At 35.0% G+C, this 57,765-nt stretch overlaps 8 protein-coding genes across 8 annotated transcripts; 2 read left to right on the forward strand and 6 right to left on the reverse strand.

Annotated features, from left to right (window-relative positions):
- Positions 1-2,420: 2,420 nt before the first annotated feature.
- On the reverse strand, positions 2,421-3,596 carry LOC143625015 (transcription factor bHLH153-like). The gene is made up of 5 exons (XM_077095486.1): positions 3,525-3,596; positions 3,352-3,417; positions 3,170-3,235; positions 2,645-2,692; positions 2,421-2,550 (listed from the first exon to the last, which is right to left on the reverse strand). The coding sequence occupies exons 1-5, from the start codon at positions 3,594-3,596 to the stop codon at positions 2,431-2,433; spliced, it is 372 nt and encodes a 123-aa protein (XP_076951601.1). The 3' UTR covers positions 2,421-2,430.
- Positions 3,597-13,207: 9,611 nt separating this feature from the next.
- On the forward strand, positions 13,208-16,294 carry LOC143625016 (CRIB domain-containing protein RIC6-like). Its single transcript, XM_077095487.1, has 4 exons — positions 13,208-13,253; positions 13,344-13,450; positions 13,549-13,600; positions 16,038-16,294. The coding sequence occupies exons 1-4, from the start codon at positions 13,208-13,210 to the stop codon at positions 16,292-16,294; spliced, it is 462 nt and encodes a 153-aa protein (XP_076951602.1).
- A 4,286-nt stretch (positions 16,295-20,580) lies between these two features.
- LOC143625165 (KIN14B-interacting protein At4g14310-like) lies at positions 20,581-25,001 on the forward strand. Its single transcript, XM_077095597.1, has 3 exons — positions 20,581-22,248; positions 23,065-23,675; positions 24,399-25,001. Exons 1-3 carry the CDS (start codon positions 20,581-20,583, stop codon positions 24,922-24,924), a joined length of 2,805 nt encoding a protein of 934 aa, XP_076951712.1. The 3' UTR covers positions 24,925-25,001.
- A 1,418-nt stretch (positions 25,002-26,419) lies between these two features.
- Positions 26,420-27,791, reverse strand: LOC143625017 (uncharacterized). The gene is made up of 2 exons (XM_077095488.1): positions 27,565-27,791; positions 26,420-27,482 (listed from the first exon to the last, which is right to left on the reverse strand). The coding sequence occupies exons 1-2, from the start codon at positions 27,789-27,791 to the stop codon at positions 26,420-26,422; spliced, it is 1,290 nt and encodes a 429-aa protein (XP_076951603.1).
- Positions 27,792-27,811: 20 nt separating this feature from the next.
- LOC143625018 (uncharacterized) lies at positions 27,812-29,508 on the reverse strand. The gene is made up of 3 exons (XM_077095489.1): positions 29,166-29,508; positions 29,046-29,061; positions 27,812-28,367 (listed from the first exon to the last, which is right to left on the reverse strand). The coding sequence occupies exons 1-3, from the start codon at positions 29,506-29,508 to the stop codon at positions 27,812-27,814; spliced, it is 915 nt and encodes a 304-aa protein (XP_076951604.1).
- Positions 29,509-31,125: 1,617 nt separating this feature from the next.
- On the reverse strand, positions 31,126-37,646 carry LOC143625166 (uncharacterized). Its single transcript, XM_077095598.1, has 9 exons — positions 36,192-37,646; positions 35,952-36,095; positions 33,740-33,811; positions 33,035-33,076; positions 32,861-32,950; positions 32,676-32,783; positions 32,301-32,393; positions 32,123-32,202; positions 31,126-31,751 (listed from the first exon to the last, which is right to left on the reverse strand). Exons 1-9 carry the CDS (start codon positions 37,428-37,430, stop codon positions 31,232-31,234), a joined length of 2,388 nt encoding a protein of 795 aa, XP_076951713.1. The 5' UTR covers positions 37,431-37,646; the 3' UTR covers positions 31,126-31,231.
- A 3,064-nt stretch (positions 37,647-40,710) lies between these two features.
- LOC143625019 (uncharacterized) lies at positions 40,711-41,178 on the reverse strand (the record flags this gene model as incomplete). Its single annotated transcript, XM_077095490.1, has 1 exon — positions 40,711-41,178. A coding segment is annotated over one exon (459 nt), but the record flags the coding sequence as incomplete, so codon positions are not given.
- Positions 41,179-49,186: 8,008 nt separating this feature from the next.
- Positions 49,187-49,708, reverse strand: LOC143625020 (uncharacterized). Its single transcript, XM_077095491.1, has one exon. It carries the CDS (start codon positions 49,706-49,708, stop codon positions 49,187-49,189), a length of 522 nt encoding a protein of 173 aa, XP_076951606.1.
- Between the last annotated feature and the right edge of the window lie 8,057 nt (positions 49,709-57,765).

Raw genomic sequence — 57,765 nt, forward strand, 5'->3', positions numbered from 1 at the left:
TTCACCAAACCCAGATAACTTTTAAACGGGTTATAACATCTCATTTATTTGTGAAATATTTTCATTATCAAACCCTAAGTATATTATTAGCTTTCTTACGTTAAATAAAATTAAAATTCAAAAAAATATATAAATATTAGAAAGAAAAAGTATAAAACAACCCTTTAATATGGGGCAAAAGCTAGTTAGGACTATAAAATTAAGTTGTCTTTTAATCACAAACAACAAAGTTTGTGTTGTATCTTCTATATTTGTCATGAGGATTGAGGTCAGTTGAATCAATGCAAGTCGTTGACCAAGAGCTCTTGAAAGATGCCATGGGATCTCCACTTCTCTTTTCTCAACCTACTTAAGTTCTAACTTCTTTATACTTTTCTTTTATAATTATGGAAATTAGAAATAATTAGTAGATTATTCTGTTAAGAAAGATAAAAGAAAATAAAGAAATAAAAAAAATATTTTTGATGGTATGGTTTGGTCGTTGCGGTAATTAATTGCTTGTAAGTATCGGGTATACCCGTTCTTGTTAAAATTACCCATTGAGAATCCAAAATACATTTCTTACTACTTTAATTTCTATATAATGTTATAACCCAAGGAAATTATAAATATCAAAACTAAAATATTATTAAATTAGCAGATTCATCTATTATCACGGACAAAAGAAAATGTTTACGGGTTTAGTTTGGGTAGACGGATATGAATTTTCCGGATAATTGGTTCGATATCACTTATTACATACCCATCTTAAAATGTGAAAAAAACTTTTGAAATTAAATACATACATGGTTATATACCTGAATCTGAATATTTGTTCTAAATGTTACGACCTTCAGTTGTGTTCGGTTTCATTTACCATCTCTATATATGGAATCACTTAGAAGCCGCTTATGTGGAAACACGACGTACTCAAAGTGTTACCTTAAAGAAAATACAAGATATGATGGACAAATCAATGCACATAGTATTTAACGATCTTGTAAATCAATGGTAATTGGCTGCTACAAGAACAATGCTTAAATTTATCCTATATATGTGTTGAAAATTGTGAAGTGTTATTTCTATTATTCTTTCAACTTATATCCAAAAATATGATTGTGTTTTTTATTTTAGTTGTGTATGGTTGCGTATGGGCTTATTATTTGCGCTATTATGATGTTTAATGCACTTGGAGGATGCAAGTAAAAGGGATATGGACTTGTAGCCACCATCGCTACCAATAACCGCCATGGCACCGATGTGTTTGATTTATGTTTGCGCTAATAACCACCTGTCGCAATTGCCGTTTAACACTGCTTCCGCCACCTCTCAGCCCAGCTCAAAGTTGGTCAGCTGTTGTGGGTCAACAAAAGTCCGTAGCGGTTTGACCAGCGTGCAGTTTGGATGAGAGTCAGGTTTGACGAAAAACAAATCCAACAGATAATAGAAAGAGTATTGGAACAACCACCCTAACAACTTCAGCAACAAACAATTGCGAAAAATCTAGTCGCCGCGGATTTGCCATTTAAAAAAGAAAATTTAAAATAACCGCATAATATGTTTCTCGTATCATATATGTTGATCTCCATTTTAGATTATGTCAGCCTTCCAAGAATGAATTCTTCCTCTATATATCAAATAGTTTATTATAGATATCCTACATGTGTTCTTATTGTTAGGTATTACGTGTACGCGGCTGACCCGAAAGGAGTCGGATAGGGTGACAGAAATCAATACAATACAACGGTATTTATAATTGATTTCTAAAACGAATAACGTGAACCAAGTAAACGCAGCGGATAAACGAGAAGTAAACAGAAATTAATAACCCAAAACAAAACCGAAATCAAAACCTGAAACAAGCTGCCGGCAGCAATAATCACTAGCAGCGGTCTGCTTCTGTTTCGAACCGTAATAGCAATTTTGAATGGCTGAGTGGACTTCTAATCACGATACACTAATAATAATATTATTAGTGGTGACGTCGGCGATGGCTAAAAACAACACAGAATTCTAATTGCAAAACATAAGCCTGATTGCAAATATAATAATAGTTGGTGCACAATTACAATTCCAAAGCAACACACAAAACAATAATAATTATAATAATCGTAAAGCAGAGAGAAGATACGAACAGGGGTTTACGTGGTTCGGTCACGGTGTGTAACCTACGTCCACGGGCAACGAACAGGGTCTCTTCTTTTATTGAGGTGCTAAAGAAATTACAAGATACAACATTGTTTATATAGGGAGGCTAACTAGGGTTTATTTCTTTCTCCATAAGTTACAAGAAATAATATAAAACGGGCCACTAAAGTTGAGTGGGTGGCCAGCCCATTCAACCCTTCTAGTCTTCAACTGCCCAACCCAAGACGGGCCGGGGCAACACCCGTATTAAACCCAACACTTATATGCATTAAAAATATATCCACCATGGCCATCATCAACTCTTTATGACTTTGGGGAATTGGTCTTAATTGGGGTCCATATATCTGCGCCATTGCTGCTAGCAACTCCAACTGTATATGAAACGGGTACCAGACGCAGCCCTTTGCTTTTCAAGTCATATTCCTACAAGCCACAATATATAGTTTCATAGGTATATAAACAGTGTGTAAAGTTGTTCTAATTTTCAAATTATTGATAACTAGTATAGTAACATCACCTGAGATTGTGCTGTTGGATTGCTATGAAGGTAAGGAGCACTCAGCACCTAAAACAAAATTTAAAAATATAGCAAATTAAATCTGTTGTCACATGAATGTAAATGAGCCAAGCCGAGCCCAAACCCGAGTTTTAAATTAACAGAGCTTGAGCTCGGCTTGTTTAGAGCTCTGCGTTTAAAGCTCAGGCTCGGCTTGTTTATTATTTATTTATAATTATTTGTTTATATTTTGATAATTATAACCTTTAGGCATAGCGTAATACATATTATTTAATTATTTTTATCATTATTTAATGTATGATAGCTCGACAAGTGAAGCACGAGCTCGTTTCTTTAAAGAGCTCTGGAATAAGGCGACTTTTAGCAAGCCTATCTCTAATAGCGCTAGAGCGGCTTGGCTTGTTTACACCATACGATATGCGTGTCTTTGTCCATTAGTATTTTCTAGAATAATATTAGCATTGCTTGTCTAGTCGACGGTTTCTGTATATTCAAATATAAATTTTATAGTCAATCATTGCATACCTTGACTTGGTCATGAAGAAAGTTTATATAATCAAATGCCTCATTTAGTACTGAAGCCGTATCCGTCTACAGTTTAATTTAAAAAAAAAAAACTAGAATTAAACCAGAATAAGACCCTCAATAGCATGTCATGTATCAAGATGATATAATTTTCTTGTTTGGAATTTTTTGTTTAGGTTTACCTTGCCATATGGTGAGACAAGTTGCTGAAGGGCTGCTATTCTGTCACCAATCTTCTCTTTTCTTTCCTATTAACAAAATCAAAACAGAGTAAACGTTGCATTCAATTTATTTTAATAACTACTTATTCTTGATATAGTTATAGTCTTAAACCTTGGAGCTAACAGAAACCAGCCTTGTGCTTCTTTGGTGTCAAAGAAGTAAGAATACCCTGCTCAATAGATACGGGACTTCGCTTATGATCCATCATCTTAAACAACTTGCAATATACCTTTCGTTTTGATAGATTGCAGGTATTAACTTAACTGTCATACACACACAAATACAGAACCAATTTAAGTAGAGAACTGGGAACCACATAAGGACGGGTAGATGGTGCATATCATACACAGTGGGAGAGAGAAACAAGAGGAACGAAAATAAATAAAGTCATAAACTGTTCACGAGCGTAAGAAACTGAGCGTGTTCATGTTCGTAAATGTTTGCTCTTTGACAGTATAAACGAACAGTTCACAGTAAACGAACGAACATAGATGTACTAACATAACTGAGTTAAACAATTAGAAGTAAATTTGAACAACTAAACGAAAATGTGAACAACAATGTGCTCAGCTGAAAATTTATTAAAAGTAGATTAAAATGTGATGAGACTGTAAACTTCAAATATATAATAAATAGTATTATTAAGAACTATGTATACATCATTAACAATTAATATAATAATAATAATAATAATAAGCAAGTAGAACCCAAGATTTTACAATTAATTACGAGCCAAATTCGAGCTTTACACATAAGGCTTAACTCAGCCACTCAAGTTTATGAGTTCAAGCTTGGACTATCAAGGGTATCATTATTGGAAAATGCATAATGTATTGCATACTTGTAGATGGTCAAAATATATGGATATATTTGCATTTTCTCATGCGATTGACTGATTGTATTGTACTGAATACATAATAATGTAATATGCATCTAGTATTTAAAGTGTCTATTTGTAAGTTATAGGTTTCAGCAACTGTTTAAAATTCAGTATGATAAAAAAAAATAATGCAAGTTCCAGGAAGGCAAACAACAATAAATCACTAAATTGACAATTCAACAAGAAAACAAACAATCCTGACCATTAAAAAAACATCATGCATATGGCCACATTTGTTTAATGTCATCCCACATCAAATTAGAGAATGCGACAACTAATTCATGATCAAACATCAATTATATATTTCTAATAACAACTTACAATAATGAATGCTAGATGTAACATATCAACAAAAGGGCAATACAATGAAGTGTATACTTCCAGTCAAGAAGCCACCTGATGCATGCATTGACATTATTATAAATGACCATGGCCCCCTAGATTCTATAACTAGAATTAAATAATAAATAATTTATAGATGATATCATATCTAAATGCACAAGCCTCTGAAAGCATTAGGTTACTGTAGGCCCCATTGTTCTTATTCAACAAAAGTAGGTAATGTCTGTCCAACTTTAAAAACTAATATCAAACCTAAATCATCTTCCAGAGCGTTCGTTTCACAGAATTCGTGGGAATTTAAAGAAATTGGAATTGGAATTAAAATCTCATGACATAGCGTGTTCGTTTCGTTGGAATTGGAATCTTAATTCCATTTTGGTGTGTTCGGTTGTCAAAGAATTGGAATTATAATTCAATTCCTGCAAATTCCTTTTAAATAAAGGGATTCCAAATCCTTCCAAAATGTGGAGGATTTTATTGAAATCTTTTCTCAAGTTTTTTTTTTTAAATATAAATAAAAAACAAAAAATATTAAAAAACCTAAAATGTTTCCGCCGTTTTCCTTATTAAAAAAAACAATTTCAATTCATTCGTGGTGATAGATTACAATTCATTTGTCAAACGAACACATCAAGAAAATGGAATTGAATTTCAATTCCAATTCCTATTGGAATTTTCAGACTCCAAATCAAATTCCAATTCCATTCCATTATGTGAAACAAACGAACGCGAATTGATCTAAATTACTTTCAATTTTCCATTACCTTATGACGTAATCATCCGATCAGCACAAATAACCACCATTCGTATATCACACACACGATACGTTTACGAATCGCAATTCAAATACTCTACAAACAGTTACGGATTAACAAAATTGTAACAGAAAGCATAATATTACTCGAATATAACCGACCGGAAGTTACCTATTCAAATTCCGGTGAGTATTCACCGCTTATTCAATGCTAATTTCGTAACCGATCCTCAGTTCGTATCGTAATCCTTCATATATGCGTCGAATTAAGCTGAAAGAAATAAAAACCGTTTTAAGTTGATTTTATGCTATTTGTGATCGGACGGTGAAAGTGTGTGTAAAGCAGAGTGGGAAAGGGGTTTTTGAAAGGCGTTAAGGAATAAGGAGTCGCTATATATAAAAAGATTATTAATTTATTAATTGAATGAATTAGAATAATGGATAAATCATAAATCAACTAATGACGTCAATGGCTTTTTTTGACAGCTAATATCCAACCATACCTGAAAATGGAGTAGTTTACTAAATACTAACCATTCTATCTTTTAACTAGAGTTACAATAATCCACTTTTGTATTTGTGGTTTGAGTTAAACCAGTGGCGTTCGCGTATTTTTTAAGGACTCTGTAAAAATATTTTGTGGTAGCGTTTGATTCGTGGAATACAATGAATTTGAATTGGAATCGGAAGATATTCTGTCCAAAATTATGTTTGGTTGGTAATGAAAGAATCTGATACGGAAAATATATATTTATTTAATCTGTGAAATCTTTAACGAGATTTTTTATTTTGTTATGATTTTCCATAAACTAGAAGCAAAACTAAGAAAAAGATAACGGTTATGAATTTATGAGTTTAAAAAATTTAAATCAAAAGAATAAACACACAAACCAAGAAATGTCATTAAAAATAAAACAATGTCTGCTTGTACAAGCCGTTCCATGGTGGCGATGGTGAAGATATGGTAACTCCTATGCTTCTCGTCCTGGCAACCTGGACCGATCCAAAAACTCTGATGTTGGTTGTGAAAAATCTAAGCACTAGAAGAAGGTGAACCTGATGAAAAAAAATATGTGTGTGTGTCCACCACTCAATTCAATTTATTTAGGTTATATTTAGATTTTATAAAAATACATCAAGAAGGTGAAGTAAACTGCATTTAGGGGGTGTTTGAGATTGCTTATTTTCACCAACTTATAACTTATTAATTTTTTGAAAAGTAACAATGTGTTTGGGATTGCTTATATTGTGAGAGAAAAAGTTCCATAAGTTACACTTTTGTAACTTATTAACTTAATGAAAAATTATAAGAAGGTAAAATAAGGAATTCCAAACACCCCCTTAGTCTTTTAAGGTTTATTTGAGTTTAGAACTAAACTAAGTGTAAGAGTGGACCCTTGTATAAAGCAGACTTGATTAGTGTATATTTGAGCCATGACTCTCGGAAGCATAAGTCTTGGTGGACCTAGTTGGAGGAAAATTTTGCATAATATTTTGGACTATGAGTTGAATTGATATTTATACTACTATAATTAATTGGTTAACGTTCTATGTCTTTAAATGATGGTTATTCAGTTAATTTCTGGTTCATAACTTGCTTGTATTTAATTAACTCACAAAAAAATTGATAGTATAAGTCAACTTGAGATGATTTAGCTCGTGTTAGGCAACTTGTTTAAACTTCGAAGCAAAGTTTGAGCTCAAAATAACCCAGTCTAACAAAATATTGCTATTGATTTTCTTTTATATTGATTGGTTATGTATTATAAAAGATCTGTGTAACTTGATATTTATTGTTAAATTGCTATCTAAGTCTTATATGAAGAAAATAACCAAGCTTATGTAGTTCAATTAACTTACCAAGTCACAAATTGGCTCAGGTAGAGTACATGCTTAGCTTTTAGTTCGTGTGAAAAATTAAGAGTCAAGCGGATTGGTTTCATATTTTAATAAGTTTATTTAAAAATCTTACACTATATGTTTGTTTTTAAATAAATAAACTTACAAATCATTTTTGAATTAAGCTTAATTTATTTAACGTGATACATGATTTAAGTTTTTTTAGTTTTACTGAATTGTTGTATATTTATGTTTTAAGAAATGTAAACAAAAATAGTTGGAAAGAACAAGATTTAACATTTGCTACTTTTGTTTTAAATAAAACTACTTCTTCTGGTTGTGCCGGGGCAACTGACAAAACTCTAGCATTGAAACTCGAGCGTTGGTAAAACCCGAGTATTACGATGATGAGTCGACACGAATTCGGTTATAAAAATATTAGCATATAAAAAAACAAAATATTTAAAACGATGTTTATTTGGTCGGCAAACCCGAGAGGTGGAAAATACAAGCGTTGTCAGCCTCGGTCATTGTGGAAGTAATTCGACATGATTTCAGTCGGTTTTAATTACGCTCATTATGGTACTAGAGCTAAAAAATGAAAAATATATATATATAAACATGAAGGTGAGCTGATGATCAGAGGGCGTCCGATCGTAAACTTTTGTGTTGGTAAAACCCGAGCGTTGTCAGTCACAAACGTTGAAGAGGCGATTCTTCTCGAATTTGATCGGTTTCCGGTACCAGAATTAAAACAAAAAAGTTTGACATTTAGTCGGTTTTCCTTACGTTCGCTATGATAACTAAACTAAATAAAACAAAATAAAAATTACGAACTAATACGGTGCCGGCAAGTGGCCCGATAGGACACTTGCGGCACCAAAGTTCTATTTTATTAGTAAAATTAGTAATGCCAAATGTTTGTTTTTTTAGCGCCAAAGTCCACATCAGGATCATAAAGTCTTTCTTTCTTTCAACTGGGCCCCATTTGTAAATAAATGCTTAGCTCTATGATATAATTCTCACAGCCTACTCAATACCGTCGATTATGTGTGACACGTGTCATCATCGAATCGGATTGTACATGAAAGTCAACACGTTCAAAAATTTAGTAACTGAGAGGTCCCACATGCTCTAGCTCTTTGTCCATACGTCAACTGATGCCTGCTGATGTGGACTGTGGAATTAAATACTTTAGCAGATCAGTCCTTCTACTCATAGTTTGTGTTATTATACGAACAAGATTTCAAAAAATTCAATTACACAAAAGTCCTTTAACTATACTTAGTTGCGCAATTTTGTTTTTAGAAATTATTGATTTTCTTCACTAAATCAATTTCGATAAAAAAAAAATGATTAAGCGTAAACTAAGCAAGAATTATGTCTGAGGCTCTAAGCGGTTTGGTCCTTCTGTGTTCACGCTAGCCTTATAGTTTATAACGTTAGCGGTTAACCATTTGTTGATCATCGAATATATAGTTATGTTGTTTGTTTTTGTAGAGATAAAATGTCTGCAGTCTGTGGACCACATCTGTAGAAAAAGAGGTGAACCAAACTTCTACAGTCTGCAAGTAAAAGATTGTTTGTTTTTTTAACGTTTGTAGATTGCTAAAATAAACTGGTAGTGGTGTACAAATTGTGGTGATGGGTGGTGTTGGATGGTGATAGTGGTATTGGTGGTGGTAGAATGCGGTAGGGGTGGGTGGTAGACATTGGTGGTGGTGGCGGACGGTGGTTGATATACGGTGGTGGTGGGCGGTGGTGGCAAACGGTGGGTGGTTGTGGTGGTGGTGGTGGCAGCGGTGGACAGTGGTGGCGAACAGTGGGTGGTGGTGGTGGTGGTGGTGGTGGTGGAAAGTGGGTGTTGGTAAGGTGTGGTGTTTTAACGCTCTGCAGACCTTAGAAGATCTCATAAGCTGATGGGCCAAGTCTGTACTAGGAACAGCTTGTTCAAACATTTTTTAATGAAACATCTTCAAGAAAACAAACAGTCTGCAGATGACAATGTTTGCGCGTGGTCTACACGGCGCAAATAAAAGAGCCTGCGAAGACCTTTTTTCAGAAAAACAAACATGACCTAAATGTTAGTCCACATTGATCCTATAGTCATAAGGTAAGTGTTGTCGGCTTAATTCTTGTTTGCCAAAAGAAAAATGTTCAACCCGTGAGTCAGGGTGGAAAGCCTAAATATCTACAAGTTTGTAGAGGGCTTAAGGGGCGTTTAAGAAGTTTTTAATAGGTTTGTTAATGACCAACTTAGGGTTATCAGATTTTTTGTTAGCATAGTTTGTGTTAGCGTTCCATAAGAGAGTTGTAATAGAGTTTTTCAAGTTATATTTCATCTGAGCAACAATATTGAGAGTTACCCGTATATTGTATGTGCGTTTATCGTTTGAGTTACATATGTTAGTATCATCCTACGTGCAAGCCTTATTAGATATACAAGCTTTGTGTTTGCACGCTAATGATTTGTAACATTTGTTGGTCAGGGCAATGCCTTCTACAATTATGGCATCTCTATCATAGTACTTTGGATTAAATCAAAGAGATATTAGATATTAAGTGAGATAATATGGATTCTAAAGTGGATCCATAATAGAATGAGAGTGTGTGTGTGTGAAATTTGGCAAATGTTTCACTTCAAATATTTAAACCAACCAAATAAGAATGTTAATAAATTATTAAACAAGATTGAACTCTCACTATTTAGAACGGCACCATCTTAAATTCTTAACAAACAACTCGATGTCATTGGGATGGGCTACAAGCTACTTGATAAAAGAAAAAAAAATCTTTGTCTTATTGTAATTTTAGAAACTTTAGTTCAAAACACTAAAATAATTAAATGTAGTGTTGTGTAACGGGTTTGACCAGCAACAAACCTTACAAAGTGAAAAACAATATAGATACTTGAAAAATAAACCTAATCAAACTATTTTTTTAATTATTTTAAGATAATTATGATAAAATTTAACTATTATATTTGATTGATAATTTTCCCTAGTTAATCATATGGAAAATGTCACAAAACGGTAACCTGTTCTCAAAAGTATTCTAATTAGGTCACTCATACAAGTTTTGTTCAAATTGTATAACTAAATTTTCAAAATAATCCTTATCGAATTTTTTGCGCATCAAGAAAAAAACAATGGAGGGGAAGATATGGAGGTTAGAATTTGCAATATATGTAGTTATATTTAAAAAAAAGTTTAAAAACGTTAATTATATCAAAATAAAAATAAAATCCATGTCATTACTCCATCAACATAAAAAAAAAAGATAAAAGACTTCCTCATTAAAAGCATTCACAACAGCTCCTATATAATTATGTGAGAGAAATCTCTAAATTATTTTAAAGAGTTGTAAATGGTTGTGAGTGAAGAATAAAAAAAATAAAGAGATGAGTAAATTTGAAGAAACATTCACCCTCTATTTATTTTTTAATATATTTGATAGTGATTGTGAATGGATAAGAGAAAAAAAATAATGACAAAAATGTAAAAAAAAGTATCATTTAATTATATATGAGAAAGAAAATATAGTGTAATTATAAAGATAGAGAAGCTATTGAAAATATTGTCAGAAGATAAACAAAAACGAAACAAAAAGAAAGCATATTTTGCTAAGGGAATGGTTGGTGGATATATATATTGTTTGACTTATAAAAATAGATAACTTATGCACAAACCAACACAAATCAAGGCATGAAATAAGGTTCCTGAATTATGTCCAACACTTGGCGTGTGTAATGTGCATAAATCATGGACATGAAAACAACATTTAACTTGTAGCATACTTTCTGAATATTGGACCAAAATAGATTTTCTCTTTCCCGACACGTACATATTCAACTAATTCAACACAATAATTGTTACGAGGTTTTAACTAATACATGGACAAAATCTACTTGTTTAAGAAAATAGTTGGTGATAAAATTTCATATACGGCACAAATCTAATGCTATTATAAAATTATAATGGTTTTACACGTTCACATGTAAGAATTCATAGAGAAACCGGGAAACCATGCGTTTTACATTTAAAACAATCATTGTTACCTGTAAATATTACTTCTTACATAATATTTTTTTGTAACTTTTGTATATAAACACATATAAAAGCCGTTTTAGTTTAAAAATAACATAAAAGAAGTTAAAGTTTGGTTTGAGAAAAAACTGAAAAAGTATATAAAGGAAACATTATGAAAAAGTAACTTTTATTTGAGGGGCATTTTAATTGTAATTATTTCTAACATTTTCTGAAAAAATATATAAAAAGTATTTATTTACTTTATCTTATTAGCTTATTATATATTGGGACATGTTAAATACAAATGAGCAAATATTGAAATGGTTTGAGAAAGGTTGAAAGAAAAACTGACGTATAGAAGTGAAGATTATAAAAAGTTTTATTACTAGTATATACGGATTAAAAAACATAGTTTCATCACTAATCATTTAATTATATATATTCTGCTGATGCTTCGTATATTATTGCATCATATCTTAATGTATCGTATCATATCATATGCTCTATTTATATTATATTTGTATAAAGTAAAAGCAATACTTGCGAGTCTGACCAAGTCTAATAGAAGCTCAACGATTAAGAGCTTGTTCCATAAATATTACAATTTAGACTTAAACTCGGACTTAAACACATTTAGGTGGTGTTTGTTTGTTATCTGAAGATATTTCTGGCTTTTTATGTCTGCGTCGCGCGTACCATGCGCAGATCTTTAGGCTTGCAGACTGTTTGTTTTTCTGAAGACATTTCATTAAAAAACGTCTTCGCGCCCTCTTATCCTAGAAGACATGGACCTTACTCTTTTCAAGTCTTCTGCATCTTCTATCTCATTCAAAACCCTAGCCCCCCTTTCATTCTACCATCTCCTCCCCTTCATCTCCTCCACAGCCGTGCCTCACCACCGCGACCTCCACTGCTGGCGCCGCACCACCGGCGACCTCCGCAATAGTCGTCGTCGCCGCTGCTCCTCCTTAGCCGACCGCCACCGCTGCTCCTCCACCTAACCCAGCCGACCGCCACTACTCCACCTACCCCAGCCGACCGCCGCTGCCTTCCTTTCTCCCCACATCACCGCCGCTGCACGCTGCTCCGCCAACTCCAGCCCTAGCTGCCACCTCCACCACCATCTACCTTGGCATGCTTACTTCTTCAAGATTTGATAGTCTATTCAGCATTATTGTAATTGTTCTATTATTACTAGTTTGTTGTTGAATAAAGTTTGTAGAAGGTTTAGATTTATGAATGTGTTGTTTGATTTTTCGTTAAAATTGTACAATTATTACTAGTTTGTTGTTAATTAAAGTTTGTAGAATGTTTATGAATGTTTGTTGTTTGATTATTGTTAAAATTGTACAATTATTACTAGTTTGTTGTTGAATAAAGTTTAAAAAGATTGGTTTATTTAATTTTTCGTTTATTATAGCAGTCTGCAAACGTTAAAAAACAAGCAGTCTTCTTATTGCAGATTGCAGAAATTTGGTCCACCTCTTCTTTGCCGCAGATGCCTGCAGATATAGTCTGCAGACTGTAGAAATTTTACATCTTTAAAAATAAACAGCACCTTAAGCTAGACTGGATTCGGCAAATGCTTGAAATGGTTGAAGAAAAACTCTTATGGGGTACCAAAATATGGGTTTAAATGTTTAATGCCCATAAAATTTTAATGGTTCCTTTAAAAATGGGGTCATTCATGGTTGACATCCATAGACAACAAAACATTTCCTAGTTTCCGGATTTACTAAACTTTTGTCTATAGTTTTATTCAAAATTTTATTTCTATTTTCTTGTTGTCTTGTTGATCAGAACGATCATCTTGGCACATTGTGTCCCATAAGTTTGTAATTTCATGTTCTAATTACATGCAATTTTATAATTTGTTTAATGAATAGCGAATTAACGATCGAGGGATACTAATTATATTTGAAGATGATAACATTTCTATGATTACAAATTGAACATTGTTCATCAGCACGGCCATGAAAGGTTTATTAAAAGGCCTGCGTTACATCTCTGAAATATTTGGTATATTTTTATGTGTTTTGACCGTGATATGATATGTGTTGCATTTGTATATGTTTTGTGTTATGGCTCATGAGCTCTTTGGAATTACAGAGGCAGATAACGATAAGGAACCCGAGATACAAATTGGGGCGCCCACTGATGTAAAGCATGTTGCACATATTGGTTGTGATGGACCTTCTTCCAGTGCTCCAACCTGGGTAATCCCCTATGTCTATCATATAAGTTGTGATAGTTCATTTCAATGGTGTTTTTTTTTCTTCTTTTTGGTACAATGTTGCTTTTGTGTTATTGACAGATGAATGAGTTTCAAGGTTCTTCTAATACCGGATCATCAGACGGAACTTCAGGTATATTTAGTTATTTACATGATCAATTGTTTTTAATAAAACTAATGATTTTATAACATGGTTATTCGCCTTACATGTTCAATGGTTAAACCGGCCTCAAAAACTATATAATGTTACAAATCTACCTGTTATAATAAAAAATAATTATGCCACATGTTATGGCCAGCTTTCATCTAACAATTTTTGTCCCCTATATCTCTTAAATTAATTAATTAATATATATTTGTTGTATGAAAGTTAATCGTAACAGATTATACCTAAATTTTATATTTAAAAGAGTTAAGTGTCATTTTAGTACCTGTGGTATGTCAAATTACGCAACTTTAGTACCGTCTTTGAATTTATTGCAAATGACTACCTCACTTTTCTAAAACTTGCAATTTTAGTACTTTTTTCTAACTCTGTCTATTTTTTTCCGTTAAGTCAAGGGTAAATTTGTAATTTTGATTTTATTTATTTATTTTGTATTTTGAACTAAATGTCATTTTCATACCTGTGGTTTGTTCAATTATGCAACTTAGTACCTTTTTTGAATTTATTGCAACTTGATTTTTTGATTAATTTTGGATAGATAGACAAACCAAAAGAGACATTACGTAAAAGATAGTTAAATGCATGATTGAAAATGAAAAACAACCATGAAATGTATAATATATTTTTTAGCTTTTTGTTCTTGATTGCCAATTTACTTATAGTAGCTCAAGATCCGAGTTCATCTTAACCATTTTTCTTGCATTTTCTTTATGTGCATTGATTTATTTTTTCAAAAGTTCGGGTACAATAATAGTAGATCTTTAACACATCAGAGGATCAAGCCAAATAACAATCACACAACTTCGCACCTCTTAGTATAACATCAATTGGACTTGTAGATGAATAACGGTTGGCGAATCACATGGAAAAAAACAATATATCGTAATTCATTGAACTTGAAGATGAACAATAGTTAGGGTTTGAAGGATCAATGAGTGCGGGGTGGGTGGTTAATATGTTCATTTAGGGTTAGAGATGATCTTTTAATTGTAATGCATCTCTTGGTTTGTCTGTCTATCCAAAATTAATCTAAGTATCTAGTTGCAATAAATTCAAAAAAAGGTACTAAAGTTGCGAATTAAACAAACCAGAGGTATGAAAATGGCATTTAGCTAAAAGAGAAAATAAATAAAATAATCAAAATTACTAATTTGCCCCCAACTTAACGGAAAAAATAGACGAGGTTAGAAAAAAGTACTAAAATTGCAAGTTTTAGAAAAGCGAGGTAGCCATTTGCAATAAATTCAAAGACAGTACTAAAGTTGCGTAATTGGACAAACCATATGTACTAAAGTTGCGTAACTGTCTTTGAATTTATATTAAGTGTTTAAAATTTTATTAAATAGATATTATTATAAAAATAATTAAGCAATAAAAAGGTGTTTAGCAGATTTTATTAACTGACAATAAAAAACTAAAATTAATGTTTTCTGTTAATAAAGGTCATTTTCTCAATTTTTATATTATAAAATATTTAACATATTAATTTGATATTGTAAGTTAAAAACATTTTCTTAAAGTCATGAAATTTTCTATTTTCTATTTTCTATTTTAATTCTTAAAAGTTGCTAACTATGTTTATAAAAACATATTACAATTTGTTGTATGACATTTTTTAAAGTATGATACTAATGGTGTATATAAAGTAACTTTATATATTACTGACTATATAATTATATATCTACTATTTAGTGTTTATACAGTTTTATAACTGTTTAATAGAATTCGCAAATTCTTAAAAAGAAGTTGGTATCATCCAATAATTTGATATGCCCGACAAAATGACAAGTTTTCTTACTATTCGATTCATTTTATTATTGGGGATTTTTCGTATTTTGCTGAATTAATGCGCATTTGATTATAATGTTGGATGTGTTTTATCTTATTTGAATGGTATTATTGTTGTCTTTATGATGTGAGGTTAGGTTATGTTTCATTTTCAGTGGGTATAATAAGTTAATTAAGCTACATCTTTCATTAAAAGGAAACAAGTCAAAAATCATTCAAAGTATGTTTTTAAGTGTATAGATGCCTTTTATTGTTCTTTATGAAATATATATATATATATATATATAAAACTTTGTAGTATTATAGGTTGTGGTCTTATTATCACATTTTTAGAGGCGTTATGGTATTTTAAGATTTATTTAACATGTTCCACTATTTTTGATTTCGAGGCATAATCAGTATTCGAGAAATAGTCTTGCATTTCAATATAAATATAGATGTAGTGCATTTTTTCACATACATTATGTACTTATTATTTAACTTTATTTGTATTTTTATTATTTTGATAATCCCGTGTGTTACACGGGTTCTAATGCTAGCATATAATAATTAAAAATACATATCGAGCATATAGGTAAATATTCAACATGATAATTATTTTCACTTGTAAATATAGACTCGATGAGAACTCCAGATCGTCATGGCAAGTCAAAGCAATCCAGGAAACAAGGCTCTAACATTTCAGTAAATTCTTCAGACTCAGACGCAAAGCCAAGAAAGAAAACCTTGAATGATGAAACTAGCCATGGTAGGAGGGCGAAAAACTCGACCACAGAGTCTGAGTTAGGGTCACAAGAATCAGGGGCGAAAAAGAACCGAAGGAAAAAGAGAACATCAAGCCGAGATCCGTCTATCGCCAATGAAACCAATTGAAAAGTAGTGAGATGTATTTTAAATGACAAACACCAGAAAAAAACATCATGTTTACATTATCATAATATGATTTGTAACAAACTTATATTGTGTTATAGGACTGGAAATTGTTTTATGTATAAACCATTAGAAGTTGATCGTCATAGCTTTGTATTTTCTTATTTTTTTTACACATATGCAACAATGAGAATTGTAGCGTTTTAGTGGTTAATCTCAATGTGTAATTCCCCGTTCACTATTGCAATGATTAAAATCATTAACAACTGGTCATAAAAAGATACATGCTAGCATGAACATTATATCAATAATTTACTATTTTTATCAGCAAATTGTCAAAATATATCTATGACTCAGTGGTATAGTGATAATGAATGGTGTTTGTCCCTCTAAAATGGAGGTGATGAGTTAAAGTATTTGCAAATGCAAAATTTTAAGGATTTTAGAGTTAAAAGAAATGTATTATATTTTATTTCGTAGAGTTTGTGTGAATATTCTAAACATGTGTAACATTTTAAAAATAATTAATTAATTTCATACAGTCACCTTTTATATTTTATTATTTGTTCTATTGAATGTATTAGTCTGTAATCAATTTACTTACGTAAGATATATTTCGTATCCGTGTAAAAATGTTTTTTTCTTATGAACCAGAAGTTGTCCTTGTCAAGCTTTACATGATATTATTGTTTAGCTGAACTAGTTTGTCGTCGATATAGTTATATAGCTTTGAATATGGTTTTGTTTTAACTTTTGTCCAATAAAAAAAAGTATATTATCAATCAAAATCCATTTTGCAAATATATCATTCATACACTGAAAACTACTCAAAGTTCTAATTATAAATGAAATGTTTATTAGGCTATCCTGGGAAATGTGAATCATGTGGTAAATATGAAATAGACTTGATCATTATATGACACCACCCCTGATATTCTGTCCGCACTTTCGTCGTATTCGGCATCAATTGGGGATGATGTTTATTTCCCTATGTTATTCATCGAGTGAGAATAAACCAATTCCTACTCGGTTTCAAACTCATAATCTATTTTGTTGAGATCGATTTGAGCACGAGCGTCTGAGCTACCTTAGACGAGCTATATTCCCTGTATGTTGATGTTTCGGTACGAGCATCTGAGCTATCCGTCAAAATGATAATCACCCACTTTGTTGATTTCAATACAACCTCCCACGACTAATATTGATCACAAGTTCGTTGATAAACAATGGGATCACCTGTTCCCCCTTGTAGGTTGTTACAATTTTGTGTGTGTGCATGTATATAGATTTATCAAATAAGTAACAAGTTTACCTCGTCGGTTAATAAACAACATAAGCTAACTCAGCTTTTTATTTAAAAAAATAATTGTACTGTTAGTTAGACCATTAAAAGTTTTTTTATGGAAAAGTTAGTAAACGGCTTAAAAAAGAAAAGTTAAATCCCTTGAAATCTACTCCAACGGTTCATGCTTTGCTTTCATTTAGCTGTTGCAATATTTTATTTGCTTTCATTTAGCTGTTGCAATATTTTATTTTGGGAGATGATGAGTACCAGATCCCTTGAAATCTTTATTTTTATTTTATTTTCTAACACTCCCCCTCAAGTTAAGTAGTGGGGCTTTCGATGCTCAACATGCTAAGAAAATTGTTAAATTCTATTTTGTTGACGGTTTTTGTTAATATATCTTCCAGTTGGTCTGCAGATCGAACAAACGGTAATTCTATGACTCTAGTTTCAAGTTTTTCTTTGATGATGTTCCGGTCAATTTCTATGTGCTTTGTACGATCATGTTGGACGGGATTCTCAGAAATTGTATAGAAGCTTTGGTATCACACATGATCTTGATAGCTTTAGTTGGAGGGAATCCTATCTCAGTTAGGAGTTTATGGATCCAAAGAACTTCTGCTAGTCCTCATGCAATTCCCTGAAATTTGTCTTCGGCACTGGATGAAGCTACAACCTTTTGTTTCATACTTTCTCCATGTTTCCAAGTTTCCGCCAGCAAGAGTAAAATATCTTGACTTGGATCTTCGATCATCTTCATCTCCGCCCAATCTGCATTAGTGTATAGCTGGACCTTCAGATGCTTATTTTGTTGAAAGAGAAATATACGGTCTAGTGTTCCCTTGAGCTATCTAATAATCCTCATTAATGCTTAAAGCCCAAGGTCTCTATGACCCTTGGCCACAATCATATAAGCATAGTTTACCAAAAGCATCTATCTTGAATATATGCCTTTGTTTGATTGAACCAAAACTCGGCTATGTAGGTCAATCCAGGATTTAAGATGTTACGGGACTTTAGTCGAACTAGGATGTGAAGCCCAACTGCCCGAGCAATGTTTGAACATGTGGTATTGCATCAGAAATATTAAATAACTAGCGAGACGTTGGCATTGAATAGTGGATAGCAAAATGTGACAAAAGAAAGGATATCATCAATATTTTGGATTTAACATATTTTTTCCATATTAATATACTGAAGCAATACTTGCTTAAAACCACTGGTTCAATCCCATTAGAAACTAATATTTTGGATTAGACATATTTTTCGATATTAATATTAATATATTGACAACCCACTACACATGTTAAGGCTTCATGACGCGTCACAATTCAACGAATCAATTCCAGGCTTCATAACGAATCAACGCGTTATAATTGTTCAATGCGTCATAATTCCAGTATTCCACGCGTAGTAACCTTTTGTTCTCGATATTGTTATAACCATCTAACCCAATGGCTTTGTATGTCGTAGACAAATAAAACAAATAAATCCAATAATATTTTTATTATATCAAAACATTTAAAATTTTAAAACTCACAATAACCAACGGATCAGGACTCTTCCCATAGCACAAGAGAATTCATTCGTACACTAAAAACAGTTTAGCATCTAACATGACAAAATGTGATATGCTCATGATCATGATGGTCCTGCATAGTATAAATCATCTTCTACCTTTCACGCCCACCCTTATACTATCAGTTACATCTTCAATGAACCCTCTTACCATGATACCAAAAGATTAAGTTATTGACCTCTCATCAAATGCAACAAGTGACATGTATCTACTGTGACGACTATCGTGATTCATGAGATTCTAGTTATCTATACTATATATAAACTATGAGTTAAGGATCTTTTAATTTTTAAGAGCCATCAAACTTGTTTTAGGCAAAAATCGGAGGAAAGAACAAAAGTCAAGAGTGCGATGCATACATTAAATCAATTGATTCGTCATGGTAAAGAAGATACGACAAGTAATGTATAAAATTATTAGATTGCAGACAATTTCGACCCGCCATCATCTACGGTTAATATTCATTCATTCAAAAATATTTACAAGTTTGTTTCTTTAACTTCAATCACACTTTGCTAATATATAAAATAGCTACATATTACCCTTTAGTTTAAATCAACCACCCCCATTGCGTTTAAACGATCATAACGTTTTCACATGTAAATATTTTTTCTTTTTAAAAATTATACCATAAAACAAGCACTTTGTTCTCGTTAATTTGAGTATATTATTATTATTATTTTCATTTTTAAAAACTTAATGTGTTACTGATTACTAGTAAGAGCTGGCAAACGGGTCGGTGGGTTCGGGTAATGGGTCTAAAAGGGTTAATGTTGGAACTAGGGATGAGTTGGGTACCGTACCGGTACCGGTAACGAAAATCCAGATCCCGAAAATCGTAAATTCTTGATAACGGTGTTGAAGGTAAAAATTTGGGAAATACCGGTACCGTCCCGTATCGGTACCGTACCGATCCCGAAACTCAAAACTTTGGTACCAATTCGGTACCAGTATCGGTACCAACGCCGAATTTGCTCATCCCTAATTGGAACGGCTCGATACAAAAAAAAGTTAATTTTGGCTGGACAGGTTCAGGTAAAAAGTGGTAAAGTCAAAATGGATTTCCGGTTAGAAAAGTGTTAGCTCAGAACGGAATACGCGCGTACTAGCATGGTAATACCAATTACTCATTAGATGTGTTTGCGTGCATACTCAACCGCATCACGCGAGACGCAACTATTAGAATGATATGAGTTAATAAATAATAATTAAAAATGAAAAGAAAAGACCGTCACGTGCAACCATATAACACGTCATGTCCAAAACTATCAAACCGGGTACACAAAAAGTTCAAAATCCAAATCCAAAATACATTTCCCGCTTAAATTAATCCCCTTCAAACCCTAAACAAATAACCACAAGATCAGTATCCACACAAACCCTTCGCAAACTTAGCGATAAATTATTATTATTCAATAAAACACAATGTCATCGTCCGTCTTACGCCGGCCAAAAGAAACCGGCACCGGCGCCGCCAAGTCCACCGCCGGTCCGTCAACAAAAACATTCAGAAGCACAACTCCGGTATCGGAACGAGTCATATGCCGTGGTGCAGGATCTGTAAACATGTCCGCTGGCAAAGAAAACGTCAACAGTTGCAGAGCCACTTCACGGATTCGTGCAGCCGCGAAGCCGATCGTTCCTCCGATGGCTCGAGCTGATAAGGATGGCGCCGAGCCGCGTGCCAGGTGGTCGACTAGTGGCCGGACTACAGGTAGAAGCTCTAGTCCTTCTGAGTTTAATAAGATTGCTTCTGATATTCGTAAAACTAGGGTTTCTAGGGTTTCGGTTGACCGAAATGAGAGAAGTGAGAGGAGTGTTAGTGCGGCTAGGGTTACTGATAGGACAAGTCAGCAGAATAAGGTGTCTTCTAAGTTTCCGAATTTGAAATATGGGATAGAGAGTAAAGTTACAAATTCGAAAGGTTCGGTTGTGAGTTTGGATAAAAAGAATGAGGTTTTGAAGGAATCGAAGCCGAAACTGGTAAAAATTCAAAATGTTAGTGAAAAGGAGATAATATCACATCCGGAGACTCAGTCGAATTCAGATTCTGTTATGAAAGTTTCAGAGAGTGTTAAGTTGTTTGAGAAGTTTAAGTCGAAATCGTCTGGTTTATGGTCTAGCATTGCAAGTGAAACCGAAGAGAATGGTGTGCGATTGAGTTTTAGTAGCTCTTGTGGGAAGTTTGGTAAAGGGAGTTGTTCTGATGGTGTGAAAGAGAAGGGGACGGGTGAGGATGTTATGAGTTCGCAATCGAGTGTTAAGTATCCGAGTAAACTGCATGGGAAGCTTGCTTTTTTGGAAGAGAAAGTTAAGAGGATAGCTTCGGATATTAAGAGGACAAAGGAAATGCTGGATTTGAACAATCCTGATGCATCAAAAGTGATGCTTTCTGATATTCAAGAAACGGTTGCAGGGATCGAGAAGGCTATGGGTGATGTTGTGAGTGGTGAAAGTGGTGAGAAGGAGAAGAAGGGTTTAAGCAAGGTAAATGAAAGTGAAGGTTTGCAGATTACTGTGGAAAAAAAAGATAGTTTAATCAAGGAGTCCAGTGATACAAAAAGTTTGGCTAAGGGGTTGAATACTGATGAACTAGAAGCAAGGTTCTTTCCTCACCATAAGTTACTCAGAGACCGATCAACACTAAAAGCACCTTCTGGAAGCCATGAAACCCTCAAAACTGAAGTTGTTTCAGCTGTTACTGAAACAAAACTGGAGGGTAAACTGTTAGGTGCCGCTGTCGATAAATGTATCGCACCTAAAGTTACAATCAGGGGTGATTTGGAGATATGTGAAGTTCAAGAAACGGGTGATACTGTAAATCCGAAAGGGCTTGATTCTTTTAACGCTTTTAGTGGAAAAGGTAATATTGAGACAATGCTCACAGCTAATGAAACACTTGAAGATTGTGATGAAGAAGAAAATAAGGCAGTTATGATATATGTAGAGGAGATAGATGATAGTTTCAATAATCAGTTGAACGAGATCGGTCACAAGGCTTCTACAGGTGGATGGTTTGTATCAGAGGGAGAGTCGGTTTTGCTTGCTCATGATGATGGTTCATGCACCTTCTATGATGTTGCCAACTCTGAGGTACTAAATGTTGATTTATTTCTTATGCTAGCATGCTGCATTAGTTGTAGATGAGTATGACATATGCAAAAGTAATTTCTCTTTATACTTTTATAGTCATTTTCTTACAAACCTGTTTATTTTTACATAAATAGTTTAAGAGAATGAGAATCATAGTAGGTTTTTGCCAAACACTGTCTTCAAGTTTTGCTAATCGATTTAAACCCACATGGCAACATCCAAACACCCCCTTAGTTTGTCATGAATACTAGAATAGGTAAAGTAGGGATGCCATATATTAACTCCAAATCAACTTATATGTTAATAATCCAAATTGCCTTTTTGGAACCCTGGATAGTAAACTAGTAATTTAGTAATGAGTGTTTTAACTTCTCTGTTACACATGGGTGTAATATGCTTATTCCAGCTATATTCTATTTCGGTCAGTTATTTACTGTTTTTTGGAGTAATATGATGACCAGTTTGATCTATATGGCCAATAATTCCAACACATCTACTTATGAATACATCAATTTAGGTAATTTTTCATCTCCAACACGTCATACGGGTCAAGCTATAAAGTTTAGCTAGAAAGAGGACGCAGGATGCATATTGAAAGTGTTCATATTTTTATACATACATCTTTTCAAATTTCTTAAATTTGAAACTTTTATTACCATGGTATATAGACTATAGCTGTTATAATCATACTTAACGCGTATCTGTAAAAAATGTACTAAAACTACCACAACTTGTCTGACCCGCTCACTTTGCTATCTCTGGCGTTCACATGCCACAATAAACTACTTTATATAATATTATTCATCATCTATTCAGGAAAAATCCATATACAAAGCACCAGCTGCAATTTCACCTAATATATGGAGAGACTGTTGGATAGTTCGTGCACCGGGTGCAGACGGTTGTTCTGGAAGGTATGTTGTGGCTGCATCTGCTGGAAACAGCATGGAAGCTGGCTTTTGTTCATGGGACTTTTACACCCAAGAAATCAAATCATTTCACATAGAAGATGGATTCACCAATACAAGAACTGCACTCGCTCCATTACCCAACAATGTTTTAAATCGAAGACACGATTTAACAAATCTGACACCAGAAAACCGACAATGGTGGTATAAACCTTGCGGTCCACTTATTATTTCAACGGCTAGTAACCAGAAAGGTGTAAGGATATATGATGTTCGTGATGGAGAGCATATTATGAAGTGGGATGTGCAGAGTGCTGTTTTGGAAATGGAGAATTCGAGCCCGCTGCAATGGAGGAACCGGGGGAAGGTAGTTTTGGCAGAGATGGAGAGTGTTTGTTTATGGGATGTTGGGTCGCTGACGCCTGAACGGTTGCTTTCGGTTTCTGCTAATGGTAAAAAGATTACAGCACTTCATGTGAATAATACTGATGCTGAACTTGGTGGAGGAGTTCGTCAAAGGTACGCCTTTTACTGATTTTTGGTGTGTTCGACTGTTCGAGTTTGTTCGTTTAACTTTAACCAAACAAACAATCGAACGCGGACAATTCAATGAATAAGTTTCTTGTTCGTGTTTGTTTGTTAAGAAAATGAGTGTGTTTTTTCATATACGTTTGTTAATAGTTGAAATGAATGGCCCACGAATCTAAACACAAACGAACAGACTTATTTGAGCAAAAGAAACATGAGCATCAATACGTTGGAACAAAAAGTTGATAAATCTAGACTAAATTGTAACCGGTTTTATTTTATTTTTTATTGAATATGTAAACAAGTAAATATAAACGAACATAAATGGACATGTGTAAACATATTCAAATGAACAAGCATTCACAAACAAACATAAATAAATGAAAGAGACATATGCTTATGTTCTTTCGTTTAGTTAAATGAACAAAAAAAACTGTTCATGTTTGTTTATTAAACAAATTTTATAGACAAACTTTCCACCTAACGACTCAGTGGACGTTTGGTTTGTTTACAGGTCTATAATGATTTGTGTTTTAGTTAAGCATGCCAACCCTGAACAAAACTCATGTTTAATTGGTTTACATAGGCCAACCCAAAATCTGATTTAGTGTCGTGTTAGAAATTGCCACTCCTGTATTCATGTATGTATATATTTATATATATATATATATATGTGCATGCAATCATGTAATGAATTAATATTTTGCAATACAGAGTAAGTTCATCAGAAGCAGAAGGCAACGATGGTGTATTCTGCACATCAGATTCCATAAACGTTCTAGATTTCCGTCATCCATCTGGAATCGGTCTCAAGATTCCCAAAAACGGCACCACTGCCCACTCGGTTTTCTCTCGTGGTGACTCCATCTACCTTGGATGCAGCGGCTCCTCCTCTTCAACCACAAGAAAACCACCATCAGCTGCCCAAATCCAACAATTCTCTTTACGAAAACAGAAACCTTTAACCACCTACAACTTACCCGAATCCAACTCACACCCACATTACAAAGCCATAACACAAGTTTGGGGTAACTCAAATGTAACCATGGGTGTGTGTGGGTCAGGGTTGTTTGTGTTTGATGCATTGAAGGATGACGGGATGAAACCGACAATGAGTGGTGAAACGGTTAGAGAGACCGTTGGGCCGGATAACTTATACTGTCCGACATTTGATTATATGGGATCACGAGCTTTGCTTATATCGAGAGATCGCCCTGCATATTGGAAGTACTTGTGCTAGGTGTTAGTGATTTTTGAGTTTGTGTAATATATGTTTGTCGCCAAGTGTGTGTTTGTTGCTGTTTAATGAACTGTTTTTTGGTTTTTTGCTGCATTTTGGTATGTAATGTACAAGACTGTCAAGTTATCTGTTTCTATAAGTTTGAGCATTTTGCAGCTTTGTTCTAGTTCCGTTCTTATTAGTCCAAGCTCATTTTGTTTAAAGAATTTGAATATTATTAAAATAACATAAGCTTTGTAATTATAAAATGATTAAATGCCATGGTATCTTATACAAGGCACCACTAGTTACTCTTTTTAAGATGGAATTGTTATTTAAACGTTAGTACATTACCCTATGAAAGGCAAACGACCAACTTTCAAGAGAAAACGGGTCTTCAACATTGATGCACATGTTATAATCAAATCCTAACCACAGAACATACGTGAATAAACATGTGAAGACGTGAAGTATTTCAAATCATTTAGATTGGATCTGTTTGGGTTATATTATCCTGACACATCAAATAGGTTAAACTGTTAAATAAAAAGAACGTGTCGGGCTAGAAGATGTGTTCTCGAATTATTGTTTTATGGTATTCGAATTGGAATTTAGAGCCTCTATATCGATATGGCGTGTGTGTATATATATATATGTATATATATATATATAGGGGAAAGTTAACGTACAAATGGGATTAACGTGCTAATCATGAGAATCAAGTAGAGTAATTATGTAATTACACCATAGAGTAATTACGTAAATACTCTATAGTGTAATTACATAATTACTCTACTTGATTCTTACGTTTAGCACATTAATTTTATTTGTATTTAATCCAAACCCTATATATATACACACACATATATAGTAACAATTATGAGTAAAATAAATTGTATTTTCTAATGACATAAATAATTTAAACCTTTGTAACCAAAACACGTTGGTTATGAAATTCTAAGTCCCAAACAATGTCATCGCCAAACTTTTGCAAATCCTTCGATTCGTACGTTTATTTTCTTTGGTTCAAACCCGAATAATATTATTTAATTACTTTTATAATTATATATAATAATATTTAATTCTTTTGAATTATATGTGACATACCCAGTACATGCGTGTGGGAAAGTGCATGTATTATTATTATAGCCATATGTTCACTTTTGTAATGCCCGCCTCGCCGCCATGAGGACCAATATTATTATTTTATGCTTTTGGTATCACTAGCGGGGTATTCTTAATAAAAGAAACCTTATCATAAACGGATTATTATCTTTTGCATGCCTGTAAATACGTATATTTTCTTTAATAAAAAGTATACAGTTCAAAAAATTAAAATAGTATATCGACGGGTTGTCAAATGTAAGTCCTTTTAGAAAGAACTCAACACAATTACACAAATATACATATATCTTTTATTCACCGGCGAAGCTTGAACAAAATTATCGCCGGGGGGGGGGGAGAGTTATCGATCCAAAAATTTTTGGGTCAGTGGTTCGGTTTGAGTCGGTCAAAGTCAAACAATATACAAAATTCCCTCTCTATTGTTGTCGTTGAAACCGGAAGTGTCCAAGATTAACCGAACCAATCTGTCAACCAAATAGTACGTCTCACATTTCTGAGTTTCCGCAAGAATATTGCATAGATCCGAAATACTTGATATACCACTTAGCTTGGTATTGTTTGTCATTTCAACATTAAAAACCACCAATTGATCTCGTAAATGATTCCTCTCCGGCTCCGTAAAATCTTCAGGATAATTCTTCTCAACAAGAAGACAAATCTCATCAACATTTATCTTTTTTGAAGCCAAACTACAACTAAGAGATAACAACTCCATCGTGTGGTCATTGAATCTACTATCCAACTCATGCAACTGTTTGTCTAATGTGGATGTAAAGACATCTACTCGGTAATAATGTTCAAATGTAACATGGAGATCTTTTTTACGAGGCCGGTACCGAGTAGAAATGTATGGAGCGCTCATATCCGGCATTTCTATTATATGCTTGTTGCAAAAACAAGTAACCTTTTCAAGAAATGAAACCCATCCAGTGTTTCTATAATCATTTAGACTAACCTTTGTTGATGAAACTAACTCCATGGCATTATGTATATCTTGGGTTTTCTTTTGTAATGCTTGAGAAAGTGTATCAGTCCTTCCCAATACTTCCTTCATCAAGTGAAGAATAAACACAAATTCAAATGATTTCATGTAACCGTACGCTGTATCGGCATCTCCTCGTTGAGCAAAAGTAGTATGAGATAAGTCTTCAATTATTCCTTCAAGAACAACACGAGTGACAGAAAACATGTTAAGCAAACTACAAACGGAGTTATAATGGGAACCCCAACGTGTATCGCCAGCTCTTTTCAATGTCCCAACTTGATTTAATCCTGATCCCGATTTGATTTCACCCAATTCCAGTAATCTTTTAACCTCGTCTGCCTTGGCAATTTGTAGCTCATCATGACGCTCACTAGAAGCACAAACCACGTTAATTATAGAAACCATTTTGTTAAAGAATTGGTGTATTGGAATAACTTCTCTTGAAGCACAAACTAAGGAAAGTTGTAACCTATAAGCAATGCACAAAAACATAATAAGCATAAGAGCATTTTAGTCAAACTGAAGAAAAAAGACAAAAATAACCAACTAACCTGTGAGCAAAGCAGTGAACATAATATGCATAAGGACAATCGTTACGAACAAGTGCCTGTAATCCGTTCCATTCTCCTCTCATATTTCTAGCACCATCGTAACCTTGACCACGGATTTTCTTAACATCAAACTCATAACGCAAAAGTTGTCTCCACAAACTTGTTTTCAAGGTTGCTGCTAAAGTATCGTGAACATGAACCAAATCCAAGAACCTTTCTCGTATCATACCTTTTGCATCCACAAATCTTAAAACGATAGCCATTTGCTTTTTTTTGACTCGTCTCTTGACTCATCAACCATGACACAAAAGCCCGAATCCCCCACTTCATCACAAATATGCTTTCGAACTTTATTTGCAATGATACTAAGAATTTCTTTTTGAATATCACTTGAAGTATACTTTGAATTGTAAGGAGCATTCTCTAATATAACTTTTGCCACTTCGTCATTATAAGAAACTAGAAGTTTTAGCAATTCAAGTAAATTACCTCGATTATTAGAACTACAAGATTCATCATGTCCCCGTAAAGCACAAGCTTGAAACGTCAACAAACGAACTACATCAATTGTAGTTTTTAAACGTAAACGGTTCTTCCTTATTTCCTCTTCACTTAACTTCAATATGCCAACATCAATGTGTCCTTCTTGGTTCAACAAATTTTGAGCGAATACTAAAGCATTTTTATGTTGTGAAGTTTTAAGGTGCTTGAAGAAAGCACAATCTTTGCCGTTAACTTTCTTCCAACTATCAAATCCTTTAACTGTAAACGCATCGTAACCGTGACTCACGCTTGGTTTATCACTAAATAGATAACACAAAAAACTAGGACTGTTCAAAGGGTAAGACCTTACCCTTTTACCTAATACCCTACCCAGACCCTTTACCCTTTTAGGAAGAAATGTGGACCCGAGACCCTACCCTCTAAACAATAAAAGGGTCGAGTATAAATAAGGGTTTCAAGGGTCTAACCCTTTACCCTTTAAAGCAGTAATCGCAACTCATTTTCTGCATTTACTTGCATATCTCATATATGATTTTAATATATGAATCATAGAACAATTATACTTTTATTTAATAACACAGTAAACTCTAACTTCGAAAGTTTATCAACCATTTGAACCAATGCAAATAATATTCACATTCACAAATTACATGTAGAGAACAATTCCGTGATTTTCACATATATATGTTTCCAATGAGTGGTATGGCCTTTGATTTTTATTTTTCTTAGTAGTTGGGAAATTTATGATGAATCATATATAAAATACAAATCTTTCATACATTTCAGATTAATCGCGAATCTGATGTATTTCTATTTAGAAACTAGTAAACGGGTCAAGGGTTTGAAAAATGGTCGGACCCTTGAAACCCTTTTACTCTTTAAGGTGAAATTTAAATACCCTTTACCCGACCCATCTTATAAATTCGGGTCTAATTAAGGGTTTAACGAGTCGGGTAAAAGGGTTTCAAGGGTCTGACCTTATCTTGCTCACCCCTACAAAAAACAATAAGCCGAATGCGTTGTTGGAGAATACTCTAACCAATTTGGCCAAATTTTGAACCAAGCATATTGGAACCTACGAGTATGTTTCTTTGAACCTTTATCTTTATACTCTGTAAGATGTACTTGGTAAGCTCCTAAAGAAAGATAGGCCCGTCTAACTTGTTCCCTTACATTAACCGAATGCTGCCACATTGGTTTTCGTTTAGCCGGATCTCTTTCTAAATTTTTAAGATCCACTTCATTATTAGGTTGTGAAGCGTTAGAATTTCCATTCTTTTCTTGTTGATTTTCTTGGTTTTGAACCGCTTCATTAGTATTTGGCTCTGCTTGTGGAACTTCAGAAGTAACCGGCTCACTTGTTGAAGCTTTGTGGCGTTTACTCTCTTGTTCATCATCCTTTCTTTTGAAAAAAGAATGAAGAGTTTTCGTCTTTCCCATGATATACCTATTACCTAATAATAAAAAAGAAACAACACGATTCGGTTAAATTACAATACTAATTCAGTAATTCTGAGTTCATACAAGCAGGCTCTGAGTTCATACAAATCGAGTTCTGAGTTCATAAAAAAGTAACAGTACGATTCGAACCTAATTTAATAATTTTAACCCAACTCGACTCTTAGTTCATACAAAAACGACCCTATTTTAACCCAACTTGACTCTAATTTCAACCCAAATTAAGTATTACCGGTTACGAATCACGAATGTCGGGCTCTGTATTCCAGTCGGCTGGGGCCGCTGGGCGTTGGCGGAGACAGTGGCGCAGCGGTCACTCGGTCAGCAGAGATGTGGAGTGGCTGTGGACCGTGGACGATCGCTGCTGCAGGTTGTAGCAGTGTAGCTGTTGTTGCCATTTGGATTTTGGCTGTCTGAAGTAGCGCGAAGGCAGTTACCTAATTCAAACCAACCGTCACTTGTTATTTGTTATATTTTATTAATTTAACAACTTTAGCATATTAACAATACAAGCCCTTAAAGTTTGGGATTTCTTTAAAAAAAAGCAAATTATAATAATAAGTAGACTTTATGTAAAATAAAAACAAATGTTGGGTTTTTATAAATTAAAATCAGTGGGAACCAGTATTATTCTATGGAGAAAATATTTTTGGGGGGCCGGGCTCAATACGTATAAAAACAATCCGAGGGGGGGGGGGGGCTATATACCTATAAAAATTTTCAGCTGAATATTGGAAAATATACACTACCGACCGGAAAAAGGGGGAGGGGGGGGGGACCCCTGGCCCCAACAAAGCTGCGCCACTGCTTTTATTCATCAAACATATTGTCAAAATAAACATTGGTAGCTTTCGGCGTGTGAATTTCACGGAAACAACACAATTCAGTATATGTCGCATGACGAATTTTAGAGGAAACGACTTTGTTGACGTCAACTTAACGCTACGCTAGAGTGGTGGTGTAGCCACTGAACCCTAGACTTTTCTTTTTTCATGAATTTTAGTCGGACATAACATTTTCATACAATAATATTTTCATTTAAAAGATTACACCAAATTAAAATGTGGTGTAATCCCAAACTTATTTTCTTTTTTCACCAAATTAAAATGTTAAATTTTTAACATAAAAACTAGTAATGGTCTCCACACATGTTGAAGGGAAACTCAAACCTGAATTTGTTTGGGATTTTACTTAAACCCATCCCATTGCCATCCCTTTGAGTCCCATTGCCATCCCTACTCAAAGCTAAGCAAAATTAAAACATGATAGCACGCAGTTACATAGCTACATAATAAATATAAGCATGATTATATATAGAATTATGATAAAAAATTAACATAATAAATAAATAGCATAAGTTTCAATCCCTTAACCACTTGAAGAAAAACCACTATATACACTGATAACACTAAACACGCTATAAATAACTAAAGCAATAATAACTAAAAAGAAGTCCTATTTAAATTTGTAAACTCGAATCGAACAAGCTGAACCCTATGTTTAAACTTGCTAACTAAACCATACACCGCAAATAATTACTAAATCAAAAGTTACAAAGATATGTAAGTTTGGCAAATAAAAAAACATCCAATAAAACAACACAATACATCCTTTGTTTCCATCTTATGACTACTTAAAAACTAGCCCATGAATGTCAATCGACTGGTTAGACGAAAACGACACACTCAAAAATACTACAAAAAGCTCACTTCTGAAAATTGGTCCGATAAACATCATATGCAACATATTCTACACTCACACTTCTTCCATCGAAAACCCGACCATGTAAACAATGTGCAGCCATGGAACAAGCTTCTGTTCTTTTGTACTCCACCAATACACATCCCACCTCAAAAGCATCAATAAGATCAGATATGTTGTTCATGGTATCATGTGATTCTACTTCTAGTGATCTGTTTTCTGTCTCAATATTATCACACGTTTCATCTTCTCCCGTCTTGTTTTCATGTTTATTACCAATGATGCCATCAGCCCCGTTTCCCTTTTCAGGTATATTATGAGAGTTATTTTCGTCTGCAGGTTCTTCATGGCTCTGCAGTTTATTGCCACCGCATGGAGGCTCGGTTTCTTCATCCGCCATGGGGTTAGCTTCTTTGGTTACTTCATCCGGCACGGGACTAGCTTCTTGACTTATTTTGACTGCTTCTGAGGTTGTGGGCATGTTGGTTTGCTTAATGATGTTGACTGATTTGACCACACCGAACCTACAAATTATTTTTGAAAATATTACACAAAAGATTAAACCTAACCCATAAGGCCATAATTCTAGTTTTTCCCTTCGCGTGTTGCTTAATGCATCGTCCCAACCGTGTTAAATTGACTAAATCGAAATAACAGATCTAAAGAGGGAATACGTCAAATGGGTCAAAATGGGTTGAAACAGTGCACCATTAATGCGTACAACCTCCTTAATTATTCTATTTGAAGATTTAGATTATCATTGTAATGGTATTTTTTATAATCAAAATAATGATTCATTCATATTCATAATTTCTAAAATAGGCGTAAGCCCAATCCAACCCAGCCTGACCCGTAATAGAAAAACTCAAAGATATAAAGTGTGCTTGTGTTAGACCTGGCACACTCTAAGCGTATATCCTCAAGTATCTCTTCCAATTCCGACTCAGAAAGTGATGGTAGACCGTGTGGGTCCAGCTATGCCACATCAAGAAAACAACCATATAAGAATAATAAGTATTTAAAATAATAAACAGAAGATGGTCAAAATCAGCATCAAACTAAGAAACACATACCAGATTATTGAGTTTTAGGACTTGTGTAGCTTTCTCAAGAAGTGGCCGTGCTTGCACTGGAGTTCCATAGAACGGTTGGTCAACGTGATTTCCCTAATAATGTTTTGGTCATTAAAGATCTCATATAGGTCAAACAAATGAGGCAAACCCCATGGGTAAAAGGTCTAAATGGGTAAATTTTGGTACAAGTGGCGTTGACTTGAAATACCCTTGTCCAAAATTTTGTTTTTATTATGCGTATATACATATAGGGGTGGGATCATAAGAAAACTCTTCTTTGTGAGAAAAGTTAAAACTCCATTTTACATATATGCACTATACTGATCAAAATTGCCACCTCTATATTAAAACATGTATAAAAAAATGATGGTGTACCACTAATGAAGCATCAGGAGTTGCTTGAGTGACAGTCAGAACTTGCCCACCCAATTTCATACCATTAAGGCCCACACATGCTTTGACAGTCACCGATTGATCAACATACTGCAAAATAGTAAATTTGATGAAAATATTAAATATGAACCACAGGAAATAAAAATAATATAATAAAAGTTTTATACCTCAACAAAAGCACATGGACAATGAAGATGTGCATTATCCTCAAAATGGTATGCCTTTAGAGGTCCAAAAGCACTAGCTATCTCCATGAGCTATGAAGCATCATCCATAGCTAATTAGATACTTCAAAAAGAAAGTGAGAGAAAAAACAAAAAAACGAAGGCAATGATACTTACCATTTCAGATGTAATAATCTTTGAAATCCCACCTATAAATATCTGCAAGACAAATCCATATTAGGTTCTCACAAGCAAGAATAAAAATACTTAGTTCCTATGTACAATTGTTAGTGCCTGCCAAAAAGGGTCGGGTCAAGTTGATCCCCGAACACCTTTTTGTCTATACTCTTAAGACATTTATACATAATAATGAACCATATGTGATTAAAAAAATACAGTAATATCTAAATTTGCGAATATAACGTGTTAAGAGATTGCATCATCATCATCATCGTACTCAGTAAATCCCACCAATAGCAAAGCTATGGTAAGGTCTGAGGAGGGTAAGATGTAGATAGCCTTGCCTCTACCCCGTAGGAACAGAGAGGCTGCTTCCGGTGAGACCCCCGGCTCGAAATCAATCACAGAAATTTCACTTGTCTAAGATATAATACAAAACATGTTATATATGGGGACATCCTGTTTCTAGAACCAATTTTATGTTGAAACTGTGAGAACCGCATAAAGCATTTATACGTTGAGCATTAATGATTTAATAAGATAGTGGAGCAGGCGGTTATTTAACTGTCTTCTGTATAACAAACAAAAGCAATAGATACAAGTGCATTATGCAGTTATCGCAGAGAAGCAGTTCTGAACGTGTATACACACACACACATGAGAGAGAGAAGAGAGAGAGAGAGTTTGACTTCACAAGCAAACCTTGTTAGGAGAGTCTTCAACAATGTTTTTAACTGGAACAGCTGCAGCCACAGGTTTCTCTGATACACCAGTCTGCATGAAAATAGCAACTGTCTGAAAACCTGCTACATCAATAGTAACCTCAGCAACCACATCTAAATTACCAACAACTACTCTATGTTTAAATACTAGCTATGCTATGCTATCACATGGCATAACGTCATAAACAATATACATACTAATATCAAAACAACTATAGAGAAAGGATATATTTGCTGGAAGTTTACAGCTTTAATATCGATCTGCTAGTTCCATTATATGGCAGAAAAATACTTCGGGCTAAAAATTGTAAAATTATAAACAGCACTGTACACAAGGCCAACTATAGGAAAAAGATATAACTACTGGAAGATTTACAAAACTAAGTACATGTATACAACTTTAAAAGCAATCTGACAGTTCCATTACATGGCAGAAAATATTTAGGCAAGATACCAGATTCTATTAAAGAAGAGGCACCTGCAATCGCAAGATATAAATATTGCCATTACAGTGAAATTTTTTTGTACTCAGCAAAAAGAATACTACACTACACCTGAAAATCTTCTTAGTTAGGAGTCAGCTTCATCACCATCAACGTGAATTATGATATACCCAACATAAACAGCCTATTTAAGAATCCAACATGATCGTCAGAAAGATTATTTTCTAAAGAAAAGATGAAATTATAAAAATGACGAAAGGAAGATGGTACTTAAGTTAAATCTAATGAAGCTAAAATCAACAATTTGTATCCACTAGGCATGAAACAAGTTAAGGAAATCCAAAGTAGATTAACTAGATTCTTTAATAGCTTTGTTGTCCACATTCTACAAACTAGAAAAAAGAAGATAGCAAGTCTAGGACAACAGAAAAACGAAATTGTTGTTCAACCCATGTTTCCCTCTCATAAGTCATAAGTAGCTTCCCTTTTTTTACACCAGAAAAATAAGGTATTAAAGTTAACTTCTATGTCATCACACTTAGAAAGCATTCACCTTGACACCCCTATTATTATAATATATATATACATTTGAAACACATACATCTTCATAAACTCATATAGTTGAAACAATCCATATATATAAATGTCAACTTATAATACAACAAAGAAACATTCACTTAGATGCCATTGTGTTTTTAAGAGATTTGATCACCTGTTTTTTTTCCTTAAAAAAGAATACAGAAAACGAAATTCAGAACAAAAGGAACATTAAAGTATTAAACAACAAGAGCTCTTTACAAAGAGGATGTGGGCCTTTATTGTGACATACCTCATTACTGCCTCGGGTCCTTTAACCGAGCATTTTTAAGAAGATACCTACATATGTGTGCTGATGTTTTTTGTCACCAACATTGTAGGTACTTAAAATTAGGTATTCATAAGATACTATGCTTGAAACTTAGAAATCTTTCTATTGATCTAAAAACTGCAAACTAAAATGACACACTAGTGGCCATTGCAAATATACATTTTCCTTTATGTCCATAATCTTGGATCAGCATCTAGCTATTATTCTATTAAAGGCCATTAGGTATTGCATGCATCTAATACAAGAGTTAATATGGTCCTCCTAGACATTTCCTGCAGACATGGCTACCATATTGACAGGCTCTAGGTACACTGAAATGGATGGCCATGAAAATAATATTATTCATCCCTGGAAGCTGGTCAATAGTCGTTCTCAAATAAACTTCCTGTAGAGTTTAAGAACTTTAATTATAGAGAGTCAAAAAACTAAAGCATATGCTGAAAACCCTATGAACTTTCACTGAATTCACATGCAAGCCCCTGGACTTTAAGGATGTGCTCCTTTAACCATAAAACTTCACAAAAAAATCACTCCAATCAAAAGTACTTCCTTCGCATAACTAAATCCTAAAGGACCTAAACCAATAAAACCTCACGAAAGTTCCTTTTTGGCATGACTAAGTCCCTAACCTTAGTAAAAAGGGCATTCTCGTTGAACATAAAAGAAGTAAATCATATAAATATCAAGTTCAGGGAGTTATATGCTAATTCAGCAAAAGTCTAATGGGGTATTTTCACATATTCCCAAAGAATTAAGTTCGCCCTAAATTCATAAATCTAAAAATTTAGTGTTGTTCGCTTGACATACTAATAAGTAAGATAAGCAACAAGTACAAATGAGTATATCATAAAGAAAAAAAAATCTATTGTTCTTACACTTACACTTGCTTTTGCTTCAACGTAGTCTTTGGGGCGTCTGATTTTAACGATGTTTCCAGAGAAAGACTTCCCATCAAAATTGAGAGCAGCGGAAGCATCTTCAGGTGTGAGAAACTCCACAAGAGCCTGACCCTTTTCCTTGTTCACCTGCAGTAAAACCATGATAATCAATAACTTCAAAACCATCCGTTTTTCATAGACGCAAATATGAAAATATATTTAAATTTGGAATTATCTACTTACAATACAGCTAATACAAGGACTTGTGCTCTGAACACTAGTAAGTCCAAATGGTCGAAGGTAACCAGTTAGCCATTGCATTACTGCAGCCTCAGAGGCTGAAGATGGTAAATTTTCTACATAAATCCTCCTTTTAGGTCGTGTTGCTTGAGTCAGCTGAACTGAGTCAACAGAGACATTCAATGTTGATGCAATGCTGGATATAACACCAAAGTTTGGCAATGGGATGCTTTGAGTGATGGGCAAACTGTTATTAGAAGGTTCGGTTTTGTTTAAAGAAGGCAAACTGCTTTCCATCTTGACAGGTGGCGAAGAATCCCATCCAGCGTTCTTTTTCTCTGGAGTTTTAACAGCAGCCTCAGTTCTTCTTTTTCTTGGTGAATAACCACCAAGCCGACTTGAAGATGTATCATGCCTTTTAATCGTATTATCTGATCCATTATTTGAAACCTTCTTCACATCTTTTGAAGAATGTGCGGATGGCTCTTCATGCCCTCGTGCGTCATAATATCTTTGTTTTTGTCCCCTTGGTGAGGGCGATTTAGACCTTTTACCTTTATCTTTCTCATGCTCTCTACTCCTAGAACGTTTGCTTCTTGACTGTAAGTCTTCATGGCGAGACTCCTTAGTTGACCTTTTTTCCTTCTTTTCTGAAGTAGTGGGATCATGCCACTTTCTTGATTCATGTTTCTTCCCGGTATCATCATATACATTATGACTCCTCTTACTGACATGTTCAGATTTGCCTCTATCCCTATCCTTACCTGCATAATCCTTACTATGCCTCTTACCATGTTCATTGTCAAAGTCATCAGTCACCCTATCTTGATTCTTTCTCTTCTCATAAACACCTCTTTCTTTCCTACTATCCTTCGTGCCATCATCATCAACCCTGGATCTTCTATGATTACTATAACTTTCTTTATATTCACTCTCCACTACTTTCTCTTTCGTTCGTGAAACTACCTTTAAATGCTCCTTAGAAGCATGTTTTTCACCACCATCAACAATGTCCCTGCGTCTGTATCTATCAGATTCATCATAACTATAGACCCTCTCCGAGACAACTCCTTGATCTTTAACACTTTCAGATTGCTTTTTGTTTTTTTTTTTCCTTCTAAGCATTATCTCATCAAAACTAAACGGCCTCGTTCGTGCAGCAGTGCCATCGTTGCGGTCAATCCTTGAGATCTCAGATTTAACTGAATACCTCTCCTTGTGCCCAGTAGGCCTTCTCATCATGCTATAAACAAAATGTTCTGACCTAGCACTATCTCAGGTAATCCAGGATGCTCAATGTTCAAGTAAACCCTAACCCTAACCCAAACCCAAACCCTAACACTGCAATTCATGTGAGTGATAAACTAATGATCAGAAATGATACCAGGTGCTGTAATCAAATTCAACATCAATCATACAATATCATTAAATTAAAACATATATAAGGAACTGATAGTAATTAATACGAACATAATAAAGATGAACAAACAGACGATGATTGAAAGGAATCAACAGGTTACCTAATCCGGCGGAGAATGAAGCGGCGGACACGGCGGTGACGATAACGGTGGCGGTGGCGGCGGCGGTGGCGGCGATTAGAGGTTTAACGGTGGTGTAACTGCTACGTCGTCGCCTCCTTATCCCTGCTGCCGGTCTGGCCGCAATCAGTTTAGGTTCGTTACTTCTTTAGTTCTTTTGATTTATCTCAGTTTGGGTACTTATACTTTGCTTCTTTTGGTACTTTTGATACGTGTACTTTTAACTACTTTTATATTAAGAACCCTTAAAGATTCACTTATCCATTTTCTTAGTTATATTCATAGTTACATTTGCTCGTCGAGATGGGTAAATGGTGTTATCACTTGACTCCCGTTAACCGAAAGGGTCTATAGCTCAACGATATCAAAACAAAATTCAATGTTTGGTTGTGTGAAACTTGAATGCCGAAAAAAGTTGATCTTGCTTTAGTTTTTAAAAGTTAAGTGTCTTTATCAACCACTCACCAGCATAGGCAGAAACTATGCGGGAGACACCCCATACTTAGGTGCATGTGCATTTAGACTTTAGAAGGTTAGCTGAAACCCATACAGTACTACAATGTTAAATCACTCACCTATATTTTGTATGGAAGGCATCCCATACTCAAATGAGTTTAGAACATATAGATTAACTGATATTCATACAGTATTAATAAAATGTGATTTAGATGGTAACTCAAGTGAATTTAGAACATGTAGATTAACTAATATTCATACATTATTGCAAGGCCTAGTTGCAAGCTTTAGTTTGTTTTAAATGCTTTTAATATAAATTAATATAAACAAGAATTACCATCTAAGAAAATAATCACATTTTTTTATTAGTCAGTGTTAAATTTACCACTATAAATGAACAAACTTTGATTTTTGTGATTATTAAAACCTTCCTTAAAAATACAAGGGTATATACATGAGCATGACACATTTAACTATTTTCACAAGCACAAATACACAATCCCAAATACAAAACCTTGCTGCTCTCACTAAAGGTAGAATGAGTGAGCTCAGATGAGCCCGCTACCTATCGATACCAGCAGTGACGGATCTTAAACATCTACAATGGATTGGCTGAAAATCACGAGACCCAAAATTTTTTCCCACTTATAAGTTTCGGGATGGCAATCCGGTTCGAGTCGGGTCGAACGATAAATCCAAACCCTAACCTACCAAATTGAAAAAAATACATATACAAAATTGTGAAATGCAAATTGCATAACCTAGTCTCTGCTTGCTTATATTGACTATTTCGATTAATCGATTTCGCACCCACACGAGTCAGTTCCGAACCTTAGGCCTTAGCAAACAGTGACAACGCCCAATCAATCAATTCATCGATTTCACACCCAAACGATTTCATCAATTACCTGCTTGCTTCTCAGCTTTTGTTAAGACTTCTCTACTAAACCTCAAAAATGAGTAAGTCACACAGCGGCCAACGCAAAATGAAAACCCTGTTTGTTGTTATGTTTGAGTATCATTCAGATGGTAGAGTTGGATTTTGGGCTTAATGTTTGTTTGTTTTTTGTTTAAAGTTTATTTGGGTTTGGGCTTGGTCTTGGTCTTATGGAGTTGTATTTCTTATTCTTTCTTTATCTTTAGGTTTATTTCGTAAACGGTTTCTTGTTCTTCAACTTTAAACAAATTTTATTTTTTAAAAAAATTCAAGGCTGGCTCGGACTTAAATAATATGGATAGGTCGGACTCAAATAACTTGGCTAGACCAGACTCAATACATATATATATATATATATTTTTTGATTTTTTTTAAAAAAATACACTACCAAGCCAAAAACTTGGTGGGGCCGCAACCCGGTTTGGCCCAAGAGAAGATCCGCCTGTGGATACCGGTGGGACAATCATCCCATGGGAGTGTTACTAAGCAAAAGCATCCCAAGCAGAAACCCCGATCAATTTGAAGGGGTGTGGAAAAGAAACAAAGAGTAAGAGTAAAATGAAATAAAGCCCGCCACCTATCAATACCGGTGGGATCATCCCATGGTGTAACCGCTACGTCGTTGCCTCCTTATCCTTGTTGTCTGTCTGGCAGCAATCAGTTTAGGTTCGTTACTTCTTTAGTTTTTTTAATTATGTTAATTCGGGCACTTAATTATACTTGTCTTCCTTTGGTACTTTTGATACTTGTACTTTTAACTGCATTACATTAAGAACCCTTGAAGTTTCACTTATCCATATTCTTAGTTACATGTGCTCGTCGAGATTGGGTAAATTCCGTTAACCGAAAGGGTCCATAGCTCAACGGTATCAAAACAAAATTTAACGTTTGGTTGTGTAAAATTTTAACAACAAAAAAGATCAACCCCACTACGCTGAAGCATCACAACACACAGTCTTATTAAATGATTGAAAGTTCATATTTTATGGATATTTCATGGGTTTGATTCACTAATATAATTGCTTTTGATATGGGGTGTGTGTAGCTCATTACAGGAGGGTGTCTGACTTCATAAATTGATTTTTGTCGTAATCAGGGACACAAATGTGTGTATACAATGTGTCTAACCTCTTAAGACAATTCATCTAGCTTAATCAAATTATCATCTTTTATAGATAAAAAAATATTTTCAATGTGGGTATCTTTAATTCACTTCGATTAATAAAACTATACTATTTTATTTTAAATTTTAATATGATAGTAGTCGTGTTGTATATTTTATTTTAAATTTGATCCGGTATTGTAATTAGTTTTGGCCCACAAAGAATTAAATTTTAATATTTTAAATTTGATGCGAGTTTATAGATTTCATACGACTTGAACTCAATATTGTTGCCGAGTAGCAGAGTAAAGTTTTACGTACTGAATAAAATATTTCTTGTTCCACACATTAAATGAAAGCAAACTATTTTTGCCAGATGTTCAATTTAATAACACAAATTAAATTAAAGCGCACTTAATTTCTTGAGAAACATAAAATAAAACTCCACAAATATAACATAATAAACGAATTAAATTCATCAGATCTTCATCACATTCTCTAAACACGAAACGGAGGTGCCCATGCCTTTGGGTCTTCCTCCTCCGACACCGTCCCGCCGGTGGTCCGGCCTCCTTCAACAAACGCATAATACCTCAAGAAGAAAGCAAGCGTCAAAACCAACCATTCCAAGCAAAACATCAACACACAAAGCCCACCAGCCATCTTCAATATCACCGCAGCATCATCTTCCCTCACGTAAGACTTCAACGCGGCTAAAAAGTTCGAAGTGGTTGTGAAAATTAAAACCGAAACGGACCCTTGGAATATAGCCGTTAAGACCGTGGCCACCATGTGGGCCGCGTACCATTTATGTGAGCCCACGGACACTGCGTTGCAACCCGAGATGGCTCCCGCGATTGTGATGGCATGGAGGAGGACAAGCAGTGCGCCGACAACCGAGGGGAATAAGCGGAGGGAGAGAGTGAGGAATATGCAACTGGAAGCGGCTCCGAGTAATTATTGGTGTAGATGAATGAGATGGTTTTATACAAATAATTTCCTAAATGGTTATATATATACAGGAATGAAGGCATGAGTGTATGACTATGAGCTGTGTGATGACCGTTTGAGGGATAACGGATAGTTTTTCAAATGATTTCCAAACGGATAGTTTCTTTTGTACAATTACGTAGAGGTGAACAAACCGGTTCGGTTTGTCAACAAAAGTTAAAACCGGTTTATGATCGATTTCTATTCGGGTTAAAATCGGTTTCTTATCATGGTACGATCGGTTTCGGTTCAGATTTTGATCAGTTTCGTTCGGGTTTTGACCGGTTTCGGTTCAGTTAACCGGTTTTAATGAAGAAAATTACAAACCGGTTTCAAACATACGGTTCCAGTCGGTTCCAAACCGGTTTCTACACAATCCTTCAAATAACAGTGAAGGATGTTAATCTTTTTATTATATTTTTTTATTTATTTTGAACGTATTACTTTTGCATTACGTCAAAACGTGTAGAAATTAACAAATCGTGATTATTGTCAACGAGTCAAATAGTTTTTTAGTATTGTTTTAATTTGAACATATTTATTTAATCAAACTTAATATTTAACTTATTGATGTTTTATCATAACACTTTCTTTAAACGGTAAAATGGATCATCATTAACTTTTCATTTTAGAAAGAGTGACAGCTGTTATAGCTGTTTGTATAATGAAAGCTCTAGTCAAGTTAACTTTGCTTTGTGCCATAGTCCCGTAGAGATTTTGGTTTGAATATGTCTGTGTAAATGATATAGTTCTAGAGATGCTTTAACATAATGTAGTTTCTTCAAGTTTCTAAATGGGTCAAAGAATTAGAGAAAATGTCAAATAAATATAAATTCTAAATGGTTTTTGAATAAGATGGATAAAGTACCACGTCCTGACAAACAAGCCTACACAACTTCCTCACGGGTGTAAACTAATTCCTATGGTACTGGCTAGATCAGCTGCATGCGAGGCGTGACCTCTGAACCATAAGAAACGTCATAAGTCCCAAAATAATTACAGAATGGGCCCGCCTATATAACCCACTATGTCAATACTCCTCTCACTCAAGTCGGCTCATTCATAATAAATTGGTAGTGACCGGTCCGAAAAGAGACCACAATCGATCCATATAGAATCTAAAATATATAAATATAAAATACTCCACTTAGTCAACCATAATAACAATAATGAGGTCATCATTATCTAGCATTCGACACTTTTGCTAACTTATATTCTCTTTGATAATGAGGTCATCTCTCTCTCTCCTCGGCGATCCTAGTCGATGTTCATTTCGTAGGAAACACTCCGTCAATCGGTCATTAGGAGGATATTAATTCTCACTATCAAATATTTCTTTTAGTTGTGTAAGTTGTGGTTTGCAAAATTTTCTTGGTTTGTAATAAGTTAAGTTGTAATGTTTTGCTTTAAAATCAATGGAAGGGTCGGAGGATTTTGAACAATAATTTGGATGTGCTGGACTTGATACGTATAACTTTTCTTTGAATTTTTCTGGAAAAAATGCACTATTGAACGAAAATACTTAAAATTTTGTTCATATTTATTTAAATATTTATTTCTTATGGAGTAGTAATAATCCCTTCTACTCCTAACAAACAAATTAATGCCCCTACATTAATTTGGTGCTGAACAAGTCTTTTATTTTAAAGACACATAAAAGCATTCACTAGTTGACAACGTAAACAACACGAGTTAAGTTGTGACCAACTTGTAAACGAAACGTGTTCTTGGGACGCCTCAAATCCGCAAATTCCACAATATATATTTGAGGCTTTCCCACAGGAAAAATGCTAGGCACATCAACTTCATATATTTTTCAAACGGAAACAATACATCACCATTTCATAAGAAAATACTATGCACATCAAGTTCAATTTCAAAAAATAAATTAAATTAAACCATAGACAACTTCTTAAAGAACAAAGAAACAAGTTCAAAATAACATACGAAAAGAATTTAATTCATTCTTTTCCTTTTCCAATTTCCCACTTCACTCTCTAAACATGAAAAGGCATAGTCCGCATCATCGTATCCTCCGCCGACACCTTCCCGCCGGCCCGACCACCTTCGACAAACGAATAATATCTCAAAAAGAAAGCAAGCGTCAAAACCAACCATTCCAAACAAAACATCAACACACAAAGCCCACCAGCCATCTTCAATATCACCGCAGCATCATCTTCCCTCACGTAGGACTTCAACGCGGTTAAAAAGTTCGAAGTGGTTGTGAAAATCAAAACCGAAACAGACCCCTGGAAGATCGCGGTCAGGACCGTGGCAGTCATTTATTTGATCCCGCGGACACAGCGTGGCAGCCCGAGATGGCTCCTCCGATTGTGATGGCGTGGAGGAGGATTAGCAGTGCGCCGACAGCCGAGGGGAGTAAGCGGAGGGAGAGAGTGAGGAATATGCAACTCGAAGCGGCCCCGAGTAAGATGTAGTTGCAAATTAGGAAGAATTTGTGGGTTTTGTGGTGTGATTGAGCGTCACTTGTGAGACCCATTTGTATGATTTTGTTTAGATTGAAAACAAAGCTTGAGATTTGAGATAAGGGTGATAATTTCGCAATGGCTATTTATATAAAGGTTTGTGAATTGTGATGACCGTTTGAGTTACAACGGATAGTTTACTCAAATAATTTGGCAACGGCTAGTGCTTTTTGTTAATTTTGTTTATAAATAAAGAAAAATCTTAAATTATGTAAAAGTATTATTCAATTTTAATTTCACTAAATTGAAATTGATCAACAAGTAAACTTATTTTAAAATTGATCACAGTTTTAAGTTTCTAATATGATTAAGTATTAAAAGTTAAGTTATAATTATTTTTTAGGATTAATGTTCGCATATATCGTTACAAACTTGAAAATTTTCATATGTATAAACACTAAAAATATCATACACACCCAAGTTTAATAAATCTAAGTTTAATAAATCTTTATTTGATGAGTTTTAATATTTTCATTGTTTATACACTATTTTTATTTGGATTTTAATCTACATTGACGATAAGCATGTAAACCCAATGGTCGTCTCTCCTCTTTTGTGCTCTCAATGGCAGGTAATCGAATATGTAAATCAGATAATCAGACTAGATATAATCGTTTGATAATATGATAAGCAAGCTAATATTTTTAGGAAGCTAATGTTTACAGGTAAAAAAGAAAATAAAAATTCAAGTTAAAATGAGTAAAACAATTTTTATAAGCTAAAATGGAGAAATATAATAATTAAAAGATAAAGAAATTATAAAAATAAAAGTAAAATAGTCATTTATTATTTTTTTTAAAGGTTCTACGAGATGGTTCAAATATCTCTGAATTAGTTTAATCGGAGTTCATTTGATTGATAAATCCTGTCACCAATTTTTAGTTGAGTTATCTTTAGTTTGTGCGACCCCCATCAAATCTTTGAGTTATCTTGAAGGGAAAACTTCACATAATAGTAACAAACTTTTCCTATTATACCAATTTGGTTACTCTAACTTTCTTTATGTCAATTAGGTTACTCATAAACTTTTTTTGTATCAGTTACGTTACTCACTAACTTTTTTGTCTCATTTAGATCACTCAACTTTCACCAATGTACTAATCAAAGTTTTTTTTAACCATTTTGATAGGTTATTATGCTGACATGGCATTTTTATTTACATTGTTATTAGTGACATGGAATTTATAATTAATGACATGGATATTATAATTAAACACTCAAAATAATATAAAATTTAGTTTCTATAACGATCATCATTAGGGTTAGAAGATCAAGTATTCGTCAGACGACAGTTCTTCTTATCTGCAAGTCTGCAAGTATCTTCAACATCGTTCATCTTGCTTCCAAATCCATAGGTAAGTGAATTAATACTCATTAGGAACTCTTATGTGAACCAATGAAAGATTGTAGAATGTTTATTTCATTAGTTTTTTTATTCTCAATGATTGAACATGTTTTTAACTTATATTTTGTGATCATCCGACATTCAATTTATTGGGATATTTAAGTGTATTAGTTTTTTAATAGCATTCAATGAAAATGCAATGAAGTTTTCCCTTTAATTTATTAGATCGGGTTTATGCTAAGGGTTTACCAGTTTTGTTTTTAGTGGAATTCAATTTTTTAAGGGTTTATGTTAAGGGTTTACTAGTTTTGTTTTTTAATGATATTATGTTTCTTTATGTAGGTGAAGATGAATTTACAAGCTGATTTAAATCTTTCTTTAGTAGATCATGAAGACGATAATGATCCTTTTTTGAGTTTACTTTGTTCTGATAATAATGATCAGATTGAAGATGATGTTAAATCTATTGAAGATTGGAGTGCAAGCGAACAAGATTATGAAAGTAGTGCAAGCGAACAAGATTATGTTGGTGATGAGGATTATGAAAGTAGTGGTGATGAGGATTATGACCAACAGTGAAGAGGAAAAGAGATCCTTCAGAAAACGAGAAGAAAAGCTCAAAAATTGGCATGAAAAGGCATATGATTTGTCAAAATTGTCTAGAAACTGGGCACAATATTAGGTCTTGCACAAAGGAGAAAAGAAACCCACAACCAAAGAAGACGAGGCCAAAGGGTAGACATAAAAATATTGATTCAACAAGTATGACGCGCAATAAAGACCCACAACCAAAAAAGACGAGGCCGAAAGATAGACATAAAAGTATTAATTCAACAAGTGCGACTTGCAATGAAAATGTTGGTTAACAAGTCTTATATATTTAGCGTGAATGTTATTTAAATACTCTTTTGGTTATGTTAAACGAGAATGTTGGCTAGTCTTTTGTTTTTTTGTTTTTTGTTTTTTTTGGTTTGATGATTATATGATGAATTCTGTTTTTTTTTTTGTTTATTTTATAATTTGACTAAATTAATGTTAGATGGCTTTAATATTTTCTTTAGAATTTTACCCCTATACCTTAAAACTGAAATGATAAAAAAAAATAATAATTGAATTTAAAAAAAAAAATCGAATCCTGATGCATTTCAACAAAAGAAACGAATTTTTTTTATTTTAATAATTAAAAATATGTTTTTTTTGAATTTATTTATTAACAAAATCCATGTCACTAATTTTAATTCCCTATCATCAGTCCACATCATCATTAACAATTTCTTTAAAAATGAAAATATTCCATGCCATCATAATAACCTATCAAAATGATAAAAAAATCTTGGGTTAGTAGATAGATGAAACTTGAGTGATATAAATGAGACAAAAAAAGTTTGTGAGTAAACTAATTGAGACAAAAAAAGTTAAAGTAACCAAATTGATACAATAATGAAAGTTGGTTACCATTCTATAAAGTTGCCCCTATCTTGATTCGTTTAATTGGTTTTCATGCTCACTAAAATTGATATAAATTAAATTAGTTAAAGGCCTGAAACTGTCTAATCAGAAATTGTCCAGTGATTATATTGACATTTAAATTATAGCAATGTCAACGGGTTCTGTTTTTGTAGTCTTATATCCACAATCCACCTCAGCCGATCTGAACAAGCCTAAAACAATGCTACGTGATGTGAATAATCTGCCTGCGTCAGTCCACGCCATACCCTATACATCCGATCTTCACCTCCTTCATCTGCCGTAGCCAAGGATTTTTGCGTAATTTGTAACTTGTTCTACAATTGTTATTTAAACATTACGCGAAAATCCTTGACTATCAGAAGGTATCTGGGTCTGACTTGGATTGACTTCGGCAGCTTCATATGTTACTTTCTCATCTGTATAGCTGCATGAGGCAGGTACAATTATTTATGTGTATTTTGAATCTGCATAGCTTTTATATATTTGTTTATGGTTGGTTCTTATATAATCTCTGGTTGCTTTAACCCATGAAAATGATTTGCCAAGGAATCAGAATTTAAGAATTTAAAAGTGTTAATGAAATTCAGAAATTAATGTTAGATGTTTGTGGTTATGGGGTACATCTGGATATTGCTGTAGGGTTGTAAACGATACGAACCAGGCGAGACCTTGTTCGTGTTCCTCCGTTAAGTTTTACCGAATAAAATTTCATGTCCATGTTTGTTCGTTAAGTTGAGCTTGTTTGTGTTCGCCCATGCTCGTTCATTAATTTTGTAAACGGACGCAAACGAACATTAAAGACAGTATTCACTATTACTAACAAGCACAAACAAACGTAACTGGATACATTGGACACAAATTAACATAAACGAACATATATTAATTTGAGAAATAGAAACATAAATCACCCAAAAATCCGGAGTGAACCACAATAATATCCAAAAAAGTTAACTTAGTAATTTATAAACACAATTATACCAAAAAAAACTTAAAAAGTAATAGTAAAAAAATTATATAAATAAATAAAAATAGTGATAGTTAACTTTTAATAAATGAAAATATGTAACCGCCGGTAATAAACGGGGACCTAAACGAACACATTTGAACAAACGTAGACACAACACAGACACAATTGAACAAACACAGCCACTATTTGTGTTCGTTCGTTAAACTGGGGTAAGTTTGAATTTAAGGACACAGCCATATCAGTTTCAACTTACAATGTTGCTATTTGAGGTCTCCCAACTTTAATTTCTTGCTTTTTAAATAATTCGAACAATTTAATGAATGAATCAATGCATAAACCAATTTTATAAGAAATGTAACACTATGCACACCAACATCAACTTTAAATAAAGACAGAATTACAAATTTTGTCCTTTAAAATAAGACGAATTACGGTTCGTGTCCTTTTCTAAGTTTCCTTGCAGGCGGTGTACTTTAAACTTTTTTTTCCTACAACTTTTGTCCTTTACGCTAACTGGGTTAGAAAAAGTCAGTTAAATACCCTCACGTGAGACGCATGTGAGGGCATTTTTGTCTTTTCGCCTGTACCTGCAAAAAGTTAATCACCACTACCATACCTCCGGTTTCCGGCACCTGAACCACCACCTCCGTTTCCGGCCACCTGAACCATCACCTCCGAAATTCCGGCCACCTGAACCACCACCTTCTTTTTGGCCACCTGAACCACCACCTCCGTTTCCGGCCACCTGAACCATCACCTCCGAAATTCCGGCCACCTGAACCACCACCTTCTTTTTGGCCACCTGAACCACCACCTCCGTTTCCGGCCACCTGAACCATCACCTCCGAAATTCCGGCCACCTGAACCACCACCTTCTTTTTGGCCACCTGAACCACCACCTCCGTTTCCGGCCACCTGAACCATCACCTCCGAAATTCCGGCCACCTGAACCACCACCTCCGTAACCCTACCGTTTAAGACTTCCATCAAAACCCTAGCCGTAACCCTAGCGTAACTAGCCGTAGCCATCGCCCACCCAAATTCGTAACCCTAGTCACCGCATCATAACCCCCTCCAGCCACCCACCACATTAAATCCACCCAAATACACCACCACTACCGTAACCCACAGCCGTCGCCACCACACTCCGCCAACACCACCATCCTCGCCACAGAGCTCCTCCAACCATCCTCGGGTTAGTAATTAAAGGGGTTTTTTTGTGGTGGTGTGGTGCTGCGTCGGTGGTGCGATGGTAATGGTGTGGTGGTGGTGGTTTAGAACTAAAAAGAAGAAAGTGAGGGGTGAGGGTGAGGGTGAGGGTGAGGGTGAAGGTGCAGACAGATTTTTTTGTTTTTGTTTTAAGTTAATTATATTATATATATATATATCTTCTTTTCTTTTTTATTTAATTTAAAGATACATTAGAATTACAATTATGCCCATCATATGTCTGGCACATGTCATACTTAACTGACTTTTTCTAACCCAGTTAGCGTAAAGGACAAAAGTTGTAGGAAAAAAAAGTTTAAAGTACACCGCCTGCAAGGAAACTTAGAAAAGGACACGAACCGTAATTCGTCTTATTTTAAAGGACAAAATTTGTAATTCTGTCTTAAATAAATAAATTAAATCATATCATACTTAATTTCTCAAAAACATATAACAAGCTCAAAATTAAATAACAAACAAACGAATTTGATTCATCTAAACACGAAACGGCGGTGTCCATGCCTTCGGATCCTCCTCCGCTATCTTCACGTCGTTCAGGCCTCCTTCGACAAACGCGTAATACCTCAAGAAGAAAGCAAGCGTCAAAACCAACCATTCCAAGCAAAACATCAACACACAAAGCCCACCAGCCATCTTCAATATCACCGCAGCATCATCTTCCCTCACATAGGACTTCAACGCGGTTAAAAAGTTCGAAGTGGTTGTGAAAATTAAAACCGAAACAGACCCCTGGAAGATCGCGGTCAAGACCGTGGCCACCATATGGGCCGCGTACCATTTATGTGACCCTGCGGACACAGCGTTGCAACCCGATATTGCTCCTGCGATTGTGATGGCGTGGAGGAGGACAAGCAGTGCACCGACAACCGATGGGAATAAGCGGAGGGAGAGAGTGAGGAATATGCAACTGGAAGCGGCTCCGAGTAAGATGTAGTTGCAGATTAGGAAGAATTTGTGGGTTTTGTGGTGCGATTGAGCGTCGCTTGAAAGACCCATTTGTGTGATTAATTACAGGTGAAGATGGATTCGATGGATGAGGATGAGATTGTGATGAGAAAGCTTGTATTAATGTATACGGGGCTGAAGGTGTGGCCTTATGAGCTGTCTTGTGACCGCTCATAATAAGTTTCAACGGCTAGTTTGCTCATAATAAGTTTCAACGGCTAGTGTCTTTTGTAACGTTATTGAAAGCTTTTAATCAACTTTTTAGAAGAAGAATAATATTTCTAGGCTTTCCTCATCCATACACCCTTTAACTTCTTCACACGCCCTTCCAAGTGAGTTTCCATACGATATTATAGCCCTATACGATCGTATGTAGGGTGTGTGGATAATAACATATCCCTATTTCTATTAATACCTTCTAGCTTATTATTTTATTTTATTTAGAGAGAACTATGATTTTTATATTTGTGATATGTTTAAATTTACTATTTCAGCCTAAAAGTTTAGAATTTGTTACTTTCGTCCATAACGTTTCATTCACATTGCAATTTTCTTCCATAAGGTTTCGTTTGCAACTTTCTTCCATGTGGTTTGTTAAAATATACTATTTCAGTTCAAAATATGTTATCAAAAAGGGTGAAAATTGCAATGAAAATGAAACTTACGGGATGGAAATAGCAAATTTTATACTTTTGGACTGAAATAACAAATTTGAACAAATCACAGGGACGAAAACCGTAGTTTATTTTTTTATTTATTTATAGTAGGGCTGGCATATCGTGTATACCCGTACACGATAAGACACGAACACGAAATGGGTATACCTGTACACGCCATGAAAACTTTTCGTCTACCTATATCCTAAACACGAACACGAACCTGTTAATATCTATAATACAAGATAAGAGCTGTTTAGTAACACGTATTTGACAACCTATTTAGGGAAATAAAAGTCGTCAAAAGTTCATAAAAGTCTTAAAATAAAATATAAATCCATGATCCCTAAGAATTTTAAGACAAAAAACCATAGAAGCAAACAATAACAAGCAAACAAAAGTCGTTGAAAGTTCATAAAAGTCTAAAAATAAAGCATCCGAATTCTAATCAAACAACATCAAGTTCCAAACTTCCAAGCTCCAATTGGTCTTTCTTCTCAAATCTTCGATTCCAAGCAAGCAAACAATCAAAACTACACACAAAATAAGTATAGTCAATTAGTCATAGTAATCATATGGACAATTGGGCATATTCATATAGTTTTATCAAGCAACATTACTAGAAAGTTTTTGAGTGGGGTACCTTAGGATTTGTCACACCCCGACCAATGGCGGCGGAACATGCCGAGGTGTAACGATTTTCCATAAGCACATGACACTAATTAAAGTGACAGTATTTAATAAACTCATTTCATTCCACAACATCGAAAATGTCACATAATAATTATCCATAAAATAACCATAAACAAGATATCACAAAATATGGCAAATTGATATTGTTCATTTTTACTAATATCCTAAGGTCTTTGATGTCATTTTCTTCACAATCATAAATCAACCAAGATGCAACCCTGCAACATTTCATAAAATAAAGTTTGTCAACACAAAGGTCGGTGAGCAATTCATAATTTTAATCATATTAGTATATAATAAAGATAGCCACAAAACTTGCATACAAAACGATAAATAAAAGTGGTAATTTGGATAAATAGATATCGCTAAACACATTAGCGACACCTAGCTATAAGGGGATGCCAAATAGTCTAGGATTTTATAGTTATCGTTAATTGCATTACGTTAACGACACCTTGCTATAAGGGGATGCCAAATAGTCTAGGATTTTATAGTTCCACCAACCAAAAACGATAAACACATAGGCATATAAGCATAGAACACCAAATCGAGCAATTATTTAGGTAAAGTATACAACTACGTTTGTGGTTTAAGATTCAAATATAAAGCATTTTGTTGAATAAGTATGAAATGTCACCCCCAAAATAAAAGATGGAAAATGGGGTATGAAGTACTCACCTTCAAGTGGTAAAGTTGAAAGATGATAATTTGGAGATTTGTCGGAACGACGAGTTTAACGCACAATGCCTAAAAAGAAAAGAAGTCTTGAATTTAGAAAGGTTGTCTTGAAGGTCTTTAAACAAAATAAATGTTGAGAAATGTAAATAATTAAAGTTCAAGATTTAAAATGTAACTATTTAAGAATTTATAATAATAACCCTTTAAAAATGTAAGTTTGCTCGAAACCGGGTTAAAGTATCTAACCTTAATATTTACTCAACCTATGTTAAGTAATAAGGTGGGTAAAATGCAAGAATGCAAATCCCTTTGGAATAAAGATACTAAAACGGGTTTTTTTTATCGAGTGTTCGGGTTGTCGGTTCGGGTCTTTATAATTGGTCAAACCCAAAGTCAACTTTCCAAAATATTGAATGTTATGAGATAACTCAATAAAATTTAATAAGACTTAACCAAGTATGTAGTTCCATTATTTTGGAACTAACAACGCACGTTAAGCGAGTGTTCGGTTTTGTCGGTCCAAACTTTGTTATGAGATCAAGTTGGATCCAACATTTCCAAGTACTTAAGAAAATATTTAAAAATCAATTTGTAACTATTTTTAAAGAAATATACAAGTCTTGATGGCTAAAAAAAACACACTTGTGTGTCTTAAGCGAGCAAGAATCGGTTTGGTTCGGTTTCCATCTCACAACAAGTTCATAGATGGTTTCCACATGTCCAAACACTAAAGAACTTGTATAATAATGTACAAATAAAAAAATACCAAAAGTTAACAATAAAGTCTTTAAACAAAAGTTCGGTTTTCAGTTCGGATCGTGTTTCGGGTTAAGACCGAGGTAAGATTCTACAAACCCATAACCATAGAATTTGTAAAAATGATTTTAGAAACTTAAATCTAACACTAAGTATGTTTAAACAAACAAAACTAGTAACAAAGTTCGGTTTACGGTTTAGAGATATTTACGGTTAAACCGAAGCATAGACTTTTAAAAACCCATAACCATGGAACTTGTAAACATGACCAACAAACTAAAATAAGCAAAATTAATATGTATGAACAAGTTATACAGATGTATATATATCAAGGACACGAAGTCCTCCATGAAGCCTTGCCTTATGGGGTCCGAAACCTCACCGACCGGAATCGGAGAAGTAACTACCAAAGGTAAACAAGGGGTGTATATTATATATATGTTGCACAACCATAAACAAGTATTAATAAGGCTACATAAACTAATTAAGATGAAAGACCAAAATCCTTCAAGAACACTTAAGAAGATAACCTTGAATCTTTGATGTTTGAGAGAGTTTTTTTTTTTGGAGTTGTAGCAAGGGAAAATGAAGAGGAAAGGTGGTGTATATATAGGGTAATGTTGGTGGTCAAATATGGGTGTGAGACACAAGAGTTTTCATGCAAAATGGATCAAGACAAAAACACAAAACAACAAAAAAATAAATAAATAAATAATAAATAAATAAAAATAAAAATAAAAATAGGATGTTTTCAAGACCCAACAAGTGTGAAACAATATTGTAACATATATCCATCATTTTGATTATAACATAAGCTTCGGTTTACAAATCGGGTCGGTTTACATAATAAACAAATACAAAAACGAATACAAACAAGACCCGAAATTGACGAATGTCACAGTATCCCCTACTTTAGGAAATTTCGTCCCGAAATTAAGACGAAGACGATGCTGCGAACAAATGTGGATACTTCTCTTTCATTTTGTCTTCTCACTCCCAAGTGAATTCCGCGCCGTGCCGTGATTCCCATCGAACTTTGACTAACCGAATACGGCTACGCTTGGTTCTCTTCTCGTTGCGATCCATGATCTCAACGGGTCGTTCAACCAAGACCATCGACTCATCGACATGTACTTCGTCGAGAGGTATATGGAGATTACCCTCGGCTAAGCACTTTTTAAGATTTGAAACATGAAATGTCGGATGAACACCTGTAAGTTCTTCCGGTAGTTCGAGTCGATAAGCTACTTTTCCAACACGCTAAAGGATTTTAAAAGGACCAACGAAACGAGGAGCTAGTTTACCCTTCTTTCCGAAACGGGCTACCCCCTTCCAAGGAGATACTTTTAGAATGACAAGATCGCCAACATTAAATTCGATCGGTTTTCGCCGTTTGTCGGCGTAACTCTTTTGACGACTTCTAGCGGCTAGGAGGTTCTTACGGATTCGATCAATAACGTCGGTGGCTTCTTGAACCATTTCGGGTCCCGTGATTTGAGCTTCACCGACTTCGTTCCAACTTATCGGAGAACGACATTTACGACCGTAAAGAGCTTCGAAAGGAGCCATCTCAATGCTCGAATGGTAGCTATTGTTATAAGAAAACTCAATGAACGGAATGTGAGAATTCCAATTTCCACCGAAATCAAGAACACATGCTCGTAGCATTTCATCGAGAGTTTGTATTGTACGTTCGGATTGACCGTCCGTTTGAGGATGATAAACGGTGCTAAGATCGAGACGTGTTCCCAAAACTTCTTGAAGTGAACGCAAAAAATGAGAGGTATAACTAGCATCACGGTCAGAGATAATAGTCAATGGTAAACCGTGTCGGCACACGATTTCTCGAACATAGATTTGAGCAAGCTGCTCGACAGAATACTTCTCGCGGATCGGAATGAAATGAGCAGATTTGGTCAAACGATCGATGATCACCCAAATGCTATCGTTGCCCTTTTGGGTGTTGGGTAATTTAGTGATAAAGTTCATAGCAATGTCTTCCCATTTCCAAACAGGAATCGGTGGTTGCTCGAGTAGACCAAAAGGTCTTTGATGTTCGGCTTTAACTTTTGAGCAAGTAAGACATTTAGATACGAATAACGCTACGTCCTTTTTTCATACCTGGCCACCAAAAGGTAGCACGTAGATCGAAATACATCTTATCCGCACCGGGATGAACGGAATACCGCGAATTGTGAGCTTCGTCGAGTATACAAGTACGAAGGTCATCGCGATTTGGAACCCACAAACGATTGAGAAAGTACAAAAGACCATCGGGTTTGGTTTCGAGTTGAAGTTCGGCTCCACATGACATTTCGTCATACATGTTACCTTCTTCAACGGAGGTACGTTGAGCTTGGAAGATTCGAATTTGAAGATTGGTTTGAATGACAACGCTTAGAAGCAGAACGTATTTAACGTTAACCTTTCGACTTAGGGCGTTGGCGACAACATTCGCTTTACCGAGATGGTAACGAATTTCGCAATCGTAATCACTAAGTAATTCGGCCCATCGTCGTTGTCTCATATTGAGATCTTTTTGGTCAAAAATGTGTTGAAGGCTTTTATGATCGGTAAAAACCACACATTTCGTACCACAAAGGTAATGTCTCCAGATTTTGAGAGCGAAAACAACGGCACCAAGTTCGAGATCATGAGTCGTGTAGTTCTTCTCGTTGACCTTAAGTTACCTTGATGCGTAAGCGATGACTTGACCTCGTTGCATGAGGACACAACCAAGACCTTGATGAGAGGCATCGCAAAATATCACGAAATCGTCGTTTCCATCGGGAAGGGTTAAAATGGGAGCATTGCAAAGCATGTCCATGAGAGTACAAAAGGCTTTTTCTTGCTTCGAACCCCAATCAAATGGTTTTCCTTTATGAGTGAGGGAGGTAAGAGGCAAAGAGATCTTGGAAAAGTTTCGAATGAAACGTCGATAATATCCGGCTAAACCGAGGAAGGATCGAATTTCCGTGGGAGTCGTTGGAGTTTTCCAATCCTTAACGGCCTCAATTTTAGCGGGATCAATATGAATACCTTTGTTGTTTACGATGTGTCCCAAAAATTGAACTTGCTCCAGCCAAAATTCGCATTTGGAGAACTTGGCATAAAGTCGTTCGTTTCTAAGAAGTTCGAGAATGGAACGCAAATGATGTTCATGTTCGGCTTTGGATTTGGAAAAGATGAGAATGTCATCAATAAAGACAATAACGAATTTATTGAGGAATGGTTTGCAAACGCGGTTCATGAGGTCCATAAACACCGCGGGTGCATTTGTTAACCCGAAGGGCATAAACAAAAATTCGAAATGTCCATATCGAGTACGGAAAGCGGTTTTTGGAATGTCTTCTTCGCGAACACGCAATTGATGATAACCTGATCGAAGATCGATTTTGGAGAAGCAAGTTGCGCCTTGAAGTTGGTCGAATAGGTCGTCGATTCGTGGTAAGGGATAACGATTTTTAATGGTGAGTTTGTTAAGTTCCCTATAATCGATGCACATACGAAACGAACCATCATTCTTTTTCACAAAGAGAACAGGAGCGCCCCAAGGAGAAGAGCTAGGACGAATGAAACCTTTATTGGAAAGTTCTTCGAGTTGGTTAGATAATTCTTGCATTTCTGACGGGGCTAAACGGTAAGGAGCCTTGGCCACATGCATCGCGCCAGGCACAAGATCGATTCGAAATTCAATCGGACGAACGGGTGGAAGACCGGTGACATCGTCGGAAAATACATCGAGGAAATCACGAACAATAGAAATATCTTAGATTTCCCTTTCCTTTTTGTCTTTTGTCGCCAAGAGAGCCAGGAGCAGAGCATACTTTTGGCGTAAGTATTTTTGCGATTGAGAGCACGACATGAGATTAAGCCTTCTCGAAGTAGCTTTTCCGAAGACCTTAAGGATTTTACCGTTAACAAGCGGAATGCGAATGAATTTGTCGAAGCAAACAACTTCGGCACGGTGCAAAGATAACCAATCCATGCCTACTATGACATCGAAACTTCCCATTTGCATCGGGATGAGATCGATGGAGAATTTATAGTTAGCAAGAACGAGAGTACAATCGCAGACGACGGAATTTATGGTGATGGAGTTCCCATTGGCGACTTCAACAGAAAACGACTGGGAAAGCTTGGTTCGAGACACGGCAATTTTCAACTCAAATTTCAAAGAAATGAAACTTCTATCGGAACCCGTATCAAATAAAATGGAAGCCAAATGTTGGTTCACTAAAAACACACCGTTCACAACATCGTGTGCCGCTTGAGCTTGATTAACATTCATCATGAAAGCTCGTCCTTGATTGCCTTGGTTGACTTGAGGTGCTTGCGGTGGTGGAGGAGGTGGTGCTTGTATGGCTTGGATGGGTTGGATGAGTGGTGCATTGTGTTGGGAAAGTTGAGGTTGGTAGGTTTGAACTTGGTAAGCTTGAGTTTGGTAGTAAGGTGCGGTCATGGTTTGGTTAGTAAGGATGAGGCGAGGACAATTGTTGCGGAAATGGTTAGGATCACCGCAATTGTAGCAAGCTCGGGGTTGTTGAGGTTGGTTTGGTGGATAAGGTGCATATCGGTGTTGAGTATTTTGGGGAAAAGTTCTTGGTTGGTTAGGTTGGGTTCGTTGTGCGGATCGGCATGTGGTGTTGAGATGACCAAGTTGGTTACAAAGGGTACAATGGCGACAAGGCATGTTTGGTGGGTGATGGAGTTGGCAAATGTTGCATAGTGGGGCGGTACCGGTATAGGGTTTTTGGGTTTGGGGTGGAATTTGGGTTTGTTGTTGAGGTTGGGGTTGGGTAATGGCATAGTTTCGGTAGTTGGTTTTGGGTTTCTTCTTGTTGTTATTATTGTTGTGACGGGAAGAGTTGGAGTAGTTAATGGCCTGTGGTGCGGGTTCAACCTTGGCTTGTGGTGCGGGCTCGGGTTTGGCTTTTTCGTTTGGTTTCTTGAGGGTTAGGGTACCCGCTTTCACATGATTCTCCGATAGCGCACCGGCTAGAGTAATGGCATCCTCAAGATTCACGGGTTTGCTACTCATGACTGAGTCCCGGATTTGCATAGGTAAACCCCCAATGTATTTGTCAAGCTCACGCTCAGCCGGGGTAACCAAATGAGGGACGAGAATGCTCAACTCGTGGAAACAGAGTGAGTAAGCGGCGTTATCACCATTATCTTGCTTAAGGTTCCAAAATTCCTCCTCAAGCTTTTGAAGTTTGTGTTTGGGACAAAACTTCTTCATCATGAGTGCCTTGAGGTCGGACCATGGAAGAGCCATAGCCGTTTCCGACCCTTGGAGATGCATGACACTACCCCACCATGTTA

Source organism: Bidens hawaiensis, unplaced genomic scaffold, assembly GCF_021521415.1.
Source record: "Bidens hawaiensis isolate Kalapana, Puna unplaced genomic scaffold, B.hawaiensis_p1.1 tig00004020_1, whole genome shotgun sequence".
Classification (NCBI taxonomy): domain Eukaryota; kingdom Viridiplantae; phylum Streptophyta; class Magnoliopsida; order Asterales; family Asteraceae; genus Bidens; species Bidens hawaiensis.

What these genes read in the sequence shown, in the direction of transcription:
- LOC143625015 (XM_077095486.1), bottom strand. Translation starts at nt 3,596, where the DNA reads ATGGATCATAAGCGAAGTCCCGTATCTATTGAGCAGGGTATTCTTACT. An exon ending in TGACACCAAAGAAGCACAAG is followed by an intron (nt 3,418 to 3,524) that starts GCTGGTTTCTGT and finishes TTTTGTTAATAG; the next exon opens with GAAAGAAAAGAGAAGATTGG. An exon ending in TTCTTCATGACCAAGTCAAG is followed by an intron (nt 2,693 to 3,169) that starts GTATGCAATGAT and finishes ATTTTGTTTTAG; the next exon opens with GTGCTGAGTGCTCCTTACCT.
- LOC143625016 (XM_077095487.1), top strand. Translation starts at nt 13,208, where the DNA reads ATGAAAGGTTTATTAAAAGGCCTGCGTTACATCTCTGAAATATTTG. An exon ending in CTTCCAGTGCTCCAACCTGG is followed by an intron (nt 13,451 to 13,548) that starts GTAATCCCCTAT and finishes TGTTATTGACAG; the next exon opens with ATGAATGAGTTTCAAGGTTC. An exon ending in ATCATCAGACGGAACTTCAG is followed by an intron (nt 13,601 to 16,037) that starts GTATATTTAGTT and finishes TTGTAAATATAG; the next exon opens with ACTCGATGAGAACTCCAGAT.
- LOC143625165 (XM_077095597.1), top strand. Translation starts at nt 20,581, where the DNA reads ATGTCATCGTCCGTCTTACGCCGGCCAAAAGAAACCGGCACCGGCGCC. An exon ending in ATGATGTTGCCAACTCTGAG is followed by an intron (nt 22,249 to 23,064) that starts GTACTAAATGTT and finishes TCATCTATTCAG; the next exon opens with GAAAAATCCATATACAAAGC. An exon ending in GGTGGAGGAGTTCGTCAAAG is followed by an intron (nt 23,676 to 24,398) that starts GTACGCCTTTTA and finishes TTTGCAATACAG; the next exon opens with AGTAAGTTCATCAGAAGCAG.
- LOC143625017 (XM_077095488.1), bottom strand. Translation starts at nt 27,791, where the DNA reads ATGATACGAGAAAGGTTCTTGGATTTGGTTCATGTTCACGATACTTTA. An exon ending in GTTCACTGCTTTGCTCACAG is followed by an intron (nt 27,483 to 27,564) that starts GTTAGTTGGTTA and finishes CATTGCTTATAG; the next exon opens with GTTACAACTTTCCTTAGTTT.
- LOC143625018 (XM_077095489.1), bottom strand. Translation starts at nt 29,508, where the DNA reads ATGGGAAAGACGAAAACTCTTCATTCTTTTTTCAAAAGAAAGGATGAT.
- LOC143625166 (XM_077095598.1), bottom strand. Translation starts at nt 37,430, where the DNA reads ATGATGAGAAGGCCTACTGGGCACAAGGAGAGGTATTCAGTTAAATCT. An exon ending in GTCCTTGTATTAGCTGTATT is followed by an intron (nt 36,096 to 36,191) that starts GTAAGTAGATAA and finishes GTTTTACTGCAG; the next exon opens with GTGAACAAGGAAAAGGGTCA. An exon ending in CTCCTGATGCTTCATTAGTG is followed by an intron (nt 32,394 to 32,675) that starts GTACACCATCAT and finishes AAACATTATTAG; the next exon opens with GGAAATCACGTTGACCAACC.
- LOC143625020 (XM_077095491.1), bottom strand. Translation starts at nt 49,708, where the DNA reads ATGGGTCTTTCAAGCGACGCTCAATCGCACCACAAAACCCACAAATTC.